Source organism: Mesoplodon bidens (genome assembly GCF_964165515.1).
Source record: "Mesoplodon bidens genome assembly, contig: HAP1_SCAFFOLD_227, whole genome shotgun sequence".
In the NCBI taxonomy this organism is placed as follows: Eukaryota; Metazoa; Chordata; class Mammalia; order Artiodactyla; family Ziphiidae; genus Mesoplodon; species Mesoplodon bidens.
Window position 1 is genome coordinate 477,792 of NW_027671685.1, and position 72,089 is coordinate 549,880.

The window sequence follows — 72,089 nt, forward strand, 5'->3', positions numbered from 1 at the left end:
CCCAGAGGCGTGACATTTCTCTGAACTCAACCTTGCCTGAGTTGGCATGTACTCTGCTTTTCTAATATATGCCTACTTTCCTCTCTACCTTCTGTCTCCTTGTCAAAATTTTTTTCAAGGCAGACAAGAAATGGGGCTCAGAATTTATCCACTGGCCCTCCTGATCTAGTGCTTAAGATCTGGCACTCTCACTGCTGCAATCAGGGTTCAATCATGGTCTTGCTTCCAGATGCTTCTCACTGCACTCTGAAATTAGACTAACCTAACCAAAGGCAATTACGGGAAACCGTTGAAATCCCCAAACTTACTTTTCTTAAAACCCCACTGAACAACCTTACCTATAAAACTTCTAAAACTGAACAAAACGCTTATTTTTATTGGTATTTTGAGGCTTCCAAATGTTAGCAGGAGCCTAAAATTGCCTCTCTGCAAAATAAGATTTTAAGGTTAATTGAGGCAAACACATGATTAAAGAAGGAAAAAATAGCTTCTGAAGCCTCACGTTCTTCTTCTGCAGCCTCTTTGTCTCAGGCTCTGCCTTTAGCGCCATCTTGTTCCCCTCCTCTGGGACCTTGGGCTCAGGCCTTGCCTTCAGGGCCATCTTTTTCCTTCCCCTTTATACTGCCTATTCCTCCTCTGTACCCTCAGTTCCTCCACACTAACTCCCTCGCTGAACTTCCCTTTCCCCCTGAAAATCTCCTCACCCCATTTTCCTCTGAATCTATCAGAACCTGTCCCTTTAGAATTTAGCTTTCTGAGGATCCAGAGGTTAAACCCTTAACTTTAAATATTCCTTGGGCTAAAACTGAATTGCAAGCCATAGTTAAAGAGTGTCCCAAAGTAACCAAAGATCCTCACAGATTTACTGAGGAATTTAATATAACAATCTTACCAATCTTGTGCTCTTACATCAGCTAGGTCTTATGCTTGTTGGTGAAGGTCAGGCCCAGCATTGGATGAAAATCGCTGACTGGGAAAGCCCTGAAAGGTCTCTAGAATTAAAAGCAGGAGAGCAACCTGCTAACTTATATGGTCAGGCCAAGGCAATTTCTAGGTGACTTCATCGGGCAATTCCTAGGGCTTTTCCAAAGCCTATTGATTGGAATAAAATTCAGGCTTACACACACAAATCTGATGAATCTGTTCATAGCTATTACAATCAACTTCAGATTATTTTAAAGAAAAGTCTGCTCTTCCTTCAGATGTTGGTCCCACCCAGGTAGATTTAACTCTGTTTATTAATGGTCTGAACCAGGGTCTTTCCTTACTAGTAAAAAAGAACAGGATGGAATAGGAAATGATGTCCACTCCAGATTTAGTTAATCTTACAAACCAGCTCTCTCACACTCTAGATGAGTCACCTAAAAGGAAAACTGCCAAAATTCTTAATCGTAAACTTCAGCAAATAAAGTTCCCTAAATGAAACAAAAACTCTCCTAGTTTCTGCTATTAGAGCAAAGAGCCAGGGCACTGGAAAAGAGATTGTTACAGATACAAGCCCTTCAGTCACCATCAGCCCTCTAACCAGGCTTTCCAACTTCCTCCCAATTCCCAGTTGTGGGGCTCCAAGGAACTACAGGGGCTCTTCCCAATCCTCCCTCTTAATCAGCTTGGAGAAACATTCCTTCAGATTTGGGATGGGTCTCTTCTCATCCTAACTGACACTGCAGCCACCCTCTCGGTGCTCAACCCCACTACTATAAAGCAGCCCCTGCCTCGAAGTACTAATACAGTTCAAACAGTGGGCATCTTTAATGAACCTCAAGAGGTTCCTGCCTGTGAACTGATTCCCTTTCGTTTAGGCCCTTTGAGAAACACACACTCTTTTCTCCTTAGTTCCTCTGCCACTATCCATTTATATTAGGCTGAGACTTCTTACAGAAGCATCATGCTAAAATTTCTCTCCCCTGAAAGGGGAAAATAATTTTGGAATTTGACAGTAGTTATCAAAGCAGCCAACCAGATGAATTAAATGACTCTGACATCTTTTATCAGATCTGTCTCTGAGCTGATTCTGGAAACACTGATCCTTTGTCCCTATTGAATCAACAACCACCTCCCTTATAGGCAAAATCTCCAACTGATATTGGCAAAATTCACAGTGCATCAATTCAAATAGATCCCTCAAAACCTCTCCCAGAATTAATCAACATGCTATAAGTAAAGAAGCCTTTCATGGCATAGAACCCATGATAGGACATTACAAGTCTCAAAGACTCATTATTTATTGTAAGAGTTCCTGCAATACCCTTATTTTACTAATGAAGAAACCCAAGGGCTGAGGGTGGAGGTTTGTTCAGGACTTCAGAGCAATAAACAACATTGTCATCCCTCCACACCCTGTTGTTCCTAATCCACTTATTTCACTAACATCCATTCCCACTGGATGTAAATTTTTTACTGTCATTTGACTTATGAAGTACATTCTTTAGTATTCCAGTTGATGAAGATGGACTCTTGTCTATCGTTTTTGCCTTCACTTGGAAGAAAAACAATCCACTGCGACAGTAATGACTCAGGGTTTTACTGAGCTCTTATTTCTCAAAAATTCTCCGGCTGATCTGGATAATGTAAAGTTCCCAGAAGTTCTATTTTGTTGCAACATGTGGACGATTTGCTTCTTTGCTCTCCTCAGACCGCTTCACAGGATGACAGCACCCACTTCCTAAAGCTTTTAGCCTTAAAGGGACACAAGCTTGCCAAGGAAAATGGCCATTTGCCCAAACCCAGGTTTGATATTTAGGGCATCTGATATCAGAACAAAAGCTATACCTAGTTCCAGATAGCTTTCATGGTGTCCTGAGTTTCCCAAAACCCCAATCTAAGCATTGACTGAAAGGTTTTCTCAGGCTAGTCAGTTATTGCTGAAAGTGTATTCCAAATTTCTCTATTTTTTAAATTAAATTTAATTATTTATTTTATACAGCAGGTTCTTAGTAGTCAAATTTCTCTCTTATAGCCAAACCTCTGTGTGTCTTACTCAACAACAACAACTCTGACCCAGTTTTATGGGAAGAGCCAAACAGCATAAACAAACTTTCTGGCCTTAAATGAGAGCCTGAGAAACCCACCTGCCCTTGGGAATCCCAGTTATCAGATCCTCTTTTTCTTTTTTGTATATGAAAAGGAAGGGAATGCCTTTGGGATACCATTGACCCATAGGGTATTAAAGCCAGCAGGTGGACCATGTGGTACACCTTAGAGCCATTACAGCCACTGTCCTTTTGGTTGAGGCCACCAAGAAAATCATTGTGGGATTCCCTTTAATCATCCTTGTACCTCATGCAGTAGAAACCCTCCTGAATTCTCATCACACTCAACATTTCTCAGTTAGCCACCTCACCTTCTATGAAGTCCTTTTGTTAACTGCTCCTCATATAACTCTTTTATGTTGTAATAACCTTAGCACTACTACTCTTTTCCCCTCCATCACCAATGAAGTCCCTCACAACTGCTTAACGCTGAAGGATCTCCTCTTTCTCTTTTTTTAGAAATTTATTCATTTTATTTATTTAATTTTGGCTGCATTGGGTCTTCATTGTTGTGAAAGGGCTTTCTCTAGTTTTGGCGAGCGGGGGCTACTCTTTGATGCGGTGCACGGGCTTATCATTGTGCTGGCTTGTCTTGTGAAGCACGGGCTCTAGGAGCGTGGGCTTTAGTAGTTGTGGCACACGGGTTCAGTAGTTGTGGCTCGCTGGCTCTAAAGCACAGGCTCAGTAGTTGTGGCACACAGGCTTAGCTGCTCTGTGGCATGTGGGATCTTCCTGGACCAGGGCTCGAACCCATGTTGCCTGCATTGGCAGGCAGCCTCTTAACTACTGCACCACCAGGGAAGCCTTGAAAAACCTCCTCTTGACTCCACTTGATGATTTGCAGGAAATTCCTTTGGGTAACAGTGGTTTCTCATGGTTCACCCATGGTTCTTATTTAAAAGGTGACAGTGGCAAATATCGTGCTGGGTATTCTACTGCAACTTCCTTTGAGGTTGTTGAGGCAGCATCTTTACTTATGGGTAATTCAGCCTAATAGGCCTACACAGGCTTCAGCTCTTACCCAGGCCTGTACTTTAGCCAAGGGCAAAACTGCCAATACTTATACTGATAGTAGACATGCTTTTGGTGTAGCTCATGCTTTTGGAATGTGGTAGAAGCAACATGGTTTCCTTACTTCCAGCTGAAATAAAATTTAAAATGGTCCCTATGTTTAGGTGTTATTGGATGCAACACTTTGACCTGCCACTTTAGCCATTAAGATTTCAGGACATTCTAAACTTGACTCTCTAGAAGCTAAGGGAAATTTATCTTACTGACATTTCCACAAGGAATGCTGCTATTAAAGGGACCAAAACCAGCCAAACCTCTGTCATGGTCCAAAGGGATAGTTCCCCAAATGATAACTGAGGAAAACTGGACCAGAGAATTTCAACAATTGGCCTGAAAAAAGGAAAAACAAGACTGGAAATTCAATATTTATTTTTTTGATAACAAGAGAATGCTCTGGTTTGGACCAAATAACAACCCAGTCTTACTGAAGACTCTAAAATTCCCACCCTGACTGGACCTGTACATCATCTGGTGACCTGAAAGTAAAGATTTCCCAGAATTGAAGCAGATGATGTCTGAGTTCTACTTCTCTCACTATTTGGGGGACTTGCATGTGACTTGCCATGGTTGCAGACCCTGAACTGTAATTCTCTGCTGAATAAACCTATTTTTTTCTGGAGAAATATCTGGCAGTCTATTTGTTTTCAGTCAACACAATTTGGTGACATTTAGTACAATCACTTTTGCACAACCCTCAACACTATGTAGCCCCAGAACATTTTCATCATCCCCCAAAGAAAACCCTGTACCAATGAAGCAATCACTCCTCATTCATCCATTCCCCAGCACTGGAAACCATTAATCTACTGTCTCTTGGATTCCCCTATTCTGGATATTTCACATAAATGGAATCATACGTGGTCTTGTGTCTGGCTTCCTTCACTTAGCATAATGTTTACAAGATTCATCCATGTTGTGGCATGTATCAGCATTTTATTCCTTTTTCTTGCTGAATAATATTTCATTGTATAGATATACTACCTTTTGTTTATCCATTCATTGAGTGATGGATACTGTGTTATTTCCATCCTTTGGCTATTGTGAATAGTGCTTCTATGAACAGTAGTGAACAAGTTTTCGTGTGAACAAAAGTTTTCAATTCTCTTGGGTATATACCTAGGAGTTGAATTTCTTGGTCTATGGTAATTCTGTATTTAACACCACCAAACTGTTTCCCACAGCAGCTGCACCATTTAACATTCCCACCATTAATGCCGAAGGGTTCAATTTCTCCACATCCTTACCAACATTTGTTATTTAAAAAATAGCCATCCTAATGGGTGTGATATGATATCTCGTTGTGGTTTTGATTTGCATTTCTTGCATTATGATTAATGATGTCAGACATCTTTTCATTTGGTTATTAGCTCTTTGTATATCTTCCTTAGGAAAATGTGTATTCAATTACTTTGCCCCTTTTTAATTGGATTGTTTTTTACTTGGATTGTGTCAAATTACGAGTTTAAAAAAATATTTCAGACATGAGGCTTTTAGAAAATATTTGCAAATATCTTTTTCCATTCTGTGAGTTGTCTTTTAATTCTCTTGATAGTGTCTTGATACACAAAAGTTTTAAATTTTTTTGTTTTAATTTTGATGATGTTCAATTTATTGAATTTGTTTGCTTGTGTTTTGTGTCATATCCATGAAAATGTTGCCCTATTCAAGGTCATGCAGAGTTTCACCTATGTTTCCTTCTAAGAATTTTATAGTTTTTAAAATAGTTTTAGCACTTACATTTAGGTTTTGATTCATTTGGAGTTAATTTTTGTATGTGTTGTGAGGTATGGGTCAGATTCATTCTTTTGCATGTGGATATCCAGTAGTCTCAGCACGAGTCATTGAAGAGACTATATTTTCCCCCATTGAATGGTCTTTTTAGTCTTGTCAAAAATCAATTGACCATAGATACGTAGGCTCTCAATTGGATTCCACTGAGCTATACGTTTTTCTATATGCCAATACCACATTGTTTTGATTACTGTAGCTTTGTAGTAAGTTTTGAACCTGCGAAGTGTTCTTCTTCCAAATGTGTTCTTCTAAATTATTTCCACTATGTGGGATCCCTTGCAATTGCATATGAATTTTAGGACCTGCTTTTCCACTTCTGCAAAAACGCTATTGGAATTTTGATAGTGATTTGCATTGAATTTGTAAATCATTTTGGTAGTATTGTCATTTTAACTATGTCTTCCAAACCATGAATATCAAATATCTTTCCATTTATTTAGGTCTAGGTCTAGGTCTTCTTTAATATATTTCAACAGTGCTTTGTAGTTTTCAGTGTGCAAGTCTTGGACCTACTTGGTTAAATTTCTCCTTAAGTATGTTATCATTTTTGATGCTATTATACATGAAATTGCTTTAATTTCCGTTTAAATTTTCTATTACTAGCATATAGAAATAAAACTGATTTTTACATGTTGACCTTATATCCTGAAACACTGCTAAACTCATTTATGAATTCTAATTGAATTTTGGTAGTTGTTCAGCTTTTCTATATATAAAGTCATGTCATTTGCAAATTGAGAAATTCTTCCTTTCTAATTGGGATGCCTTTTATTTCTTTTCCTTGCCTAACTTCTCTGACTACAACTTCCAGTACACTGTTGAATAGAAGTGGCAAAATCAGGCACCCTTGTCTTGCTCCTAATCTTAGGGGGAAAGCTGTCAGTGTTTCACTATTCAATATGATGTTAGCTGTGGATTTTTCATCACTGTACTTTATCATGTTAAGGAAATTCCCTTCTATTCCTGAATTGTTCAGTAATTTTACATGACTGGATTTTGCATTTTGTGAAATGTTTCTCCTGCATTAAGATGGTTGTGTGTGTGTGTGTGTGTTTTGCTCTCATTCTACTAATGCAATGTATTATATTGGTTGCTTTTTTTATGCTGTACACATCTTCAATTTCTGGGATAAAGCGCACATGGTCATGGTGCTTTATCCCGCTAGATTTATGTTAATTTGGCTAGGAGTTAGGCAGCCATAGGTGCCAGAGACTTCAAATTCCTCTAGTATCCTTGTTTTTGTCTCCACTATTGGCAAAACACTAAAGACTCCCTAAACACTCCTCCTCAAGGAGAGTCTGTATCTCTCTTTCTGCTGTAATCCAGTGTTGTTGGTATGTTGGCAAGTTGTGGGGTAAGGGTGGGAGTAGGGATGGGGGAGGAGGATTCTATAATCTTCCAATTAAATCTCTGTTTTAGTAGGCCTATGTCTAGGGCAAATGTTTATCGGGTGGTATAGCTTTTTCCCAAGTTCCTTGCCCTATACTCCCTCCTCTAGTTGCAGCATTCCCAATCTTTTTCCTTGAATCCCCCCCAACCCCATCTGTTTGACTGTTTTCTCCTCCTTAGTGAGACAGGAAGGTTAGAGGGGGCTAAAGTGGGAGGAGTATCCTTACCTCAGCTAGCATAAGACTCTAGAAACTCTTTTCCCCAGGAGAGTAGGCATTTTTGGTGGAGAAGGCTCTGGGTGTATTTCACAATGTTTACTCTTCTTCCACTAGAGCCCTGAGGGAATATTCCTCAGGTTGCCACCATGCAAATCCAACCGGGTTTCTGGATCTAATGACAATGGAAATGTGGTGGACTCTTAAGACTGTGGCCCCCCCAGGAGTTTCTCACTCTCAAGACAGTCCACACAACATTCAGCAATTTATCAAAATGAGCATTTAAATCTTTCTACCAGTTTATGGCTTCAGTAATTTCTGTTCCAGGTAAGCAGATCTCGGCTGTATCTTTCTGGATATGCCTGTCTCTCCAGATTTCAGTGTTGCAATTTGCCCACCAACCTCAGTTCTCAGGAAGATAAAAGAAAAGTCACTGATTTTCAGCCTGCCCAAATTTTTCTTGTTGTAAGGATACAAGCGATCACTTGCATGCTGTTTACATGTCATAGCTGAAACAGGAATTCCAAACAAGTTTTTGAATGCTAGAAAGTTGAAGATTATGAAATGCAAACAAAATCACAAAAATTCTTTAACTGCTCAAATGTTTAAATGCTGAAGTAATGCAACAGCTTCACAATAAGTACTCCAGTGTCAACAGAAAGAATATCAGGTGTTGTCTGTGCAGAATTATGCAGGAATGCAGAATATGGGCAAGATAGCCAACACCCTGCATAGAACCCATTACACTTTGATTCAACTTTGAATAACTTGTTTGCACTTTTGCACATCCACCATAATTTGCATTTGTATTATCTCTATGAAAAGCAGTACACTTCTCATTAACTCAATAAGTGAGCAGCAGCCTTCTAAGCAAGCCTTTTTCACGAGAAAAACATACAAGCAAAGGGATTTATTTTTCAGTATTGTGATTACTTGCACCTTGGGCTGTGTTGTAAAAAGACAAGGCATTTTAGATCTTTAATAATCTCTGTAATAGTAAATAGAGCTATTACATTTTTTAATTGTTGCAGCATTTTATCCTGGCACTTAAATTTTTTTTGCAATTTTAGAATCAGAAAATACTCCTGGTATGTTTGACCAGTCATTTGTGCTGAAAAGATTGATAATGATGATACACAAGGTGGACGGTCATTACAACTTCTGCTGTGATAATTTTATTTTCATGCGAATTTGTTTTAATTAGAAAATATATTTTATCTGTTTATAGCTGAGATAATCCTATATCTCTTAGGTTTAGCTGTTAATAGATACTGGTTTATAAATGACTTTCTATCACTTTTTCATATTGAATGAACAGTTTCATGCTGTGGAAAAGGTTCAAAAGGATTTTTTCCCTCATTTAATAGAAAAACAATATTCTGAAAATTAATCATGAATTTACATTTGCATTTGGGATTCAAATACTAGATGATAGCAAACACCACAGAAATTGAAAATATTGAATTTGATAGTCTCATGGCACCATGATTATGTTTGTCACTGATGAGGCTAAAGTTATAACAGTAAATTGGGGTTGAACTGTAGAAGTTGTTACCAACTAACAATAAATTGAATTTTGATATGTGATGCGGAAAAGGTGGACATCATGTATGGCTGCAAGCGAGAGCTGTATTTGCAAGGAAGAACCTTCCCAAAGAAAGCCACAGCTGATCTCATACAAGGTTTTGGGAAGCTTGGTTCAAGGATTGGTGGATTTTCAGAAGCAGGGGTGTTTATTGATTGACAGACTTTCAATTATGTTAGTGTGATCACTGAAATAATGTGGTTATTGCCTGGCAAACTTTCAGAAGTATGGTCACTAGACTGAGGTATCTGCTGACTGACTTGTCTACAGGCATGGGATAGTAACAAATTGGCTCACTTTCAGAAGCTGCAGTCTCTTTAACTTGCTAACTGTCAGAAGCATGGCCACTGTTGATTTTCAGAGCATGTGTACTGATCCAAAGTAATCTCTAATTAATGGTGATTACTTGCTTACAACTTGAGACTTTGACAAAAAGAAGTCTTTTCCTTTCTTTAATATGGAAAAGAAAAGACTCTCAATTCTTATTTACCTTCTCCTACACCCACCCCGCCCCCCCAACTTTGGTCTTTCCTCAGCCAAAAATACGAGAGAGACTATAAGGGATTGTTTTGGTCTTTGTGGAGATACAATTTTCAGCTAGCATTGCCACCTAAGTCATTTAAGTGCCAATTACTGAAGCAGAAAAATAGTTTCAACTGCTCGATTTTCATTACTGGGAAAAAGCACAACTTATTACAATAAGGGTGACCTGACAAAATCAATACAGAATGCAGTTCAAAATCATTCAATACGAGACATATCCAGTATACACAGGATACCTGGCAACCCTACCTTTGAGTCAGCTTAGCCTTCTCATTCACCAACCTCATCTCTTTGCTTGTGAACACCATGACTTGTTTCTAATCCATTATCTTGTCTCCTGTTCTCCATATATGCTATCCCTGCTTGAGTTTGGACTCTCATTCACCTATCACTTGAATTACCATAGCCCAGATTTCTAGGCATCAGTCTATACAGCTTTAATACATACTAAATTCACCCTCTATACATCGTTGCCAGAACAATGTTCCTTGCTTAACATTTTTAACTGACTCCATCAATTTCAGGATAAAATCCAAACTACTTTTCATGGCAAATAGGCCCTTTGTAATCTGGCCTCTGCCTTCTACTCAGACTTTAACATCTGCCATTCTCCTGCTCATTAGTTCTATACTTGAGTTTCCATAAAGGTGTCATGGTATTACTCACCTCTACCTCTCCTATTTGGAATGCTTATCTCATCCTCTGGAGAGTTCTTATTATTCTTTCAAAACCTGGCTCAGGCATCATTGCCTCTGGAAAGCTTTCTCTGATGTCACCAGGTTTCCTTGGTTACATTCAATCTCTCCTTCATCATGTCCACATCTCTACAACTTTCTTGCACTGCAACATATTGTCACAACCTATCTATCTGCCTGTTAAAACAACCACACTTACATACAGTGACATAATAATTTGCTTTACTCATCTGATAGTCCTCCATCCCCTTTCCTCCATTCATGGCTTCTTGAAGGCCTGTTAATTTTTTCTTAAAATTCCCAGTGTGCAGTCCCAAAGCTGGGACTCAAGCAACCAACCAACCAAACTACTGAGTTGCTTATAAATTACTCCTTTTGTTTTCTTAAAATTGTTTGACACTAGAGAACACCAAGTAGGAAAAACATACTCTTTATTTCATGAAGTGATTGATGTACCTTTCAATATTTTGGCACATATGCTAGATTCATTAAACTACTTTTGACAGCCCCTTCTGCTGTGAATTTAGAATATATGTTATTAAATATATATGTATAATATATATTAAATATAATTTAATAGCTTTAAACTTGAAAATTGCTTATTTTTCCATTTAATATACTTAAGATGACAGCTCACAGTATATAGCATGTATAATTTCATAATAAATGACTTCAGAGAAAAAAATAATTCTGAGAACAGAATTAAAAATTGTGTAGAAAATTTCCAATTCACAGCAATTACTAGAACAAAGGAAGAGAACAGACTTTTATTTCTACTTTTAAATGAAATCCAGACACAAAGTATGACATCAAGTCACGAAAAGGACAAACCCCAGAAAGTCAGAGGTAGTTTACAATTCATTTTTAACTTTCATTTGGTCCTTTTCTCTAAAAATGTATAATTTCTTTGACCACATCTTTTATATACTATTACAATGTCAGTTATTTTTTAAAAAGTATTAAGTTTACAGTTTAACAGGAAATCCAGTGCACACTTCCCCTCATCACCCAGATGTTTACAACAATGACATATGATATGCAGCATGCGATGCTGTAGAGAAAACAATTACTTTACAAATGCCCAAAGTCAATGTCTCCAGTCAGGAATTCTTCATTTTAGGTTATTATAAAGTGTCTGATAGGACTGAACAATTTCCACTTTTCTCATTATCTATTACATAGGTTTATCCTTGGAATTTATTATTTGATGACTAAATCGTAGAATGGCTTTTCATATCCATTACATTTATTACATCACTTTCATGTATTCTGATGAGCTTTGCTTTCAGAATGTCACACATGCAAACCTACTTTCTAGGGGTTCTCTTCAATATGAATTGTATGATGATTAGTAAGAGATGACCTGTGATTGAAAAGTTTCCCACATGTATTACATTCATAGGGTTTCTCTCCAGTATGAATTCTCTGATGGGCAATACGTGATGAGCTTTGTCTAAAAGTTTTCCCACATGTATTACATTTGAAGGGTTTCTCTCCTGTATGAATCCTTCGATGTTGAATAAGAGCTGATCTTTGGCCAAAAGATATCCCACATTCTTCACATCGATATGGTTTCTCTCCTGTGTGAATTATCTGATGATTACTAAGGGATGAGTTACACCTGAATGTTTTCCCACACTCATTACATTTATAGGGTCTTTCTCCAGTATGCATTCTCTGATGTTGAATGAGAGCTGAACTTTGAAGGCTTTCCCACACACTTTACATTTACATGGTTTCTCTCCAGTATGAATTCTTTCATGAATAATAAGTGTTGAGTGGGAACTTAAGGCTTTACCACATTCATTACAATTATAAAACTTCTCACCATTATGAATTATTCGGTGTCTGTTAAGTCGTGAAATAGAAGTGAAACCTTTTCCACATTCATTACATCTATAAGGCTTTTCTCCAGTGTGAATTCTTTCATGTTGAATAAGAGATGCACTCTGACTGAAGGCTCTCCCACATTCACTACATTTAAAAGGTTTCTCTCCTGTGTGTATCCTCTGATGATAACAAAGGGATGAACTAGACTTAAAGGTATTGCCACATTCATTACATAAATAGGACTTCTTTCTGGAATTCATTCTCTGACATCCAGGAAGGGATGTGTTGCAACTAGATGCCTTCCTACCTGGATTATATTTATAGAGGTTTTCTCCAGCCTGGATTTTTTGATGTATAAAAAGGCCTGACCTTCTGCTGAAGGATTTACTGCATTCTTTACATCTATAGGATTTCTCCACAGTGTGTGTTCTTAGGTGTTTATAAAGGGATGTACTGAGAGTGAAGGCTTTCCCACATTCTTTACATATATATGGTTTCTCTCCAGTATGAGTTATTTGATGTTGAATAAGAGCTGAACTTTCGTTAAAGGCTTTTGAACAGTCTTTACATTTAAACAATTTATCTCCACTATGGTTTTTCTCATGTTTACGAAGGGATGAAGTATTAGTGAAGGTTTTCTCACACATACTACATTTATAACGTTTCCTGGCTGTGTTGATTTTTTGTTGATTAAATAAATTGGAATTCTGTTTGAAGCTGTTTCCTTGTATTTCACATTTTGGTGGGTTTTTTTCTCTGGGAACCATCTGTTGCCTAACAAGGACTGACTTTGGGCTGAAGTTTTGGCCAAATTCAGAATTTTTATGTTTTCTTTCTACAGTGAGGATTTTTTTGTGAGCGACTGAAACTATCTGAACACTTTCTTTTTTCTTCTGCTTTTTCTCTAATCTGTCTTCATATTTGCAGGGGTTTTCTAATTTGAAGTCCCAGGGTCCACTCCTTTTGGATCTTTTCATTATCAGCTCCTGAAATGAAGAACCTTGTGTTTCAGTTGACTTTTTGGTTTTATAACTGTTCTTCCATCCTGGAAGGGAAAGAAAAAACTGAAGATGTTCCATGTGATACAGCATTTGGCTACTGAGACTAATGTATAGACTGAATAATGATGGTATTTAAATAAGGTCTTGGTATATGGCCAAAAACAGTAAGAAGAAAAACTTAGGAGATTTAAGCAGTACAGAGAAACAATCAACAGGAGTTGAGAACAACAGGGTGGAGAAAAGATTAAACAACACATTTAAAGAGGGTGAGTGTAAGAGTGATCAGAAGAATTGGCTAATGGAAAATGGAGAAGAGGGATTCAAAGGGGAGCCATGAATTGGAAAAGGCAGCCTGGGATCAGAGTCCAAAGCCTATGATAGAATCCTAAATTATCTTCATGACATTTTTCTTCTTTGTGTAATCATTCCTAACCTGGAAAGTCTTCATCCCTTTTCCCTCATGCCAAATTCCTTTGTATCCTTCAGATTCAGTTCAAAAGTTAGCTCTGAGCCCCTTCTTGACTGTGAGTTTCCATAGAGCATTCCTGTTATTATAGGCACTCACCACAGTGTTAAAAATATATATCTATATATTCTATATATGTAATTATATATATCTATATCTAAATATTTTTCACTTTCCTTTTCTACCCTAATGTTCTCTGCAAGCAGATTAGCATGCCCTATTAACCTACAGATCCTCCTAATGGCATCTGAACTATACACAAAATGTTTGTTTTGTTAACCTTCCTTAATAACTTATATATACCTAATTTGAACAATGTCAAATAATCTCAATTATTTATATATTAATTTCATACACACACACACACACACATACACACACACACACACAGGGGATTCAAGACTTGCATGAGAAGTTGCCTTCCAGGACAGTACATTATACAAGCAGTGGGAGGGTTTCAGAGCCAGTTCAAACAGGAAGTAATTACTGAATTAATCTACAGAGGTGCCAACAGGTAGGCATGAAGCCAAAAGTTGCAAGATAAGAAAGCAGCCTTGCTCATTTATCAAGCAAGAGATGCTATGCAAGCAGCACAGAAAAGAGTCAAAGATCAATAAGACAGGAATAAACATAAAAAGGTAAAAAGGGCTAACATGATAAGGTGGTAAAAAACAGAATTAAATTCAATAAATTTTAAAGTTGGGTAAGGACACAATTCATTGAATATTAAATTCTGGTGGGGAATAGGTATACATATATTTTGGCATTTTCTCCTGGGCTAGAGTAACCATTTAAAGGGCTCCTTTGCAACTCACTGTATTTTGAGATTCCTATCTGACATTCACTTTCTCACCTGTTTACAGATTCTATCTGCTTGGTGAACATAATATATTCTGCTTTTCTCTTTTCTTCTACCAGTGTTAACTTCTCAGTTTCCTTCATGAGTAACTTTCTATTTCCACTTTAAAACTGCTTTCCCTAGGGTTTGGGATTTTCCCCCCAACTCTACACACCCTCTCTGACTAATTTTATATGCACCCATCTTTACTATTTTTTTAAGGCACTGATATTTGCCAAGCCGAGCAAGTGAGAATAACACTCATTTTAAAATACATATATAGATAAGTATCAATAAATCACTCATTAAATTAGGAACCACATCTTCTGGAAGAGACCATAATGTGCATTTTGTGTAATAGCTCTTTTTCACTTAGCCAATCACAAAACCTATCTGCTCTCTAATCTTTACTATTTGTTGTAACAGAAAGAGGAGTTCTTTATTTTCTGTTCAACACCTTTCAATTTCCTTTTCCATCTAAGTCTTGCTTAAGTGATCCAAATTTCAATAACATTATTTGGGCACAAGTGTGGGAGGCAGTGGTAAAAATGGAGTACTTTCATCAGTCATTGGTTCTAGGTTACTACACGAGCTGGGAAGAAGATAGCAAGATTCCAAAATTTTGGATTGTAGTTTATAAGGCAAAGTTAGAGACCCTGCCTTAGGTCTGTATGTAAAGACTGCAGTTTTACAACCAACAACTTTACTAGAGCCCTGAGCACTGGGCTCGGGTACCTAAATGGTACTCTGTTTCTCATGCTTTACTGTTCCACCATAGACTCCTAACAAGTCTCCCCACCTCAAATCTTGCTGTCAATTCAGTCTCCACACTGTAGCCACAGTAATCTAAAATCCACATCTTACCATGTTGCAAACTTCTGTAAGATCCTCCAACTTATCTTCAATGATTTGTATATAAGTAAGGTCCAGAGTACTTAACATGGTCAACAAGGTGTTTCATGATCTGATCTTCATTCACCTTGGTACTCATCTCCCTCCCCTGGTTTCTTACCATGTATGCTGAACTACATGCAGTTTCTGGAGCACTACATGTTTTTTTCTTATTTTGTTATCTTTGCATATGCTGGAGACATCCTTTCCATTCACAAATATTTATTAACTGCCTACTATGGACCAGGTAATGATCCACAACTGCTGAGCCTGTGCACCTGGAGCCCGTGCTCTGCAACAAGGGAAGCCATCACAATGAGAAGTCCACACACCGCAACAAAGAACCCACGCTTGCTGCAACTAGAGAAAGCCCGTGCGCAGCAATGAAGACTCAACGCAGCCAAAAAAGCAAAAAAGCTGAAGAACTGAAAAAATCACTTAGGCATTGTAATACTAGAGGGCAAGAAAACGAAGAAAAGCAGAAGAATATGGTGGTCCAGAAGCCAAAGGAAGAAAGTACTCCAGTGAGGAGGCAATGATCAACTTTGTTAAACAATTTAAGAATTAAAAACTTAACCCTGATTGTGCCAAGATGGAGACTGTTTGTGATTTAATAACTGCTTTTCATGGAATAGTAAGGAAGAAAGCCCTAGTGGAGTGCACAGAAGAAACAATGGGAGGTGAGAACATGGACACATCAAGTATAGAAATGCTTTTGAAAAGTTCTGTTTAAAGGAGAATAGAGAAACAGGACATGGGGAGTTTTTATTTTTTAATGGAAGTAATTATAGCTACAAGGGTCCATACCAATACTGGGAAACTCACCTCGACTCTACTTCAAGTGCCAATGCCTTAGTCCAGAATGGGACTAATAACTTAAAACAGTCATGTTTCCCAATGAAGGGGACATGAGTCCTGGATTATGGACATCCTAACTGTTCTTTATGGTCTGCTTAAAGTTTTCTGTAGGTCTAAGATGTGTCTCCTGAAGCGCAGTTCAACTTTTGCTCTCTCCCAGAATCAAGCCTGGGCCTGAGCTAACTCATGAACAAGGTTATGACTTAGGTCAGAAGTTTAGAGTACAGGTGATTTTGCCAATGACCACCGCCCTGACTAGTTCCTGTCATTAGGTCTAGTTTCTCCTCCCTTGGTGCTTATGAATCTCTGTGAGTCTCTCTTCAACCTGCTCTCCCTAGATGATTTCATCCACTCCCACACCTCCTATCTGAATGACTATCCTGAGCCTCAAAACACTTTACAGAGGTATTTCCAGCTGCCTGCTAGACTCTTCATTTGAGTATTTTTCTTCAAATTCAGCTTGTCCAAATCCGAATCCAGTGCATTCCTTTCAAACTCTTTTTGTGTTTCCAAGTTCTGAATTATATCATAACTTCTTCAGCTCCTTTACAATGAATTCTTAGTTTCATCTCAGAAGCTTCTCTCCCCTGCATTCCAAGTCTAGTCAGTCATCAAATTCCCTTGAATCTCTTCACTAAGATGTCTCTAACAACCATCATTAATACATCCAAGTTCAGGATCTCCTTACTCAATAGTGACTATTGCTATTGACCTTCAAGTTGATCCTCTGACCTGTTTCTCACCTTTCTAGTATTACTTCCCACTGAACTTAACCTTCTTACTATATAGAACTCCTCTTATTATTTCAAAAAGCACTGACTGCTCCTTATTTAATTCATTCATCAAATACTTAAAAAGCACCTACAACATGTCAGGCTCTATCTTAGGCATGTGATCCACAAGACATTCCAGATCTGGTAATGAAAAGAAACAGTTAACTTCTTTAAGGAGCTCCCAGTTTGGCATTAGAGACAAAAAAGGAGAAGTGTGGTCATTTATACAACAAAAACACAAGACAGAAATGGATGAAAATGTGAGCTTACAACAACATCCAAACTACCCTCAGATAGTAGCAAGTACAAGCTGGGAAGGCGTACTAGTGGTGGCCAGAATTTGGGGGAAGAAATGTCTAAAATGGGATTTTAAAGGATTAGCCATAGATTAGATGGAGGGATAGTGTGAGGGCTAAAGGCAGCATCAAAATCTTTGAACCCAAGCCAACTTTCCAGACCTATATCCTTCCCACCTTATCCTACAGGTGGTCAGATTCAAAATTATTCCTATAAAAATGTCACATGCATTTGCAGTCTCATAAGGTTTTCTAGAGTCAGAGAATTGAGGGAGCTATATGCTGAGAATTACACACAACACCACGATGGGGGCAGAACTACACATCTGTAAATGTATTCCAGAATGCCTGTGTTGGTGAAAAAGAGAAATGCTGTTTTAGAAATTCTGTTGTTGGTAATTCTGATTTTTAACGCTTTTTATTATGGAAGATGTTCAGCATGTACAAAAGTAGAGTGAATTGTACAATGAATTGCCAAGCCAGCATCAACAATCACTAATGCTGTTTCATCTATTACCTTATTATGGGTTGAATTGCATCACCCAAAAAAGATATGTTGAAGTCCTAATTTCCAATAACTCAGAATATAACCTTATTTGGTAAGGTTAAGTAACTTTGCAGATTCAATCAAGTTGAGATGAGGTGATTAGGGTAGGTTCTAATATGACTGGTGTCTTTATAAAAGGGAAATTTGGACACAGGCAAGCACAGAAAGACCATGTCAAGATACCCCAGGGGAACACCAAGTGACAAGAGAAGCAGAGACTGGAGTGATGCAGCTGCAAGCCAAGGAACAAGGACCACTGGCCACATCCAGAAGGTAGGGAGAGGCAAGGAAGGATTCTACCTGGAGTTTCAGAGGGAGCATGGTCCCACAAAACTGTGAGACAATAAATTTCTGTTGTGTAAAGCCACACAGTTTGTGGCACGTTGTTGGAGCAGGTGAGAAAATTAATACAACTCCCTTACATCTCTTTCATTAGCATATGCTCAAGTACACTAACTCCGTATTATATCATTTCATCAATAATACTTCAGACACATTTCTCAAAGATAAGAACTCTATTTGTAAACATAACCACATATTTTTATTATAACCACCAAAATCAACATTATTGTTTGAAGTTATTTTTGCCTGTAAGGCATTAATTACATGTTCTTCACCCAATTCCAATGTGGTGGTGGGGGGGCGGTTTCCACATCAATAATAAGCAATTCTTGGATACCAACTGGGTGTCCTCAATTCAGCTCAACTCTGACATTATCTACCTGGAGATAGCATCATATCCCACAGGATAAGCGTTCAGTCCTACAAGACTGCCCCCTGCCTCCCTCAGACACCAGTCACAAACCCAGGTTATCATCTGTACTTCTGACCAACTGGCTATAAATCAGAGGTTCCCACAACCCCCTTCTTACGTTTGGTTAATTTGCTACAGTGGCTCATGGAACTCAGAGAAACATTCTGCTTACTAGATCACCAGGTAATTATAAGAGGATATAACTTGGGAACAGATGGAAGAGATGCACAGGTCAATGTATGGGGAAAGGGCATGGAATTTCTAAGCCCTCTCTAAGTACACCACTCTCCCCAGATCTCCACATATTCATCAACCCAGAAGCTTTCTGAATCTGTCCTTTTGGGTTTCTATGGAGGCGCCATTATAAAGGCATGATTGATTAAATCATTGGCCACTGGCAACTAATTCAACCTCCAGTCCCCCTCCCCTCCCTGGAGGTCAACTTTCAAACCTCTAATCACATGATTGGTCCTGGCAACCAGGCCCCATCCTAAGATAGGGTCCAAAAGAAACCTCATTAACATAACAAAGACACCGTTGTGGCTCTCATCACCTACGAATTCCCAGGGTTTTAGGAGCTCTGTACCAAATATATATGTCTTATTATAAACCATAATATTTATATAAATCACTAAGGATCTTTATTCAAGCTGCTGTGATTTAAAAGCATTTGAGATTATTTTTCTCTGTGACTAAGCCAACAACCTGAAACACAATTAGGGTCATTTGTTTCATTTTGCTTTCAATATTTATGGAACACTTTTTCATTTTTGTTTAATCTTGTTTTATAATTTATAATTTTTTTATTTTTTTGCGGTACTTGGGCCTCTCACTGTTGTGACCTCTCCCGCTGTGGAGCACAGGCTCTGGACACGCAGGCTCAGTGGCCATGGCTCACGGCCCAGCCGCTCTGCGGCATGTGGTATCTTCCCGGACCGGGGCACGAACCCCTGCATCGGCAGGCGCACTCTCAACCACTGCGCCACCAGGGAAGCCCTATAAAACATTTTTATGGTTCCAAAGTCAACATTATAAAAACAAGATACCTAAAAAAATTCTACATTCTATCCTTGTTCTCTCAATACTTTTTCTTTTCCTTCCTTCACCTTATAGGTAACCATTTTTATAGATCTGCTTTTATCCTTTTTTTATTTGGCTTCTCTATTTTTTTTAATATAAGCAAATATACACTTTTTCTTTTTTGGTATCTCCTCCTTCCTTTGATAAAACTCCTACTCTCACTGTTCTGTTCTGCACTTTCCCCTACTTAGTAATATTATCACCCCACAGTGGAATTTACAGAATTCTTCCTCATTCTTATTTACAGTGAGAATTCCACCATGAGAATGTCCCTCAGCTTATTCAACCAGATTCCTTTGATGGACAGTTGGATTAACTCTAACTGTAATACACCAGGACATCATATGGGTACACGATAAAGGTACAGCTTTAAACCAATATCCATATTGCTAATTAGAAACCATAGCATTTATAAAATTCTAGCCCAAACTGGACCCAATGGGCTAACATTATCCAAAGCCACATACAACCAAAATCACCTCTTCTGCCAGCCAAGAAGAGAGCTAGCTGAAGGCCGTAGAACTACTCCTTAGAATGAGGAAGCTCTTTATGTACTGACATGGAAAGAGTTTCAATATATATCAAGAGAAAGGGGCAGAATAATGTGTGCTGTATAATATAATTTGAGTGGACAGAGAAAAACAAGAAATATTTGTTTATATTTGCATAGAAGAGCTCTCCAGCTACTGCCTCCTTGTCACATCTCACCTTGTCGTATCCCACACATATTCATCTCCTCCTGCTCACTCACCCCTCATGGGCTCCATTCTGGCTTCTGTCCTTACCATTACTCTAAGGCAACCATGACCTTCATGTGACAAAGGCAAGATGCTCTCTTCAGTCCCCACCTAACTTACCTCTCAGCAGCATCTGATAGTGACCCCTCACTTTCCTTCAGATGCTCACTACCTAAGCTACAGTGACCCTGAACTTAACTCCAAATTCTTCTCATGTTCCACCAGCTTCAATCTCCTTTGTGTGCTCATTTTCCTCTACCTGATCTTTAATCCTTGGAGTTCCATAGGTTTGAGTGCTAGGCCCCTGATTCTTTTCACTCTGTACTCTTTCCACAGGCCAGCTTCAACTATAAACATACTCTAGGCAAGACTTCTCTACTCTCCATACCTAATTATACAAAACCCAGCTCAAAACAGCAACTTGAGTGTCTCAAAGACAGCTCAACTGAATTTATGATTATTTCCTCCCCCCAACCTGTACAACCTTTTTGTCTGTAATTGGCACCAGTTCTGAATCAAAACTTTAAAAGGCATCCTTCACACCTCTCCCTCCGCTAATCAATTACCAAGACTTGTTTATTCTGCCATCTAAATATGTCTCAAGTTCATCTACTTTTCCCTACCTCTACTGATACCATCCTTTATGAGACTTGACTTCAATGACACTAGACTCCCGAGTTTCCTTCTATAGTACACCTTATCCTTGTCTTCCCTATGGGTTCATTTCTCTCTGCCTAGCCATGAAATGCCAGAGTTCCTCAAGATTGAGTCCTAGGCTCTTTCTTGCTCTTGCTGTACTCTGAATCCACTCCACAGGCTAACTCAAACTCAGCCACTGTTTCAATTATCTTTAGTGACAGGGTCTCCCAAATTTACATTTAATGCCCAGGGTATATTATAAGGTGTGAAACTCCAAATCAAACAGGCTATTTGACATCTCCACTTGAATAACTGGGTCAACCAAAGACAATTTAAGTCATCCAAAACCATATTTATACCATCCCCCAAATCTGATCTCCTAGCACCACTATCTCAGTGAATGATATCACTGTCCATCCCAGAACAAACCACAAAACAACCACGCATCCTTGACAACTCCATCTCCTCTATCTTCCATATCTAAACCATCTCCAAGTCCTGTTGCTTTTATCTGCCAAATATCTCTGCAACTGGTTCCCTTTTTTCTGTCTCCATCACGACTACCTAACCAAGTCATTCATACATTCACTAACTGGAAGCTGACTCTGACCAGACACTATTTTAGGTACTGGGGACATGGGAACAAATGAAACAGACAACCCAGCATGGGGGAATTTACAATCCAGAGGAAGAGCTGATAATAAATAAATATGTACTATTTTGCAGTAATAAGTACTCTGAGAGAAAATGAAGCATGGTGAGGGGATAAAGAATGTGGAGGACAAAGGACCTGTGTCCTGTGGAGGACAAAGAACAAAGGATGAGCTGTGTCTAACTGACAAAGTGCCATCTGAGCAGAAACCTGTATAGTGTGAGGAAGTGAGTCAAGTGGGCTCCTGTCCATCAGGAAGAAGAATGGTCCAGGAGAGGAAAAAGCAAGTGCAGAGGCCCTGAGGTGGGAGCCTGCTTGGCCTTCCTGATGAACTACAAGGAGGCCAGGGTGATTAGAGTTCTCCAATGAAGGGCAGAGAGGAAGGAGGTGAAGGCGAAGAGGTAGCTGGAGCCAGACCACAAAGGCCTCTGAGGGCCACGCTGGGGGCTTTGGATTGTGTTCTATGTGATAGAAGCCACTAGAGGTTTTGAGCATGCGAGTGAGATGACCTGATCTATCTTTTAAATAGACCATTCTGGCAGCTACAAGGACAGTAGATGTTGGTGGCAGGAGAGGACCGCAGGGGATGAGAACAAGACTAAATCAAACATAGTAAACAGGGCTACAGAGCATTTGGGCTCAACTTTCACCTTGTAAGAAATTCACTCCTTAAAATCACTGCATGTTGTTTCATTAGGCTGCCGCTATAACCCCTACAGCACCTTTCTGCAAATTAGAAAAAGACCCCTACTCTCTGTGCAGATGAAGCCCCAGCAAGTCTCGGTGAGTGGAAGGCAGTCCACAAGCAACCCCTTAGCTGACCACCCTTCCAGGTTCAGTCTGCCCTGAATTCTTGCATAAATATAACAAAGGAAGAGAAAAAGACAAAGAAAGAAAAACACCTTTTCATTGGGGGTAACTGTTTACCTAGATCATCCCTGGATTTTAAATTTTTTTAATAAAAGAATATTTTCATGTTAGGAGTAAATCAAACTCATGAGACTTTCAAGTTGATTGAATCACATTATTCTTATTTTATATATATATAACTTATATACATAATATGCCAGAATAGTGATTAGACTTTGGACTCATTTCTTAAGTAACAGATTCAGATGAGACGTGTACCCTTTGAGCCATTTCCTCCCATCTCTCAACATGAAACATACAGATCCAGGGATGACAGTTTGTTTTCCCTTTTTGTCTTGTTTTTCCTATTTGTGAGTAGTTTTGAAGTGAAAATTATATTTTAAAAATACACTTGGAGGCAATTAGAGGTTCTAGGAGTCCTACCCTGGAAGCATAAGCTTTTCTGTCACCGGCTGTTCAAAGGGTTGGTTTTTAGTTCTGGTCTAGAGTTAATGATCAAGGTACTTCCAAGAACATCCAGGTCCCTCACCTAAGCTCACAGGGAAGTGAGCTCCCCTTGGAAGGGAAACTGTTCCAAGGGCACTTTAGTCCAGGCAAATGGGAGACTTGCCAGGGGTGCAGGAGAGACACAACCACACGCCAGCACACCCAGGACGCCCCATCTGACTGTCTCCTTTGACCAAAGAGAGGAGGTTCATCCCATCAAGAGAAATGCACACAATGCTTGGCTCTGATGGCCTTACTTCCTCCAGACACCCACTCAGAGTTTTCCTTTGGGGACAGTTTCCCAACCCTGAGAAGGACTTGACATCACCACTAGGTGTCTTCAGGGTCTCTCTGGACAGCTTTCGACTCCAGTCATACTTTCTATTCAGTTTAATCCAACTAACACTTCACTCAGGAAGGGGGACTCCTCATGGATCAGAGGCTCCCGAGGCAAATGGAAAGGGAACAATTCTTCCGTCTCTTCCTTTGATCTTCCACGCCATACTCAGTCCACACCTGACGCCCCTCCTAAACTCTCCACTGGTTTCCTGCTGCCTGCGTTCTCTGTTTACTTTGTGGTGGTCTCTAGCAGTTCCCACAAAATTAGAATATTTCTCCCAAGTGACAGTTAAAAGATATAAGGAGAGATAAGTGTGGTTCCCACCTCAAAAGATCTCACATTATACGGGGAAGAACGAGCTCTACTATAGGTGTGGGTGCTTTAGGGATCAAGACAGCCTGTCCCACAGCCCTTCTGCTGGGCCCGCATTGTGAGGGGTCATCAGTGACCCGTCTGGACCCGACAGCAACCTCAGACAAGTCCTACTACGTCTATGCCAGGTGGCTCCACATTGGTTGCAGGCTGATCCTTGCAGAATATAAACCTGGGCTCGTGGCCAGGGTACTTCAACTCCTCAGAGGCTATGCCTGGCTCTCAGGTCCCGGCCCCCTCTCCCTGCTCCCGTCTCCACATGCCGGCTTCCTTTGTCTGGACTCTCGGACATGCTCTTCCTGTGCCTGAACGCTTCTCACAATGTGGGATCCGGCCCTTCCTTGGGAAGCCTTGCCCACAGCACCCCTCCTGTTCCACGTTCTCACAGCACCTGCAGCTCTTCCCCCAAGGTCCTCACCGGAGGCTGTCATTCCACAGCCCTGTGTGCGATTAGCCTCCCCCTCCACTGAGCTCCACCAGGGCAGGACCTGCATCCTTCTGTCCAAGGTTGCACTGCTGTTTATCACGGGACAGGAAAGCAGTGAGCGAGGCTTAGAACCTGCTCCCCCATAGCCCTGGCCTCCCCAGGTCAACAGCTCTCAGACCTCAACTTCCATGACAGCCGAATCTGCCCGTTTTCTCCTCTGGTGACTTCTTCTCAGGCTCAGCCACAGATTCTTCCTTCTTAACCCACCTCATAAACACTGAGGTTTCCTGGGACTCTGTCCTCTCCTCCGTTCCCTCATCTGCTCAGCTCAAGGCTTCAAATGCCACCTTTGCACTGATGGCTCCCTGACGTCCCTGTTGAGTTCTGACCCTGTTTACCTTCTACAGCTGTCCACTGGTGACCTCTACCCATATTTCACTAACATTTCAAATGAAACCCATCCCACACCGAACCTGTCCTATACCCTTAATAAAGGGACCTCTCCTCTTTCCTGAACTCACTGCACATGCCTTCCTCCAGGTAATGTCTTGCCTACATTATGGAATAATCTCCAGAAGGTTCCCACCTCTTCTTTTTCCTCACTTCAAATCTAGGACCAACAGTGTTTCCAAAGTAACCATTCTTATTTAATTGAAACTGTGTAATAAGGACTCATGAATATATTCTCTGTGAAAATTTTAATAACATTGCATGTAACTAAAGTCCCCTTTCATCAATGCCCATTCTCAGTCCCAATCCAAATGTAACTAGTTACCAGCTTAGGTGTTCCCCGACCTTTCTCTCGGCACTTACACGCACATAATGCATATAGACAAACACCCATGTAATTTTCTTTACACATAAATGGCGATATGTCATAATAATGCACTGAAACTTGCTTTAGTCCTTCACGTAGCTTGGAGCTCCGCCCACACCAGTGCTGCTGCTTTCTGACTGTGGTGTTGTGTGCCAGTGTAGGGACCTACCTCAGCTTCTTTAGCCTTTACTGAAGTACGTTTAAAGTATCTCAGACTCAGACTATATTTTCTAAAATATCAACCATACAACTCTTCTGCTTGAAACTCTTGAATTATCTCCAGTCAACCATGGACAGTTCCCATCCCTAAGAACTGTACCAAGGCACTTCATAGTGTGGTCCCCACCTGGCTCTCTAATCTCATTTCCTTCCTCATCTCTTTCTTTTCCCATATACCCTGAGCTTCAGTCTGAATGAATTATCTGCAGTTCCTTAAATGCACTAAGTTTGCTGAATGAAAGCATGACAATGTAGCCCTCCTCTGAAACAACAGGAAATAACAAGAGAAAAGATCCTGAGAGATTCACTTGTGCAGTAATTATCAGAGAAGAAGAGGAAGCTTGTGACTCGGGGCCTTAGCATCCCTTCTCCAAAACTTCTTGAGGACTGAGAACGTGCAGAAAATTCCCTGACCAACATCTCCGAGTTGCACATGCACTCATTTACCAGACTGCTGCCTGCAGACATTCCCCACCCACTCACCTAGAGAGCAGCCTCCAGGGCTTTCTTTCTCTACCTTCCAGGGATCTTCTCCTTGCTGCAACAGGGAGATCACCTCGGATTTGGAATATGGGAGTCCTGCTCATAGACCAAAAAGAAGAAAAAAAAAAGAAAAAGAAAAAAAAGACTTGATTTTGCCTTGACACAAAGAGGTATCTGAGATCTGAGCGGAAAACTCTAAGGATGATACAGAGAACTTCTGTGGGATTCTCCAGTTGTGCCCCCACAATGTGAGGGGTGTGTTAGGGTAAAAGCAAGGGGCAATGTAACATTTAGTTATATGTTAGTGAAGTATGATAAACATGCATGCAGACTTGATTAACAGGGTGCTAATAGCTTTCTATACAAGAGGGAATATGTATATACTGTTAAATGTATGTTAAATGTACAGATTAAATTAATATTTGTAACAGGTATCTGTGGAAAGGATTATGTACCAAGTAGCTTGTTTAAAATGAGAAAACACTATCTGACTCCCTTTGAAAGATGGCAGCAGTCAGCAAACTATGGGTCATAGGCCAAATCTAGGCCACTGTCTGTTTATGCATGGCCCTTGAGCAAAGAATGGTTCAAAAAAAAAAAGAAAAGGAATACGTTACAGAGACTATATGTGGCCCACAAAGCTGAAAATATTTACTCCCTGGCCCTTTACAGAAAATGTTTGCTGACCCCTGTAAAAGAGAATTGAAAAAAGCCAGTGTTGGGTCAAAGAAAAAGGTTGAGGGATGCTCTCTGTTAAGAGATGAGCAAACACATCATAGTTCAGTCATAGTGGGAAAATGTTGCCTGCAGTGAGGGAATTTCTAATGTGCAGCTCTGTAGATTGTCCCATCCATGGGGCAATTCCATACCTACGAGGGAGAAAAAGGTTTTCAGGTTTATTTATGGAGATCCAGTTTGCACAGTGCTAAGGCAAAACTCAGCTAAAGTTTTTAATGACCCAGGACTTTTACCCAGGAAATCAGATGCTGAGGTATCCCAATTTCTGAACTCTGTATCTACAGGGAAAATTTCCTTACCCAATGAGACAAGGTTACTATAGTTCTCCAGCATCACATCTTGGTACAAGTTTCTCTGAGAAGGAGCCAGCTTTCTCCACTCATCCCGTGTAAAGAACACAGCCACATCTTCAAACGTCACTGACACCTGTAGAGACAAGCATCTCAGCTCACCCAGGACTACCCATCACACAGGGTGAAAAAGGCGGCAGTGGGGAGTAGACGGGCTACCATGAAATGCTTCTATATTATTCTAGGTTCTGAAGGTTCCAGGTCATTTGCTTAATGAACAACTGACCCATGACAAATAGATACTGAGTAGCAGGAAGTATGAACCAGGCCCCGAGTTAACTGCTACAAGAGATGGGTGGAGGTATTAAGGCCATTAGTGGGAGTGTTAATTAGAATAATCTTCCTGTTGGCAATTTGATAACATACATTAGAAGCTTTAAAATGTGCATACTCTTTAACTCTCCAATTACTATATTTGTTTGATAATGAACACTGAACAAAAATGCACATGCAAGGACATTTATCATGGTGTTAGTAACAGCAAAGAAATGGAAACAACCTCAATAATCACTGAGGGAGCTAGTTTAAATAACTGAAGGCACTCTGTGCTCCCTAAAGCTTGAGGACAGTAATAATGGAAATTAAAATAGCTATAATTTATTGAATGCTTTTTTTCAGGCTAAGTACTATTCTTAGAGCTTTATATTAACCTTTAGTGTATATCTTTATTTTATCTTCACAACAACCCTATGAAGAAGGTACTATTATTGTGTCCATTTTACACAAGAGAAAACAAAGAGAAATTTATCCAAGTCACACAGCTGGTATGAAGGGAAAACTCACTCCTCCTGCATGTCTCCGCTACTCTTAATACAACACTACTTCACTTCTGACACCAGATGTGGGGGGGTTTCCACACACCAAGCAATTGTGGGACACCAGCTGGGTGTCCTACAATTAAACTCAATTCTGACACCTGAAGATAGTGTCAGATTCCCACAAGACTGGCCCCCTTTCAATGTCAATCACAAGTCCAGGTTGTTACCTGTGCTGCTGACTGACTGGCTATAAATTGGAGGTTTCTACAACCCTCTCCTCAGGTTTGATTAATTTGCCAGAGTGGCTCACAGAACTCAGGAAAACATTTACTTACTAGATTACGGGTTTATGATAAAAGAAGATATAGGAACTGGCAGGTGAAAGAGCAGCACAGGGAAGGGGTGCACAGCTTCCATGCTCTCTCGGGATTCACCATTCTCTCTGACTCTCTACATGTTCACCAACCTGGAAGAACTCTGAACCCTTCTGGGTTTCTATGGAGGTTCATTACATAGGCATGATTGATTAAATCACTGACCATTGGCGACTGATTCAGCTTTCATCTCTTAGGGTGGTGACAGATGGATAAGAGGGGTTATTGGGGGGCAGGACTGAAAATTCCAACACTTTAATCAAGGTTGGTTCCCCTGGCAATTAGCCCGCATCCTTCGGTGGGGTACAAAAGTAACCTCATTAACATAAACTCTGGTGTGGATACAAAACACACCCATTGTGCCTTCATGGCTCTGAAGTAATTTCAGGGATAAAAAGCACATATTACTAACCACTTAGGAAATCACAAGGGTTTTGGAAATTATGTGCCAGGAACAGGGACAAAGACCAAATATATATTTCGTATTATAAATCACAATATCACAGCTGGTCAGTGGTAGAGGTAGAATTCCAATCCAAGGAACTGCCTCTCAACGCCTATCTCATAGGGTTAAGTAATAAATGATAATCCATACAATGGAGGTAAAGAGTAGTGATGGTAGCACAACACTGTGAACGCACTTAATGCCAATATACTCAAAAATGGATAAAGTGGTAAATTTCATCTTATGTATATTTTATCAAAATAAAAAGCTAACATGATAAAATAAAAAATACATACATACATATGTACACATGTACATAAATAAATAATAAATAAATAAAGGTACACAGACAATTATTCTGAGGGCTGCATACCAAAGGTATGACCATGATTATCTCAAGATGTTGGGGTAAGAGTGATTTTACTTTTTTATTCTCTGAGATTTTTAACATTAACATGCAGTGCATGTATAATAAGATAATTTATTGGCACATGGCAGGGAATACAAGAAATGATCTTTGCCCTCAAAAGAATTTACAATCCAACTGGCAGACAAGAAAAACACGTGAAACAATATGAACAAGAAAAGTGTCGCTGGACAGGACCATATACTATTTCCTCGTTCAATCCTCATTTTAGAGATGAGAAACACAAGGTCCAGCGCAGTTAAGACACCAGGTCACATACTTTACCAATGGCAGAGACAAGACGATAACTGAAGTTTTCTTTTAACCCAGCACTTGGTAGGTATATTCTCTCTCTGGTCTTAAACGTCCTGTCACTGAGTTTTACACACAATTCCACATAGTACTGATGTATCGGCAGCAGGTGAGGTTAGGGAGAAATGTCACATAGGACTCACAAGCAGGGATGGAGAAGATTCTGGGTAAGAGAGCAGCCTGGCTCTGTTGGAATGGAATGGGAAGGGCTTAGAAAACAGTAGCCCAAATATGCAGAGGCAGGTCCTAGCCACAGTCTCAGAAGATCAACCACTACCACATTTCATGGGTCCAAAAGATACACAACATCACATTGCAGAGAACTCTGGTCATTTGGGAGCCAGGCCTGCCCTGTGTTCTGAAAGATGTACCAGAGGAAAGGCTGGATGATAACTAACATGAACTTAGAGGCCAGACATACCTGGGTTTGATTTCAGGTTACCTGACTTCGTTGAGCCTCAGTTTCAAGTGTAAAATGGGGGTAATAACTTCTGTTTCGCTATGAGAGTGAGAACAAAGGTGAAGCCCTCAGGATATTCCCCAGCAATGTTAACTACTATTGTTAGATGAGGATGAGTAAAGGAAGGACACTGTATAGTCATTTCTATCTACCAACAGTAGATAGATAGACATCATGAACTAAAATAATATCGTTTAGCTACCACAACCACCACATATTGAACATCTACTATGTGCCCGGCCCTGATAAGAATGCTTTCCATGCACTAACTCCCAGGATCCTCTCATCTACCCTCTGAGGTAGGCCCAGTTGTTGTATTCACTTTACAGGTGAAGAAACTGAGGCACAGAGAGGTAAGAAACTGAGGCACAGAGAGGTGGAGTTTTTTGCCCAAGACCCATTAACAGCAACAGAGGAGATGGGCACAAACCTGGCCATCTGGCTCAAAAGCCCCACTGAGGAATCACTGTATACACTGCCTCTCCACTACCAATATCCCATGAAACTCTCACTGCTGCTTCCTGAGGAGTCTTCTCTCTGCTCTTGGAGTCAAGAGACCTCTCCATCTACATCCCCACCAGCATGGCTATCCTTTGTTCACACAGTGGCTCACCTGGATGGGGTCCCACCCTCATTCTCACAACATAAAGATGAAAATGGCAGGTCAACATCAGTTTTCAAGAGAGTGACAGAAGCAAGGCACATGATCCAGAAAGTTAAGATGGAGAAAAACTAAAAACTATGGACTGGGAAAAGCCTGGCGAAGGTATCATGAGGATTTCTCAGGGGCGGAAAGAAAAAGAAAAGCATTCTGGCCAAGGGTAGGGAGGGGGACACGACTGAGCAAAGGAGACAGGCCAGAAAGGAACTCTGCCAAGTGTGCATGTTTGTTTGTTCTGACCCCATGTGGTATAAGACATGTGACATCTTACCTATCAATTCAGTAATCATACAGTGAATTGAGATTAATGAATAAAAGAATGTCTATTAGAAAAAAAAAGAGAAACACAGGCCATGGATTGGGGGGTTGGAGGCAAGCATTCCCTATGCAATCCAACATCCACCAGGGTGGACCAACTCTTCCAAGGCAGAAGGACATGGGCTCCAAATCCTGGTGAAGACTGTATTGGGGAGAAAACTTCAGTTTAAGTGTAAAATAACAAAAAAACAACCCATCTATCTCTAAGACCTGAGATGGCAATGAACTCACCTGAGACCTTGCTTCCCTCTGTTCAGTAGCCATGTCCTCTTTCTGGGCAGTTTCACCTTAGGATGGGAGAAGTCTCCAGAAGCCAGATCTGAGAGAAGAAAAAGGGAACCAGGAGGAAGCCCCTTCTGCTTTCCACCCCTCAGAATCAGCAGCTCTGAAACCTTTATACCACTTGAAAATGATGCCAAGTGCCCCCAGAGAAGGAAGTCAGAAGGAACGAGGGCTAGACAGGACCAGAGAGAAGGGCTGGGTCATCCTGGTCCAGGCCCAGCTCTTTCCCTGGCTCAGAGGAAAAGTCCTAGGACTCTATCAGCAGTAGCAGCAACTCCCTGAGCCTCACCGCATGCCAGGCACTACCTATCAATACATCATCGAGTCCCACAGCACAGTTGGCACTGTCAGCACCCCATTTTATAGATCAGGAAACTGAGGGCAGAGTGGGAGCAACTTGTCCCAGTCCACACAGCCAGGGAGGGTGGCACCAGGGTTCCAAGCACCGCGGGCTCCAGAGCACCTGCTCTAACCTCCCTGCGTGCATGTGACAACTTTTCTCCACCTCAAGCATTCCCACCCAATTCCTCCCCCTCCTGTCAAGGAAACAATTTCCAGATTTCTAGCGAAAGCTGCTTTGAAAAGGGAAAACATCAGCTCTCCTATGGCGGGGAGGGGCTGCTGTCTTGAGGAAAGGGCACATTAAACCAAAGACCTGGGTCCAGTCCTGGCTCTGCCACTGGGAGAAGCTGGCGACTCACTTCTCGCGTAAAACAAGCCTGTCACTCGGGAGTGCAGGGGTGATGGTAAGGGGAGGAAATAATTTTCTCACGTTCACTGCCAGCCTGAAACAAATTCAAATGCTGGCAGGCGCTGAGCAGGTAGCGCGCTGGGAACTGGTTGGGAAGAAGCAGGAGGGTGGCTGGGTCCAGCCAATGGGGACGATGTGTCCGACCTGTCTCGTTCAGGGGCACGTCAGTAGGATGGCTGGGTGCGGCAGGCGAACAGAGCCAGGGGTGCCCGGCTCTCGGCCCGCCGGCGCCCACAAAGACCCGGCTCGCGTCTCTTGGGCCTGTGCCCCATGCCCCGGCGACGGATCCTCCCGAAGCCCGGTCCTCCCTCCCGCATCCTGCCTACCCCCCGCCGCTCACCTCGCCCAGGCATCGGGGGTTCCGCGGGCCGCAGGCTGGAGGCTCCGGAACTGCCACGGCCGGACAGAAGCTTCCGCTGGGGACTCCACGCGGTGCCGCCCTGGCGGACCTCTGGCGGGTAATCAGCTCAAGCCAACGGCCCACGCCCGACGCCCGACGCCCCACGTAACTCCGGGAGGGGCGGGGCAGGGACAGTCGCGAGCCCCTCTGGGAAATGTAGTCCATGCGAGAACAAAAGATTCTGGGAAATGTAGTTCTTCGAGCTTGTCTGCGAGGAGAGCCCTGGCTGAGCCTATCACTTGTCCAGACCCCATTCTGGGTTCGTGGTCGAGCTCCTTGGGCTGCTGGCTCCTGGGTTCCCGGTTCTTCCAGGAGGAAACCGAGGTTCCTACAGGGCAGTCACTTGTAGCTCTGCATCTGCGTAAATGAGAGCAAGGCAAGTAGACAACCGCCAAGAACAAACCTATTTCCCCGTAAGTCTTTCAACAAGAGTGTATGGAGGACTTCCCTGGTGACTAAGTGGTTGAGAATCCGCCTGCCAATGCAAGGAACACGGGTTCGAGTCCTGGTCCCAGAAGACCCCACATGCCTTGGAGCAACTAAACCTGTGTTCCAGAACTACTGAGCCTGTGCTTTAGAGCCGGTGAGCCAGAGCTACTGAGTCCATGTGCCACAACTACTGAAGCCTGTGCACCTAGAGCCCATGCTCGGCAAGAAAGAGAAGCCACCTCAATGAGAAGCCCACAAACCTCAACGAAGAGTAGCCCCCCTCACACCACACCTAGAGAAAGCCTGTGAGCAGCAACGAAGACCCAACGCAGCCAAAAATAAAGAAAGAAATTTATATTCGAAAAAAAATGTATGGATCACCTGCTATGTGCCAAGCCCCATTGTAAAGGATTTGAAATACCTCAGTGGGCAAAAGAGAGATCATTGCTCTGGAGAAGAGTTTTTGGAGGTGGGGGTGGGGGAAGGAGGTAGAGAGCAGACAATAAGCCATGAATATCATTATATAACATTTTAGGAGATAAGTGTTATGGGAAAAAGTGAAAGAAGAGCAGTGTGGTGGGGATTTGGGGCTCATTTGGGAAAGTGAGTAGGGTGGCTCCTCGCAGGCCTCACTGAGAGAGTGAGAATGGAGGGAAGAGTCAGAGGCAGTGCAGGAGAGGAGGGCCATTTCAGGCACCGAGAAACCAACAAATTTTTATTTTGGTAAAGAAACACATGGCCCATTTAGAAGGTTTGATAAATAAAATAAAGAAAGATGCACTTGATGCCACCACACAAAAATAAATGGTTAACATTTTGGTGAACATCTTTTAGCAGCCCTTTGAACTCCATATTAATCTCTCTGATAGTCACACCAATCTGTTTTTAACAAAATGGAATATTGCAGATAGCAATTGTAACCTATGTTGGTTACAATTATGTGTGGGTTTTTTCCCCACTTAAGAATATGCCTTGAATATTTGAACTGGCCAATAAATATTATCCGTCAGTAGTGTTTTCAGTGACTTCAGTACAAACCATTGCATTTAAATAAATTCTTTTGTTAAACATATTTAAACTTATTTATTTAAATGTATTTACCTAATATTTTACCCTACTGTTAGTTATATTTTTTCTAGTTTTTTGCTCCATTAATATCCTTGTAGCTATATCTTTTAAAATTATTTTTATTTATTTATATATTTATTTATTTATTTATTTATTTATTTATTTTTGGCTGTGTTGGGTCTTTGTTTCTGTACGAGGGCTTTCTCTACTTGCGGTGAGCGGGGACCACTCTTCATTGTGGTGTGCGGGCCTCTCACTATCTCGGCCTCTGTTGTTGCAGAGCACAGGCTCCAGACGCACAGGCTCAGTAGTTGTGGCTCAAGGTCTCCGTCGCTCCATGGCATGTGGGATCCTCCCAGACCAGGGCTCGAACCCGTGTCCCCTGCGTTGGCAGGCAGATTCTCAACCACTGCTCCACCAGGGAAGCTCGAAAATTCGTTTCTTTTTTTTTTTTGTGGTACACGGTCCTCTCACTATTGTGGCCTCTCCCGTTGCGGAGCACAGGCTCCGGACGCGCAGGCTCAGTGGCCATGGCTCACGGGCCTAGCCACTCTGCGGCATGTGGGATCTTCCCAGGCCGGGGCATGAACCCGTGTCCCCTGCATCAGCAGGCGGACTCTCAACCACTGCGCCACCAGGGAAGCTCGAAAATTACTTTTTAGTTTAAATTCCCTGAAGTTGAATTGCTGGATCAAGGACTGGTAGAATTCTAAGTACATTGCCTAGTTGCCTTCCAGGAAGATTTTACAATTTATATTTCCATAAGCAGTTTCTGACACCCATGCCCACTCTGGGTTTTTTCTTTTTAACGATTTAAAAAATGCTCTTTTTTTATTTAATAGAGCAAAATTTTTATATTTAATTTGAAATTAAATATAATATCATATTTATTGAACCATGCAGATATATTATTGCCTGTATATGTACTTTGCCCATTTCCTATTGAAATGTTAAAACTTTTGGTATCATTTTGAAATACTGTATATGCACATTTTTTTAAAGAGAAAAGTGCTTTGTTGTTTATCCTGTCTATGAAAATAATGCATTCATTGTTAAAAAAATTTACACACAGTATATGGAATGAAGAAACATGTAATAAAGAAATAAATCCATCAGAAACATTGGTTACATGTTTATATGCTATTTATATATGCTGTTGTATGTGCATATACACATTTGTGAGTATGAAACAAAAATAGAGTCATATTTCTCATACATTAAAAAATGTGAAATATACATACAGAAAGCCAATTAGAACATATAATCCAGTGTAACACATGATTATAAAGAGATCACCCCTGTAAACATCTATCCAACTTGAGAGGTAGCCCCCTACTAACACTCAGTGCCTTCTTCCTAATCACTAATCAGATACTATCATGACTTTTGTGATAGACCTTTTTGTGCTTTTCTTTATGGTTTTACTACCTACTCATACATCCTTATGTAATAGTTTTACTTGTTTTTAACTTTATAAAATAGAGTCATATAGTCATATTTTTTGTGTGCTTTGTTCTCCAAACATTTTGTCAGATTTATCCCCATTATTGCAGGTAGCTTTACTTATTATACTGTCAACGGACATTTTTGTTGTTTCCAAGTTTTATCTTTTAGGAACCGTGATAAAACAGATTTAGTAATATGTTATTAGTAGAATCTAGGTGATGGTATATGGGTGTTCACTGTAAAATTCTTTCAACTTTACTTTGTGTTTGAAAATTTTCATAATAAAATGTTGAGGAAAACTCCATACCTGGGGTTTGACCCAAAATGGAGTAGCCCCATTCCTCCCATGTCATCCCTTTTACAATTAAATATCCATGGACATAACACAACAAACAAGCACAGGAAGACTGAAATGTGGAAGGAAGAAGGCAAACTGAGAACTTTAGAGCCAGGGAAGGACATGTGGTAAATTCCCTTGTTTTCCTTATCACCTCCTGTATGTCTCAGCTAGGGTGTTGCAGAAGCTTACAAGCCAGAACCAACAACAGACCCAGACAAGAAAAAAACAAAACTCTAAGAAAAGCCTATTTGCCTTAGTTGAAACTGGGGAAAATGGTGGCCTAACACAGAGAACTTTTTTGGTAATACCCACCTTACTGTAACCAAACACCAGTGGGAAACCACCCCCCACTCATCTGAACTGTGGAAGCCAAAGGAAGCAGCATGTTTTTCTCAAATGGAAAGAAAAGGAACTGTCAACCATGAACTCTATATCTGGTGAAAATACAATTCAGGAGTAAAAGGGAAATAAAGACATTCTCAGACAAAGGATAACCAAGAGTATTCATTGCTAGCAGAACTACCCTTAAAGAATAACTAAAGGAAGTATTCTAAACAAAGTAAATGATAACAGAAGAAGGCTTGGAACTGTAGAGAGAGAAAAAAAAGGACATCAGAAGGGGTAAAAATAGGGATAACTAAAACAGACTCTCCTAACTATGAGTTTCTTAAAACAGAAGTGATGGTTGAAGTAAAATGATAGCACGATTGGTGCCCAATGTATACAGAGGAAAGACTTAAGACAATTATATTTTAAAAAGTGGGGAGACAGAGGGACCTCAGTGGAATTAAGCTTTCTGTACTTTGCTAAGTTATGTGTGTATGCCTAGAGCAACCACTAAAAAATTATACAAAATGATATACTGAAGAAGACTATATAAATCAAGGGGGAAGTCTAAAAAATGTTTAAGTAACATACGAGAAGGCCAGAGAAGAGAAGCAGAACAATAAACATGAAACAGAAAACAAGGTTAAACAAAATCCTTTCTCTCTCGTTAACCAAATGACTCATGATAGACTATCTCAAGATTTATTTGTTTGTTTTTCATTTTCAAGTAAGAGTAATAGTAGCTTTAAAAAACATGCTGCTGTAATAAACCAGTCACAGAAAGACAAATACTCTATTATTCTACTTATATGAGGTTATTTGAATAGTCAGAATCATGGAAACAGAAAGCAGAATGGTGGTTGCCTGGGGCTGGGGGGAGGTGCTGTGGGGAGTTATTGTTTAATTGGTACAGAGTTTTAGATTTACAAGATGAAGAGTTCTGGAGATAGATGGTGGTGATGGTTGCACAAGACTGTGGATATATTTAATACCACTGAACTGTACATTTGAAAATGGTTAAGATGGTAAATTTTATGTGTATTTTACCACAATAAAATTTCTTGGAAAAAAAATGCTGCTGTACATACTCTGTACATGCTGATGTACCTTTTTATGAGTTTTTCTAGAGTTTGCAGGTACCTGTGGTTAATTAAGACTTTCCCAAGAGTGCATAGTTACTGATAGTTGTAAGGGAATGAATGTCTAGGCCACAATTTCCATTTGTGTTCTCTTGAGCAAGGAAGGTTCTCTCCTATTTCCATTCCCTTCAAATAACCTTCTTCCCACTCACCAGAGGACTCTTAAAATGGTTCAGTGCCCAATGGTGTCAAACTCTCTGGAGTACCACAGTCTAGGACTACTGAAACAAATCTTTTCTAGGAAGACTTCTTTTCTGATTAATGAAAGACCCCACACATGGGGCTTCCCTGTCGTTAGTCACATTTCTGTTAGAAATGGGGTATATAGGCCCTTAGCAGTCTCTGAGACCAGATACTTCTACAATTGGAGAGTCGTGGTAGTTTCACTGTCCCTTCTCATCTAGTCAACAAACTGTCAAATAATGTACTGCTTTCAAGAAAGAGTGTATGGTGAGAACAATGCAATTAAGGCGCTGGTAAAGAAAATATTGAATGATTAAAATGCCACACACACACACCACACACACACACACCTTTTTTTTTAAAGCAAGCACCGTTCTGCAAGAGATGATGTGAAAAGTATTTCAAAATCGATACCAACCAGAGAAACTTACTGGGCTTACTCACTGACGTCAACTTTGTCTTCAGCTCTGCTCCATATTCATCCACAGGAGGGCGCATTAAATGTCCAACCTGTATTTTTTCTAACACCACCAAGCTGTTAACTCAATTGTGACACAGGCTAGCTGGAGATGATATCAGATGCCACAAGTTAAGGCTTCAGTCCTACAAGATTGTCCACCACCCCAAATTCCACCCCAACTTCAGACACCAATCTCAAGTTCAGGTTGTTACCTGTGACTCTGACCTGGCTATAAATCAGGGGTTTATGCACCCCCCTCCTCAAGTTTGATTAATTTTCTACAGCTGCTCACAGAATTCAGGAAAACATTTTGCTTACCAAATCACCAGTTTACTATAAAAGGATATAATACAGAAACAGCCCAATGGAAGAGAGGCATAGGACAAGGTATGGGGAAAGGATGCAGAGTTTTCTTGCTCTCTCTCAGCACCTCTCTCCCAGCACCTCCACAAGTTCACCAACCTGGACGCTCTGAACCCCAGTCATTTTGAGATTCTATAGAGGCTTCATTACATAGGCATGATTGATGAAATCATTGGTCATTGATGATTGAACTCAATCTCCAGCTCTCCAGCCCCTCTTCCCTCCCTTGATATTGGGGAGCAGGGATGGGGCTACTTCAACCCTCTAATAACATGGGTTGTTCCCTGGCAACCTGCCCCCATCTTTAGGTGTTTTCCAAAAATTAGTTCATTAACATAAGGTCTGGTGTGGTTGACAAGAGCTTGTTATGAATATCAAAAGACACATTTATCTCTCTTACCACTTAGGAAATCCCAAGGGTTTTGGGAGCTCTGTGCCAGAAACTGGTTGAAGATCATATATATATTTCTTATTATAAATCACAATATCACAAACTGGCCAAAACAACAACTTGAAACAGTCATGTTAATGAAGCTTCTTGTCTTTTCATTTATTCTCTTTTTTAAATGCAGATTTGTAAGTGTACATTTTCGTCAAATTTGATAAATTTGTTTGACCCCAAATAAAACATGGAACATTCTCATTATCCCAGAAAGTTCCCTCAAACTACTTCCCACTCAAAACCACCCACCCAGAAGCAACCACTCTTCTGATATTTTTTGCTGTATATTAGTTTTGCCAGTTCTAAAACTTCATATAAATGGAATCTTATAGTATGTACTTTTTTGTGTCTCACTTCTCTCCCTCAACATATTATTTATGAGATTAATTTATTATGGTCTATGTATCGATACTTCTTTTCATTACTGTGTAGTATTTTTTTCTTTTTTAAAAAATACCCAATATCAATAGAATTTACATTCTTTTAAAAATATTTATTTCATTAATTTTATTTTTTGCTTCATCGGGTCTTAGTTGTGGCATGTGGGCTCTTCATTGTGGTATGTGGGCTCCTCTCTAGTTGCTGTGTGCAGGCTCTCTTAGTTGTGGCGTGCAGGCTCAGTAGTTGCACTGCACGGGCTTAGTTGCCCTGCTGAATGTGGAATCTTAGTTCTCCATCCAGGGATCAAACCCACATCTCCCGCATTGTAAGGTGGATTCTTAACCACTAGACCACCAGGGAAGTCCCACTGTGTAGTATTTCATTGCACAAATGTACAACAGTATTTATGCATTCACCTGTTGATGCACACTTGGATTGTTTCTAAGTTATTATGAATAAAGCTGCCATGAACATTGGTGCACAAGTGTTTTGGTGGGCATCGATTTATTTCTCTTGAGTAAATACCTAAGGCTAGAACAACTGGTTGTGGGGTAGGTGTATTACTCTGCTTGGGCTGCCATAAGAAAATACACAGACTGGGTGGTTTAAACAACAGAAATTTATTTCTCACTGTTCTTGAGGCTAAAAAGACCTGGGAAGTCTGATCTGAGAAGTGTAAGGTTAAGGCACCAGCAAGGTAGGGTTTATTCTGAGGCCTCTTCTCTTGGCTTGTAGGCAGCTGCCATCTTGCTGTGTGCTCACATGATCTCTTTGTGAGTGCAGGAAAGAGAGAGAGAGCAAGCTCCCTAGTATCTCTTCTTATAAGGGCCCTAATCCCATCATGAGGGCCCCACCCTCGTGACCTCAACTAGCCCTGATTACTTCCCAAAAGCCTCATTTTCAAATGCCATCTACTGGGGGTTAGGACTTCAACATATGCATTTTGGGAGGAACACAAACATTCAGTCCATAACAGTAGGTGACGTTTAACTTTATAACAAACTATTAACTAGCTTTCCAAAGTGGTTTTCTCATTTTACACTCCCAGGAGCAATGCAGGAGAGTTCCCACATGTTCACCAACACTTGGCACTGTCATCTCTTTCATTTTAGCCTTTTACTGAGTGCATAATGGCATCTCATTGTACTTTCAATTCGTATTTCCAGAAGACTAATGATTTTGAGACCCTTTTCAGGTGCTCATGGGCCACTTGTATATGTTCTTTTGTGAAGTATCAGCTCAAGTCTCTTTCAAGTCACTATCACAGTTTTCAAGGTCTCTGTGAAATATGATTTACTTGGTACCAAAGGACACAAGCAGATCTGAAGGGAGTCAGGAATTGCAGTGATGTGGGATGTCCTCCATCAGAGCTATTTTTCTTATTCTCCCAAACATAAATTAAATTTTACTAAACCTCTAGATGCTTTAAACTATCCCTTAGCCTTTTGGTCACAGTAACTGCTCCTAAACATTCCTTGGTGAATTTAGGTGTGTCAAACAATGGTTCTGTAGGTAGGGAATGCCTCTGAAAGGACTGGCTGAATTTCATCAAACTCAAATTGATAAAATTAATATCAAAACTGATATAAGGGCTTCCCTGGTGGCGCAGTAGTTGAGAGTCCGCCTGCCGATGCAGGGGACACAGGTTCGTGCCCTGGTCCACATGCCGCAGAGCGACTGGGCCCGTGAGCCATGGCCGCTGAGCCTACACGTCCGGAGCCTGTGCTCCGCAATGGGAGAGGCCACAACAGTGAGAGGCCCACATACCACAAAAAAAAAAAAACGATATAAAACTCAGTTCAGTTGTTTCATGCTGTTAAGAACTTTTATCCTGGGCTTCCCTGGTAACACAGTAGTTAAGAATTCGCCTGCCAATGCAAGGGACACGGCTTCCAGCCCTGGTCCGGGAAGATCCCACAGGCCACGGAGCAACTAAATCTGTGCGCCACAACTACTGAGCCTGCACTCTAGAGCCCACAAGCCACAACTACTGAAGCCCGCATGCCTAGAGCCTGTTCTCCACAACGAGAGAAACCACCACAATGAGAAGCCAACACACTGCCACGAAGAGTAGCCCCCAGTCGCTGCAACTAGAGAAAGCCTGAACACAGCAACGAAGACCCAGCACAGCCAAAAATAAATAAAATAAAATAAATTAATTAAAAAAAAATTTATCCTGAGCACAGACTCTACATTCTCGCTATATGCTATGTTCATCGTTGCTCAGCTGTGTACCAGAGCTGTGGCACAGCTTTGTGTCTTCAGATGACCCCACTTGGAAGCACACTGCTTGCTCTACCACCAGTAGACTTCATGGGTCACACTGCACGTCATCCCCATGGTTCGAATCCTTACATCATCTTTAAAATTTTTCCTATAAGAGGTTTAATTAATGAATTGTCTAATACATAACAACATGCATGGTAATCAGTACTGCATATCATTATACCTATACCAATTAATAACATTGAAACCCAAATCTAATCTTGTGCTATAGGGCTAAAATCATTGGCTAGGTTTAAGGAGCACATATTTTGAAACATTTAAAATTGATCCAGTTCTAACAAGTAATCCACACTTATTCTATTCTCATTCACATTATTTATGACATTACATTAATACTTTCTTTCATTTCTTGGCTCAGCAATACATCAGCCCAAGAAATGTGACTTAGCAAATTGTGGCATATTAATCTCTTGCTAGCATAGAATATATTTTGTAAAGATTTCAAGATACCCCTTACAGATTTCCTCCTGTGTCTAAAGCACTATGCTCATAAGGCATGTGATTCTGTGTGTTCTCAAGGCCTCCAGACACCAGGTAACAATGGCCCACACAGAAGGACAAATCTGAGAATAGTCTTTAAGTTGAAGTGAGCATTTTCTGTCCCAAGAGGTAAAGGTAAAAAATTATGATTAATAAACGTACCCATGCATCTTAACATACAGAAAAATTTAGATCTTATACCTTCTATCCAAGAATATATAGCTAAGATTAGATAGGTGTAACTTTGGGGCCATTATCCTCCACATCCTCCAAGTATCCAGAAGTATCTTCTGGCCCAGCAGCCATAATTTCAGCTGGCTTCACACCATTTTATTGTTTCATTTATGTTTTGAATAGATACAAGGAGTGCAGTGTGCCAGCTGGTCTTTGTCAGATATTTCCCTTCAGTGGGAGTGGTCTTTCCAGAGGTGCATACAACTATTCAGCAGCTGTCTCCTCAGATGTTTCAAATGATAGCTCAGGTACAAGGAAGCAAGACTCATGATGGCTTTGAAGCCCTAGGCCCTATCAGATCTAATGTATCTTGTAACAGCCTATGAGAACAGCTGAGTTTCCAAGGTTCCTGCAAGGGACTTGCCCAGTGTAAATACACTTTACCAATCAGGAGTCATTTTTATCTTAAGCAATGTTGCCTCATCATGCAGCTGATGAATCTTTTGAGCATGTTACCAAGGCAGTCAGAAACATAAATAAGATTGTTCAGAAACACAGTTGACATACTTTCTTGGGTGGTTACCAGGGGAACAGAGCTAAAATGCTATTCCAAGGTCAAATTCTTTCACAGAGAAAGAGAAAGGATTTCCTTATCTTATTACCTATCACCCATCCCCTTGTTCTTTGGTTAATTGTTTTTTTTTCATTAAACTGTATTTTGAGATCATTACTGATTGACATGCAGTTGTCAGAAATAACACACAGGGCTCCTATGTATACTTTACCATTTCCCCAGTGGCAACATCATGCAAAACTATAGTACAATAATGTGCTTGTTAGCTTTTTTAATACAGAAAAGAAGACAGGTTAGTATATACCTGGTCACCAGGACTTATATTATAAAATGGGCCATTAACAACCAATTTATTTATTAAATAATTAGGTGATTCTTTTGATCAAAATAACTTTTTAGTATCCATAGAATTTTTATAGGAAATTTTCTACCAAATAATAGTATGACAGTATTTAACACACCAAACAGTGTTATTTGACAGAGTTAACAGTATCTCTTTCACTCTCTCAGCAAGTGTCTCTTTTAGGCATCTCAAACTTAGTATGTTTTAAATTGGATGTTTTATCTTCTCTCCCAAACCAGTTTTACCAACATTTTTAGTAGACTTTACTTTTTTAGATCAGTGTTAGCTTCACAGAAAAACTGAGCAGAAGCTACGGAGAGCTCCCATATACCTCCTACCTTATCCACATACACAGCTTCCCTCACTATTTTTTTTATATACTGCAGGTTCTTATTAGTTATCCATTTCATACACATCAGTGTATACATGTCAATCCCAATCTCCCAATTCGTCACCTCAACCCTGCCCACTGCCACTTTCCTCCCCTAGTGTCCATACATCTGTTCTCCACATGTGTCTCAATTTCTGCCCTGCAAACCAGTCCATCTGTACCATTTTTCTAGGTTCCATATACATGTATTAATATGCGATATTTGTTTTTCTCTTTCTGACTTACTTCACTCTGTATGACAGTCTCTAGATTCATCCATGTCTCAACAAATGACCCAATTACGTTCCTTTTTCTGGCTGAGTAATATTCCATTGTATATATGTACCACATGTTCTTTATCCATTCATCTGCCAATGGGCATTTAGGTTGCTTCCATGACCTGGCTATTGTAAATAGTGCTGCAGTGAACACTGGGGTGTGGTGCATGTGTCTTTTTGAATATGGTTTTCTCAGGGTATGTGTCCAGTAGTGGGATTGCTGGGTCATATCATAATTCTATGTTTAGTTGTTTTTTTTACATCTTTATTGGATTATAATTGCTTTACAATAGTGTGTTAGTTTCTGCTTTATAACGAAAAGAATCAGTTATACATATACATATGTTCCCATATCTCTTCCCTCTTGCATCTCCCTCCCTCCCACCCTCCCTATCCGACCGCTCTAGGTGGTCACAGACCACCGAGCTGACTTCCTTGTGCTATAAGGCTACTTCCCACTATCTATTTTACATTTGGTAGTGTATATATGTCCACGCCACTCTCTCACTTTGTCACAGCTTACCCTTCCCACTCCCCATATCCTCAAGTCCATTCTCTAGTAGGTCTGTGTCATTATTCCCATCTTACCCCTATGTTCTTCATGACATTTTTTTCTTAGATTCCATATATATGTGTTAGCATATGGTATTTGTCTTTCTCTTTCTGACTTACTTCACTCTGTATGACAGACTCTAGATCCATGCACCTCACTACAAATAAGTCAATTTCATTTCTTTTTATGGCTGAGTAATATTCCATTGTATATATGTACCACATCTTCTTTATCTATTCATCTGATGATGGACACTTAGGTTGTTTCCATCTCCGGGCTATTGTAAATAGAGCTACAATGAACATTTTGGTACATGACTCTTTTTGAATTACGGTTTTCTCAGGGTATATGTCCAGTAGTGGGATTGCTGGGTCATATGGTAGTTCTATTTGTAGTTTTTTAAGGAAGCTGCATACTGTTCTCCATAGTGGCTGTATCAATTTATATTCCCACAAGCAGTGCAAGAGTGTTCCCTTTTCTCCACACCCTCTCCAGCATTTATTGTTTCTAGACTTTTTGATGATGGCCATTCTGACCAGAGTGAGATGATACCTCATTGTAGTTTTGATTTGCATATCTCTAATGATTAATGATGTTGAGCATTCTTTCATGTGTTTGTTGGCAATCTGTATGTCTTTGGAGAAATGTCGATTCAGGTCTTCTGCCCATTTTTGGATTGGGTTGTTTTCTTTTTGGTTATTGAGCTGCATGAGCTGCTTGTAAATTTTGGAGATTAATCCAACTGAAAAAGTTGCATCATTTGCAAATATTTTCTCCCATTCTTAGAGTTGCCTTATTTATCGTTTCCTTTGCTGTGCAAAGTTTTGAAGTTTCATTAGGTCCCATTTGTTTATTTTTGTTTTTATATCCATTTCTCTAGGAGGTGGGTCCAAAAGGATCTTGCTGTGATTTATGTCATAGAGTGTTCTGCCTATGTTTTCCTCTAAGAGTTTCATATTTTCTCACCTTACATTTAGATCTTTAATCCATTTTGAGCTTATTTTTGTGTATGGTGTTAGGGAGTGTTCTAATCTCATACTTTTACATGTACCTATCCAGTTTCCCCAGCACCAATTATTGAAGAGGCTGTCCTTTCTCCACTGTACATTCCTGCCTCCTTTATCAAAGATAAGTTGACCATATGTGTGTGAGTTTATCTCTGGTCTTTCTATCCTGTTCCATTGATCTATATTTCTGTTTTGTTCCAGTACCATGCTGTCTTGATTACTGTAGCTTTGTTGTATAGTCTGAAGTCAGGGAACCTGATTCCTCCAGCTCCGTTTTTCATTCTTAAGATTGCTTTGGCTATTCGGGGTCTTTTGTGTTTCCATATAAATTGTGAATTTTTTTATTCTAGTTCTGTGAAAAATGCCAGTGGTAGTTTGATAGGGATTGCATTGAATCTGTAGATTGCTTTGGGTGGAAGAGTCATTTTCACAATGTTGGTTCTTCCAATCCAAGAACATGGGTATATCTCTCCATCTATTTGTTTCAACTTTAATTTCTTTCATCAGTGTCTTATAATTTTCTGCATACAGGTCTTTTGTCTCCTTAGGTAAGTTTATTCCTAGATATTTTTTTCTTTTTGTTGCAATGGTAAATGGGAGTGTTTTCTTAATTTCACTTTCAGATTTTTCATCATTAGTGTATAGGAATGCCAGAGATTTCTGTGCATTAATTTTGTATCCTGCTACTTTACCAAATTCATTGTTTAGCTCTAGTAGTTTTCTGGTAGCATCTTTAGGATTCTCTATGTAGAGTACATTATCATCTGCAAACAGTGACAGCTTTACTTCTTCTTTTCTGATTTGGATTCCTTTTATTTCGTTTTCTTCTCTGATTGCTGTGGCTAAAACTTCCAAAACTATGTTGAATAAGAGTGGTGAGAGTGGGCAACCTTGTCTTGTTCCTAATCTTAGGGAAATGGTTTCAGTTTTTCACCATTGAGGACGATGTTGGCTGTGGGTTTGTTATATATGGCCTTTATTATGTTGAGGAAAGTTCCCTCTATGCCTACTTTCTGCAGGATTTTTATCATAAATGGCTGGTAAAATTTAAGTTAAAACATGCATAAGCCCTCTGACTTCCCCCATGCCTGAATATGTGCATATTTTCCATCATTTCCCCTTTTGATTGCAAATCTTGATAGAAAGCAATGATGCTCAAAATATCCATCCCTCAATGCTGGGGTGCTGGCTCCTACCTCAGGTTCAGATCATGTCCCTCGCTGTTAGGTCTCCTTTATATTCACCTATTCATTCACATTGGAGGAAAACTAAGCTGATCTCAGGAACAGGCTCAGAGATATGTTAATGAGGAAACACTATATATGCTATACGTTTTATCACTTACACTCAATTGTCACACAAGCATTGCACATGTGCTATTAGCAGCAGACTTAAAGCAAGCAGTGTCACATTTCATGAGTAGTCATAATCTGTGAAAATTTCGCTAGATAATTTTCTTTCCATTCAGAACATCAGGGCAATAACATCAGACACAATAACCGTCATAAATACAGACCTTACCTAACAGAACTAGAATTTAACATCCCCTAAAATATAGTCTTTTTTCTCTCTGAAATAACCCTCATCTCCACCAAACACAGCAAATCAAAACTAGTTTGTGTGTAATTGATCATATCAGCTCCTTCAAACTGGCTGAGATATAAGTCCTCAGAAGTCTCAGACTGAATTCCCCAAAGGCCTCTCAAGGCCAGGAACACCATGACAAAACACTGCCATAAGCCTCCACCTCAGTGGATTTCTGTCTTCTAGAGGTATCCCAAATATCAAGATTCCTGCACATGCCAGGAGACAGTCTTTCCCATTCACCTGATAAGGCTGCTCAGAAACCAAGAGTCCCAGTTTTTGGATGGACTGGGCAGAGAGAAAAGAAAAATGTTTCAATTCTACCCTCAGAAGTAGTTTACCCAATTGCTGTAAGTCACAACTAACTTGAGGGGAAGGGCATCCCTCTATCTGGAAAACACAGATCAAAACTTTCCAGACAAAACCCATAAATATTATGACCATATTCGCCAGTTCACTCAGTAACCAATCCTTCCATTAACTTTTTAAGAAGCCATCAGGTTTTCCTTTAGGATTATTTAAGTTCTTACCCAGTTCTGAACTGTAATCTGAAATTTATCAGAGACCTGTTATTGTCAAAAGGTCGTTCCTATGAATCTGGAAGATGAAGCACTTTTGCAAAAGCATCAGAGTACAACAATAACTGTCTACAAAAGACAAAAGACTTAAAAAGTCACAGTTAAACATATTATCACAATGTATGCGATAAAGCATCTTGGTTATAGTAACTAGAATTATGACTGAGTATAATCTTAACCCTAAAAAACCTTAATCTCTCGCAAAAACCAAGAAACAATTGTGCATTTCCTGGTTGGAAAGCTTAATGCTTTAGTCTTATTCTCCTAAGCAGGCAAAAGTAGTTAAACTTAGACCTGCCCAGGAATTAATGTTCCATTATTTTACTTTTTTTTTTTTTTTTTTTTTTCTTTTTGCGGTATGCGGGCCTCTCACTGTTGTGGCCTCTCCCGTTGCGGAGCACAGGCTCCGGATGCGCAGGCCCAGCGGCCATGGCTCACGGGCCCAGCCGCTCCGCGGCATATGGGATCCTCCCAGACCGGGGCACGAACCCGCGTCCCCTGCATCGGCAGGCGGACTCTCAACCACTGCGCCACCAGGGAGGCCCATTTTACCTTTTTTGAAATGACTTAGTCAGTGAATTCTCTTCATGTAACTTAGTTTAGTTTCAAGTTACAAAAATCTTGAGAGACTATTTTAGATAGACTTTCCCAAAGCATAATTATTCCAATAAAGATTTCTAAAAACCTTGCTCCTTTTTGTTCATGTACTCTTAGAGATCACATATGATTAGATTAAAGTTCCTGAGAACCCAGGTAGATCATATACATCTCAAAGGTACAGGAAGAGAAATACCAATTCCTTCCAGAGAGCTAGCTTAACCAATTACAGAAGGCTCACTTTGATACAATAGCAGAGCCATGAGGGGCCATTGTTCTCCAGATCTCTTGGCAGCCCCCATTCATCATGCACAGCCACTACAGGGTCCCACATACTAGTAGACATCCACTGCAGTACTACCCCTGCAACTTTCAGGATTACCCCCTCAACTTTTGGACCCCACGTGTGAATGGCCGGCCACCCCGGGATAAAACCCACAACCTTCAGGCCCCACAAGCTAGTGGACAACCCCTGCAACATTCCATTCCCCATCCTGTATTTCCCAACATCTCAGTGCTCACTGGAGTTTCCTTGTTCTCCTGGCTGGCTCTGCCAAATGTTGGGCTGCACCCAGCAGGCCTATAAGGCCTACATTTGCCCAGTTTAAGACCAAAGAAGAAGCCTGGAGTCAGCAACAGAGACATCAGTGGCTTAATGGATGGTAGGGGGTGTAGATTGCCAGTTATAGAGGGAATTACATCAGTTTGGCGCATTAGTTACCAGGACCCATACTACCCCTTTGATAAGGACAATCAGTAGCCTGGGCCTGGGGCAAGCATGTAGGAAGTTCAGTCGTGTGAGTAGGGTATAGGGGAAGCAGGCAGTGGTTGAGCAGGGGATGTTCAGAGAGGAAGAGAACCCCTATCCTGAGTGGCCTGACCATATAAATGTCATCAGTATTATACCATGTCCCTGTTCCCTCCTTCCTGATCCTCTCCTCCCCACTTCATGTAGTAAAGTCAGAGTAATTTATTTACCTATTTGGCTTTGAATAACTTCTTTACCAAAATATTATATTAGATATGATTTCTTGAGACTACTTTTGGCTTCATTATGACAATTTTTAAGGATATAAGCTGAATTTGTTTACGATAGAAATTTCTTGAAACAACTGGATCACTAGGCAGTTCTTTGGTCTTTTTAGGTTCTATAGGGAGTTTGTGTTGTAATCATGGCTTTGTATTGTGGGATTTGATCTGCATCATCAAGTCTGAATTCTTAAGGGACATCTGCAGCTACTTTCATGCAACAAAGATAACCTCACATCCTTCTTGGCAAATATATCCATCCACAATACAGGGGCAAGTTTGTGCCTTTATATCAGTTGTATCTCACATTTAGAAATCATGATGAACCTGAACCAGTAGTTTTTGATGAGCAACACGATATGCCTGAAGTTTAGAATGAATAAAAGTTGGCCTGTTTTGACGGTGGGCTTGGCAATACACTGGGTACCTCTGTGTGGCTCACAAATGAAAAGTTAATCTAGAAAACCAGATTCATTTGGAATCAGAGTTTATAAGTTAGACATAGCCAGCTTTCAATATTCAAGTGACAAAAGGTCAATGCCGAGAACAAAGTCATCTACTTGAAGGCCAATTGACAATGTGATAGAAAGTTCATATAAAGCCTAGCTTTCTGCCCTCAAGCACAAGGAGACAAGATATTACAGGCAGAACACTAAGAATATCTACTAGGCTACAATATCCAGGGAATAGCAGGAAGGGCTTCTTCAGCTCATGAGAGATGGTGCTGGACTCTGATGGAAACCGTGGCCTTGGAACAGACACTTGAAGGACAAGTTAGAGGAAAATGATTCCATGAAACTTGAAAAGACCTCCAATGGCCGTGACATGGAACAATCCTTGCTCCCTCCAGGGAGAACAGTATCTGGGGAAATGTGCCAGGAAGAAGGATGAGCCTTTATTCCAACATCATTGAGGTGAAGCCAAACTTTTCCCTCCATATGTTTTTTGTTTGTTTGTTTTTGTTGTTTTTTTAAACATCTTTATTGGAGTATAACTCCTTTACAATAGTGTGTTAGTTTCTGCATTATAACAAAGTGAATCAGTTATACATATACATATGATCCCATATCTCTTCCCTCTTTAATCTCCCTCCCTCCCACCCACCCTATCCCACCCCTCTAGGTGGTTTGTGTCCAAATGGTTTTAATTGGCTCACAAAGAGCTGTTCCTGTTGGCTAACTAGTGCTAGATGGAAGTTGCCTGTGGGGAAGTGGGGGTGGTGCCTTTAGGGAGTCCCAGCTGCAGAGAAGAGGCTCCTGGCAGAGGCCTGGCATCTGCTAACTCCGGCTCTGGAGGGTGAACTCCCAGACACAATCCTGATTTCCTGGCTGCTCCCAGGGGGGACTGTGCCAGCCTGGCACTGCTTTGCTTCTATGGGCAGAGGTCCCTCGAAGCCCTGCATGAGGCTGAGCTTTAATTTATGACCACTTCATGTCATGTGTGACTCTCACATGCAGGAAACCACAACAGAGGCTGATTCTACCTGGACCTTAGAGTAAACCCCTTTTCTTATTTCCCCTTCATTCCCCTTAAGTGGTTGAAGTAATGCAAGGAGCCAGTGAAGATGGAGTTGAAGGTGGTCCTCAGAAGTAGGAGGTTTAAAGAGTTGAGGCTCTGGTAGAATTAAACAGCATATAACCTCACACCACAGCCAGTCTGAGCAAGACAGAGGCCTTTCCTCTTTCTGCTAACACCACACTGCTGAGATTTCTTTTCCCCTTCAGACAGGATCTTCTGTCTGGTGAATGATGATTTCTCCCTTCAGATGAACGAGTGGGGACCATGTAGATAGAGAGTGATTTTCCCTTTGACTTTGTACCCTATTGTAAGTTCACTGATTTCTCTCTATCCTCATGCTCCTTCTCACAGCCAACTTTTGACTGACAGTTGAGGGAGAGATGGATGAGCAATAAAACTATATCCCAAACATGGCTCTTTTCATTCAACCCTGCTGCTTCTTTGGGTCCAGTATGCAGTGAAACCTTTCTGTGTTCTGGAGTAACCTTCTCAGTACTTTAGTTCCCTAGATTTAAATTTTTACCCTTCTGATTTTTTGTGTGTCTAGGAATGTTCACTTCCCAGGTTACCTTTAGACTTGCCTACCACATCATCAGTGATTTTTCAATACATGATTATTTGGGATGAACAAAACTCTACTGAGCATTGTATGGGATGTGCCCATGCATAATCTATGGTATTTTATCAAAGTGAATATGTAATGTAATAACCAGAGGAGACATGTATGCAGATATGGGTAATGCAAGGAAGAATATGATGAGACAAAAATGAGTCATGTAACCTTAAACACCAACATTAGTCCATGTTATTATATCTCAAATATTTGCACTAAAGTACTTCTAAAATAAAACTTAACAGTTCAGAACACTACATTGATTTTGTCACATGTAGTCAGGTTCCCACTGGCACCAACATACATTTGGGAGTTCATTTACTACAACCAAGAAGAACTGTGTTGTGTGCTCAGTACATGTCTGTGAGATGTAATTAGTAAAGGATTTAAGGGGAATGCACAATTATTAGAGTCTTTAAAAATCAAGGGAGGGCTTTCCTGGTGGCACAGTGTTTGGGAGTCCACCTGCTGATGCAGGGGATATGGTTTCATGCCCGGGTCCGGGAGGATCCCATATGCCGCAGAGCGGCTGGGCCCGTGAGCCATGGCTGCTGAGCCTGCACGTCCAGAGCCTGTGCTCCACAATGGGAGAGGCCACAACTGTGAGCGGTCCGTGTACCACAAAAAAAAAAAAAAAATCAAGGGAGTTTTTCAGCAGACGAATGAAAGAAAGAGGAAGAGAATTAGGAGAAAGTCATGGAACATATAATTATGTGAGTTGATGACAAACAAAGTTGTAAGTATGGCTCGGGGCCGAGTCATCTTGGGCTTGTATTTGAAGGTAATACTTGGATTTATCCTGGCCTCTTCAATATTTCTATAAGGAGTGGCTGACAGGATGTCATCAATGTTTTAGGAGGATTAAACTGATCCTGTGTGCAGGACAGATATGTGTAGGGGGAAGCAGGAGGCAGTCAGAACCACGATAAGCCTGTTGCTGTGCTCATGGTAAGAGCTGGTCAGTGTTGGGACCAAGTGGGAAAGGAGGTGATAGTGAGGACAATGAGTACTGATTTTTCACGAGAGTAGAGAAGATTGAGAAAGGAGAGAAGTCCAATGAGGAATTGAAGGCTTCTGAAGAATGACCACTGGAGATTTAGGTGAGTGCTCCCTGGACACCAGGGAAGACGAGGTGGGAACCCTCACGTGTAGAGTAGGAAAAGAGGCAAGGACTCCTGGAAACTATCCCCATGGATTGGAACAAACTCTGGACTTGGAGTCAGAAGTTCTGGGTTCTAATCCAAATCCTGTAATTAATTCATGTTTTCATGTTCCTAAGGTGTTATAGGAACTCTGGACAGTTTAGCATTAAGGGAACCTCTGCTTCTCTTAGCCCATCTAAATTTGAAGGGATACCGAGATTTATATGAGGAATTCTAGCTACTGTCTGAGGCTCGCCACCCTCTGATACCCATCCCTGACACCCATGCAAGGCAATAAAGCACCAAAAAGTTAGATTGGTTGTGGGGGAAGAAGAATAGTGCAGGGCTAGGTTCTGAGCTGTGAGAGGAGAAGGTAGGAATTGAGCCTAAGACAGAGGAAAAGTTAACTAATTCAGTAATGACCAAAGACCCTGAAAGTAACAGCACCACTTGTAACCAATAATTGCTCGTTGTACAGCCCTGGAAAAGGTAACTTTTCTGTGACTCAGTAAATTGGGGATAATTTAACATCTCCTAATGTGAGGCCATAGAGGACAGGTGACACTGAGGAGAGCCAACTCTAAAGTTTTCTGAAACTCTCAGACCATATAGTAGCCACTGTCTCATAGGGTTGCTGGACCCAATCCTGTGTTTTCCTGAATTTTTATTGTCTGTAAAATAAGTGTTTTAAAATCACACCTTTTATACATAACTAATGGTTTTATGACTTATGAGCACCTATCAGCCTCATATTTAAAAGCATGACCATGATCACATATCATTAATTACAGGAATAGTCATGGTTAAATTTACACCTATAGGGACTCAGTTTCTTGGTTTGTAAAATGAAAAAATGTATGCTATCCAAGAGTCCTCTCAGTTCTAAAAGTTTTAAATTATAGAATATGAAATTAGTTTCCTTAAAGCTCCCTTCATGTCATGATTTCTCAAGCTGTAGATGAAGAGATTGATGAGAGGAGTCACCACTGTGAAGATGACAATAGTCACCACATCTTGCACTGAGTACGAGGATGAAGGGTGCTTATAGACTCCCAGGATTGCCCCATAGAACAGGGAGACCACAGTGAGGTGGGATCCACACGTGGACAGGGCTTTCCTTATTCCATGGGCAGATGGCAACTTCAGTACATTACAGAAGATGTAATCATATAAAATGATGATACATGCAAATGGTGTCATAAATACCAGTTCACCCACAGTGAATACCATCAGGTCATTGATAAAGGTATTCAAACAAGAGAGTTTTAGAATAGGATAAGGGTCACAGAAAAAGTTATACACAGCATTGTTGGAACAAAATGTGAGTTGCACCATGAGAAGAGTCTGTAGGAGAGCATGCAGATTTGTACTGACCCAAGATGCAGCCACCAGAAGGACACAGAGTTTGGGCCTCATGATCATGGTGTAGTGGAGTGGGCAACAGATGGCAGTATAATCATCATAGGCCATCACACAGTGGAGGAACCCATCTCTGTTGATGAAAATGATGAAGTAAATCTGGGTCGTACATACCATGTAAGAGAAAGACTTGCTTCACAGTATGTGATTCACCAGCTTTTTGAGGATTGTGACTGATGAAAAGCAGATGTTGACACAGGAGAGGTTGGCCAAGAATAAGGACATGGGTGTTTGGAGATGACGGTCACAGCTGATAGCCAAGACAATGAGAAAGTTCCCAATGAGGGTGACCAGGTACATCCACAAGAACAGCCCAAAGAGAACCTCCTCCTGCTCTGACTGCCCAGAGAGTCCCAGGAGAATGAATTCTGTGACTCCAGTCTGGTTGTCTCTGCCCATGTCTGCAGGGGAGAAAATGTGGTCAAAAGTAAAAGGAAATATTTATTTAATTAGCCTCCATATATTGTTTAGAGAGTACAAGTTTTTAATGATACCAGATCCAAAATGTATTTCTTAATTAATAACACTTCAAACATAAAAGTAGATGAGATTGATAATGTCATCATTTGAGCAAATTTTTATGATACTGTTGTGTCATTGAGAATTAATTCACATTAGATAATTCTATGAAGCGAGTTTTAATGAAATAAATAGCTGGTTAATTTCTATAATTTTAATTTGTGTTTAATTATCTTTGGTTTCATGCAGCTTAATTCATACTTCACTAACAGTTAATGAATATCTGGTATATACAAGTTATTTTCACATACACAATTTCTTTTAATCCATATCATTCATATATATATATATATATATATATATGTTTTGGCCGCCTCACATGGCTTGTGGGATCTCAGTTCCCTGACCAGGTACTGAACCTGGGCCACAGCAGTAAAAGCCTAGAATCCGAACCACTAGGCCACCAGGAACTTCTGTCATCCATCATTCATAAGTGAGGACCCTGAGAAGAAGAATCAGAGATGAAGAACCTGGGATTCAGAGAAATTAGGTGATGACAGATTAGATTGAAAGAAAGCATAACATTTATAGTCTTGAAACAGCTGAAATGCCCTTTTCTTTATATTCCTCCCTAGTTTTACTTCCAAGTTTCAATTATCAACCATTTACTGAGACTATAACCAAGTGCCAGGCAGTGTCTTCCTGCTTTACATACATTTCTTACAGATTTAAAATATGTAAATTTAAAAAATAACAAGCTTCATTAAGCAGAAGGGAAAAATGAAGCAATGAGATTTAGCTATTTGTTTAAAGTCATAAGTTCTTTTACCCGAATAACTTTATACAACTCACTCAAATTCATTCTGGATCTCTCTTATTTTCTCAGGATTATACTAATTCTAGGCACTGAAGCATCTGCCTGGCAGTTTTCCCTCAACGTTGTAACTGGATAGCATCAAAATGTCATTGCAGTAGCTCACAAATGTTGGCTTGGATGAGCTAAGCGTGCTAGTGAGTTTGCTATGTACGACATTCTGTGAAGAGACTACTTTTCTCCCTGTGCTGGCCAAAACAGGATCACTGGTATTTGGTATTATTTTTGAAGAGGAAAAGGAGATTCATAGAGAAAGTCAAGTTATGGGGGCATATCCAAGTGATAATCCCAGCCTTAAGGAATTAATGCAGGCAGAAAGAGTCAGATAGAGAATTTTGAATATGTAAGAATACACAGTATTCGAATAGTAAAGAGGAGAGGAGATGGCATTTCAGGGGAGGAGATTTACAGGTTAAATGTCTTGACTGACTGGGATAAAGGGTGTCACAGGCAATACTTTTAGGAGAGTGGTTGCAGGATGTATATAGTATGGTGACTATAAAATATCCAGCATTTTGAGAGTTAAATTAGTAAAACCAATGTAAAATTCTGAGATCTGAAGCCATTTTCTCGTAAATTATATCACAGAATTAAAAGGTAGAAAGGCAGAAGTTGGCAGTACCCAGAGCTATTGAAAGAAAGTACTTCAGGGAAAGGATGTAGAATGTAGAAGTGGGGGTACAGGGGTTGCATCAAGGAAAAACCAAAACAATATTTGTGCAGACGTTTTCATTGTGCTCCAAAGAGTAGATGTTGATATTAGGGTCTTAATTGTAAGCTATTTCCCATAATGGAAATGGTAGTAGAAGGTGAAAGAAGTATAGCAGGATGGTGTAGGGTTTTTCCTATTGTCTGGGAACTGGCAAAGGCAAAAACAGGTGTAGAGGCTCTAAATAACCCAGACTCTATGTCGAGAGACCTGCCAGCATTAAGGTTAGCCACTTCCTGTCAATGTTTGCTGGGATAGTCCTACCAGGAGTACAAGCAACGTTGGTCCCAACCCCCAAGTCAATATGGTAAGAGGGCCTGGTTTCATACATCAGTCCCTTGTGAATCTCTTTAGTTTGTGACTGTCCCTGAGACATCTCGTGTTTTGCAGCATTGAGTGTTTGTGTTCCTGGACCTTAAAACTGAGGATGCTTAGTGCTTGGACCGCAGCTCAAGCTGACCCCCTCTGTGGGGTTCCATGTGGCATCCAAGCAACCTCCCTCTGAGACACTTCTCTAATGTGGTCATAGACCACAGTGAAGGTACACAAGGAAGCAACTAATAAAACGGTGGAGCTTAAGGGCAGAATAGGAGGGTCTTGAATGTCTGACAGAAGAGTCTCCTTTGTGAGGAAAGAGGGTGGCTCTTGGCTCTGAGCTTTTGGCCAGAATTTCTAAGAGCCGGCCGTCACTGATCTTAGCACTGCTGCCCTTAGTTATTACCTCTTTCGTTTCCCACTGCTTAATTTTCTATTTCCACCTTGGAAACATGCTTGCTCTATTCTGCAATGGGTAGTACATCCTGAAAGAGGAAAGGCTTGTACATGTTAGACCAGGTGATGTTTCCCGTTTGAACTTGGTGAGATGCTGAAGCATTTAGTGTGTGTTTCTCCAAATGTAAATGTATGTGTTTTTGTCTGTGTGAATCTGTCTCTGTGGGAGATAACTGTGTCCTCACCTGCTTTCCCAGATTTTCTTACCTGGCTGCTCTGCTGCTGTGAGAGGCTATCATGGGACCCCTGTCTCCACTGGCTGCTTGCCTGACCCTGAATCATGAGAAAGTCACAGCTAGTGGGGGAGTCAGAAAGATTTTCTCCCTGGAGGAGAACACTTAGATTCAGACAGGTGCCTCTAAGGTGGATTCCCCACAGCTCCTCATTAAAGGCACACATACTAAGGGTTCTTTGTTCCTATCCTCTCTGGACACAGATATCTCAGCCTGAGAGGAAATCAGTTTAGTGTTCAGACTTGTTGCTTCCCATTGCCTCAAGTACATCTCACACCCATGTCACAGACAAAATATACTTGGTCCCTTGCTCTGTGCTCAGAATGGATCTGAAGAAAAATTGTGAAGCCAGTGAACTTGGCCCACAGATATTCATGGTAGCTCCATTCTTTGCTCTACACTGACTCCCTTTTGTATAATCCTTAAGTCTTTAGGACTCTGCACTCTTTCTTCTTTCAAATAAAAGGTTTGTCAATTTATAGTAAGAAAGTAAGGTCTAAGAACAGACCCTCAATTCTGTCTCAGTTAATCTCTGTAATAGTTGCTGTGTCCCTGACATAGGAAACCAGACGTACCACTTAGAAATGCTGGCCTGTGGACGGGGGTAGGGAATACTGGGTGTGGGTTATATATGTGGTCATCTAAATAATATCTGTGGGCTATTGGAACTTGGATGTGTATTTTTAAGTTTCTATTTGTGTGCATATACATAGCAAAATTTTTACAAGGTGAGTTTTAAAACTAATTTTAAAAAAAGAAAGAACACAAATATGAAATTTGGCAAAGATGTGTTAGGCAAGTGCAAAAATTAGAGAACATTGGTGGTGTTATTAATTACAGATAAAGCAATAATTAAGTCAACTGAAAGCATAAATCACAAAAGAGGAATATTTTATGATAACAAAGGACAAATTCATAAAACTTAATCACACTTATGAAATCAAACAAAACAATGTAGCAACTGTTTGCAATAGCAATGTAAGCAATGTAGAATAGGAATAGGTTAGGCAAAGGTTTAAAAAAAATTTTAAAGAAGTTGATTCATGTCTTAATGATGGACTTTAATATAAGATTCCCAGAATTTGAAAGATCAAGTAGTTAATTAAAAAATATGACAGAGATTTTGTATAAACAACAAAGAAATTTGATTTGTACACAGGGAAATATATTCAATATTCTGTGATATACCATAATGGAAAAGAATATTTAAAAAATGCATATATAACTGAACCACTTTGCTGTACAGCAGAAATTATCACATTGTAAATCAACTATACATCAGTTAAAAATATATATATAGGGCTCCCCTGGTGGCGCAGTTGTTGAGAGTCCGCCTGCCAATGCAGGGGACATGGGTTCGTGCCCTGGTCCGGGATGATCCCACATGCCGCGAAGCAGCTGGGCCCGTGAGCCATGGCCGCGGAGCCTGCATGTCTGGAGCCTGTGCTCCGCAACGGGAGAGGCCACGGCAGTGAGAGGCCAGTGTACCGCAAAAAAAAATAAAAAAATAAAAAAATATATATATATATATGTATATATATATACACATATAAAATACACATATTTCCACCTTGAAAATAGAGAATATATATTCCTATTTTAAGCCCAGGGAATAATTACAAATGTTGGCCATTTTCTTTACTACAACAAAAACTTTATAATAGAGTTTTTGAAATGAAAACTGAATCAATGAAATCAAACATTGATTTCATAGGATATATTCTCTTATGGCCTTCACCACAAAGCCAAAAATTAGAAACCACAAATCAAAATGTAAAAAGAAATGTTCATTTGATAAAATTTAAAACAGTGTTCTTCATAATCCCCATATCAAAAAGAAAGTTTAAACCAAATGATTCATAAATTAGAGAAAAAATATAAAAAGCTATGGGAAAATAGCCTTAAATGCTCTTATTAATAATAAAGGAATATAAAAACTGAATAAATCAAGTATTTAATCAAGAATTTTTATTTTAAAATTATTTTAGTCAAATAAATATATTAGCATAGCTTTAAAAGTTAAACAATTGTTTAAATAGAAACGTAGTTCCCTACCTGTCTTTCCACTCCATGATCCAACTTCCCAATATAAATACTTTTACATATTTCTAAATAATATGTTTATAATGCTATTTTTGATCATTGACTTACAATATGTTGTCTTCCCATTTTGACAGGTGATGAGTTAATACCACTTCACCATCCCTTTTCCTCTTCCACAAATGCTCCTATTATAGGCACATCACAATTTGGAGGTATGTCAATATCTATTATTGACTTTCTGACTCTGTTATACACTGTTTGTGTACTAATCCTTTTGTTTATCCTGGCACAAATTTTGAATGTTCCTGAAGTTCATAATTGCCTATTTTTTTCATTTGCTTAATTTTTTTTTTTTGGCATGCGGGCCTCTCACTGTTGTGGCCTCTCCCGTTGTGGAGCACAGGCTCCGGACGTGCAGGCTCAGCGGCCATGGCTCACGGGCCCAGCCGCTCCGCGGCATATGTGATCCTCCCGGACCCGGGCACGAACCCGTATCCCCTGCATTGGCAGGCGGACTCTCAACCACTGCACCACCAGGGAGGCCATCATTTGTTTAATTTTTATGCCTCTTTTCTTTCCATATTTTGAAATTAATTTTGGGGGGGTTGAGTTATAATTGATAGATAATAAACATTACCCATTTACGTTACACTTCGATGAATTTTAAAATCATGTTGTCATGTTACCACCACCACAATCAAGAAACACAACAGTTATATCACCCTAAAAAGTTTTCTTGTTTCCCTTTGAAGTTAGCACCCTTCCATGACCAGGTAATCACTCATCTGCTTTCTTTCACTACAGTTTTGTGTTTCCTAGAATTTAATATAAATGGAATCATACAGTATGTGGTCTTTTGTGTTTGAATTCTTTCACTTAGCATAATGCTTTTGAGATTAATCCATTTTGTCAATGTATCACAAATTTGTTGCATTTATTAACATTGTGTTCCTTTTCATTCCTGTGTAGTATTCCATAGTAAGGAGATCCACAATTTTTATAACCATTCAACAGTTGAGGAAATTGGTTTGTTTCCAGTTTAGAACTATTATGTATAATATGTATGCATATCACTATATATGTATACAATGCGCATGTAATACTACCATGTATATTTCTGTAGAAGTTTGTGTGTGGCCATATGCTTTCATTTTTCTTGGAATGTGATTACTGGGCTTTATGGTAAATGTTTTAACTTTATAAGATACTGCAATACTGTTTTTGCAAAAACTAGCTGGACAGTTTGCATTCCTATCAGCAATATTTGATACTTCCAATTGTTACACATCCTTATCAACACTGGGTATTGTCAGTCATTTTGTTTTTCGGTATGCAGGCCTCTCACTGCTGTGGCCTCTCCCGTTGCAGAGCACAGGCTCCAGACACACAGGCTCAGCGGCCATGGCTCACGCAGCACGTGGGATCTTCCCAGACCAGGGCACAAACCCACGTCCCCTGCATCGGCAGGCGGAGTCTCAACCACTGTGCCACCATGGAAGCCCTTGTCAGTCTTTTTAACATTAACTATTCTACTGGATGTATAATAATATCTCATTGTGGTTTTAATTTGCATTTTCCTGATAACTAGTGATGTTGAGCATCTTATACTTATCGCCTATTCATATATCTCCTTTTGTGAAGTTATGTTCAAATATTTTCCCATTTTTTATTGGGTTGTTTGCCTATTTTTATTGAGCTGTTTTTCATCTCATTTTTTGAGGGTTTTTTTTCTGGACTCAATTGTAAATTTCGCAAATATTTTCTCCCGGTTTGTGGTTTGCTTTTAATTTTCTTATGCCTTATGAAGAGAAAAAAAATAATTTTAATGTTCATCTTATCACTCTTTCCCCTTAAAGTCATGCTTTTTATGTCCTATTCATGAAATCTTTGCCTAAGTCAGTGTAACAAATATTTTGTACCATGTTTTCTTCCAGTAATTTAATAGAATTTTGTATTTAACTTTATGATTCATTTCCGTGAGTGAATATGATGTGAGGTAAAAATTAGAGTTAGTTTTTATCTATACTGATAACCAGTTGTTCCAACGTCACCTGCTAAAAAGATTTCTGTTTCCATATTGAATTATACTTGCACCTTTGTTGAAATTCAATTCTATTTCTGGAGTTTCTGTGTGTTGCATTCATTTCACACTGTCATGATTATTGAATCTTTATGTTAAATATTGAAATCAATAGTATAAGTGACCTGAACTTGTTCTTAATTTTCAAGGTTTTCCGCTATTTTAGGTCCTTTGCTTTTCAATATAAACCTTTAAATCAGCTTGTCAATTTCTTGAAAATTGTCTGTTAGGATTTTGATTGTGTTGTATTGAATCTGTTGATTAAATTGGGGAGGATTAAATTCTAATCTTTTATTGCTAACATATAGACACACAGTTGATTTTGCGTATTCACCTTGTACTCTGAAATTAGCTTATCAATTCTAAGAATGTTTCTATAGATTCCATTGTGTTTTCTATGTACTTCAACATGTACACTAAGGCAAGAGTCAGCAAATTTTTACTGTAAAAGGCCAGTTACTGAGTACTCTAGATGTTGCAATGTCACCTCTCCCATTGTAGAAGGAGAGCAGTCATAGAAAATATGAAAAAAATGATGATGGCTATGTTCCAAAGAACTTGTTAAAAAAAGAAAAAAAAGGCAGAGGGCTGAATTTTGCTTATAGGCTGTGCTTTGCCAACTCTTGTTCTTGGGTTTTGCAGAAATGAAATCCTATAACATGTACACTTTTGTCTGGCTTCTTTAACAGCATAATTGTTTTGAGATTCATCCATGCTGTAGTTGTAGTTTATTCCTTTTTATTGCAGGTAATATTCCATTTCATGGCTATACTACAACGGTTCATACAGGTGCCTATCTATGAAGACTTGTGTTGTCTCAGAAATAAAGTCACAGGCAACATTCAACTACAAGACTTGATATGGATCTATGCTTTTTCTTCTCTTGGATTAATTAACTAGAAGAGGAAAGGCTGGATCATTTTAAGAAATTAACATTTTTAAGAAAATGCCAAACTCTTTTCCAAGGTTGTTGTATTGCATATATTTCCTGGTGAATTGCCTGTTCATTTTTTTTGCATTTTTAAAAATTACAATGTTTGTCTTTATATTCTTGAATTTGTATATTGGGCATAGTTAACCTTTATCAGATATATGAATTAACAGATAAATATTCTTATTACATATATGATTTGCAAATGTTTTCTTCCAGTATGTAACTTGTCTTTTAATTCATTTATCAGTGTATTTTGAAGAGCAGAAGTTCTTACTTTGATGTTAAATTTACCAGTTTGTTCATTTATATATGGTCTTTTGGTGTCATAACTAAGACATATTTATGTAATCCATGTTCCCAAAGTTTTTTTTTTTTTTTTTTTTTTTTTTTTTTGCTGTACGTGGGCCTCTCAATGCTGTGGTTTCTCCCGTTGTGGAGCACAGGCTCCAGACATGCAGGCTCAGTGGCCATGGCTCACGGGCCCAGCCACTCCGCAGCATGTGGGATCTTCCCAGACCGGGGCATGAACCTTTTTCCCCTGCATTGGCAGGTGGACTCTCAATGAGTGCACTACCAGGGAAGCCCTCCAAAGATTTTTTACGTGTTTTGGAAGTTTTATAATTTTAGATTTTACATTCAGATCTGTGGTCCATTTTGGGTTAATTTTAAATTATGGTATGAGGTATGGATCCAAGTTCCATCCCCCCTCACCCCATATGATTTAGATAGCCAACTGGTCCAGCACCACTTGTTTAAAAAAGCTAGACGTTCTCTGCTAAATTGCCTTTTTATTTGGGTTTATTTCTGAATTCTTTCCTTTTCATTCATATATTAGTCTATACTGATGGCAGGACTCATGGCCAAGACTGATGGCCAAGAATCATTTGTCTTGAGTACAATCTTTATATAATAATTCTTGAATTTGGACAGTGTAAGTCTTCCAACTTAGATCTTTTTCAAAGCTGTTTTGGCAATGCTAGGTTTTTTGCATTGTTATATAAATTTTAGAATCACTTTTCCAATTTCTATGAAAAAGTCTGATGAAATTTTGAGACCACATGAAATGTTATCAATTTCAGAATTAACAATAATTAGTCTCCTGACCCAAAAGCATAGCATATTTCTTCATTTTAAAAGGTTTTCTTTTATTCCACTCATGAATATTATTTGTAGTTTTCAGTGTACAGATTGCTCATATTTTTGACAACTTTAACACTAAATGTTTCATATTTTATGCTACTGTAAATGGTACTAAGTTTATAATTCAAATTATTTATTATTTGTTGTTATATGATTATTTTTTTATATTGGTTTTGAATCCTGAAACTTTGCTAAACTCACTAATTAGCCATAATAGATTCCTTATAATTCCATCAAAAATTCTGCATGGCAGATTATTGTGTCCACATACAAAGACAATTTTACTTTTTCCTTTCCAATCTAATTGGGTACCCTATAATTTAATTTAATTCAGATACTAACTATTCTGACCTAAGACAGACTCCAGAGCTTAAGGGCTCAGTCCCACAAAGCTACCCCCATTCAGATGCCAATCAGAAGTACTGGGCCCCCAGGTTACTCATACTCTGTTAAACTTGGTTACACATCGGGGTTTCCATGACCCCATCCTCAAATTGGATAATTTGCTATAATGTCTCACAGAACTCAAGGAAACAGTTTATTTACTATTATTGGTTCATTTTAAAGGATACTATAAATGACACAAATGACAAGCCAGAGGAAGAGGAACATAGGGACAGGCCAAGGTCAGGAAGGGTCCTGAGTGCAGGAATTTCTGTCCCATAGAGTTTGGGGTGCACCACCATCGTGGCACATGGATGCTCGTTCTTCTACTTTTCCTTCTTTCTCTGGCCTGTGGTGTGGAAATGATGACAGTACCTCCAGCTGCCACCCTGGACCATAAGATGAGGATGGAAAACTTACAGTAAGATAATGGGGTAGAAATTTCTGAGCTTGGGAGTCTGATGACATCTTAGATCCACTGTACCAGCCTTTGAATACCTATTTCTGAACTTATTTTGTGTGTGATAGAAATAAACTTCTATCTTGTCTAAGCCAACATTTTATACATTTTTGTCTTTTGAAGGCAATAGTACTGTTCCAAATGGCCCCCAAGCATAGTGCTGCAATGTTGTCTAGTGTTCCTAAGTGCAGGAGGTCCATGAGGTGTTTAACAGAGAAAATAATCTTTGTTCAGGCATGAGTTATAGTGCTGTTGGCCATGAGTTCAATGTTAATGAGCTTACAATATATATTAAGTAAGGTGTATTTAAACTGAGACACACATACAACAATGTTATGTATTGATTGGTTGACCAAAAATATTGTGGGCAGAGGCTCACAGGAACCTATATCCCTTAGTAACAGTGGTTCAGTATTCACCAATTCAGTGTTTATCATGACTTTATGGAAGAAAACTACCTATATAAAGAGAATTGACTGTATTATTATCCTTGGATGATAAAGCTGAGGTGCAGAGATACAAAGTAATGAGCCTGGGATCACATAGCTAGTAAGTGGTATAGCTGATATTTGAACCCAGGGCAGCCTGGCTCCAGAACCTGTATTCTTCCCCACCACACCATCCTGCTTCTGGTAGTGTGAGAGAACCCTGGGTATCAGACTTCCTTGAAGGTCAAGTTTGAGTGGGAATTACAATGCCCTGGAAAAATACTCCTCCCTAGCCTACTAGGAAATAATGGTATCCTGGGATGTCAAGTCAAACCTGTAGTGTCTCAATGTCTTGGGGAGCAGGGTAGTAGGTCAGAGTTTCTTTGTAATATCAGAGTGTCCTGGGATCATCAGGCTGCTTTGGATGGCTGGTCAGAGTTCCCTTATAGGGTTAGGCTATTTTGAGGCAGCAAGAGTATTGGAATTCAGTGTGTGCTTGTGGATCCAAGTTGACTACATGAATCTTGGGAGGCAGAGCTGTCATGCAGCTCGAGTTTCTCTAGGAGGTCACAGTATACCCTGGGGTAGGGGGAGAGGGGTTGGCATCTTGGATCAGTGTTTCTCGACTTTTATGTTGTTATGACCTGAATGTTTGTGTCTCCTCACCACTTCATATGTTGAGTCCTAACCCCAATGTGATGCAATGATATTTGGAGGTGGGGCCTTTGGGAGGTGATTAGGGTTAAGTGAGATCGTGAGGTTGAGGCCACAAGATTAGAGTAGTGTCTTTATAAGAAGAGAAAAGAGACCAGGACTGAGTTCTCTTTCTGTCTTGTGAAGACACAGAAGGTGGCTGTCTGTAACCCAGGAAAAGTCTCTTAGGAACTGAATCAGCTGGCACGTTAATCATGGACTTCTCAGCCTCCAGAACTGTGAGAAATGGATACCTGTTGTTTTAGCCACCTTGCCTTTGGCATTTTATTATGGCAGCCAGAGCTGATGAAGACAAGTGTACAGTCAGTTCTCTTGGGGATCTTGTTACAGTGAAAATTCTGATTCAGTAGGACTGAAGTGAGGCCTCAAATCTTACATTTCTAACAAGCTCTCATGTGCTGCTTATACTTCTGATCCATGGATCATATTGTAAGCCTCAGGATCCTGGAAGATTACTATGTTTTTCTGTCTTGAGTTGTTCTTTTAAAGAATGTGTGTGAAGGATTAGCATAACATTGGGGATCAGACAGTCCTATGAGTACAGTGTGTTCCAAGGGGATTAGGGTGCCCTCATTGATTCAGTCTATTCTGACATTTCAGAACTTCATGGCGGGGGACAGGGATAATCTCCTAGTTGAGGTTGAATACTCTAGGTTTCAGTGCGTCCTAGAGAACCCTAGAGTCCTAGGATATTGAGTTGTCTTTAAAGGTTCAGGATGTCCTACGGATGTCAGAATGTAGTTCCTAGATCTATGTAATCTCAAGAAGCAGAGTACTGCGTGTGTCAGGGTGTCCTGACTGCTCAGCAATGCTGGGTATGTCAGGGTTTCCTTGAAGAATCAGAATGTCGGGATGTCATGGGAATCTCAGTCTTCTGCAGAGACCTGAGGTCCAGGGAGATAAGGATGCACCTGGAATACAGATGCTCTTGAGGGTAAGTGTTCTCTGATGGTCTGGATGACCTTGGAGGGTCAGGGAGTCCTGGGGGGTTCTGAGTGAATGAGGAGGTGACATTTGGGAGAAGAAAACAGAAAGTACTTGAGAAGTATGGTGTCCGGGAGACTCATCCTATGGTTCAGGTTGTCCTGACGGGGTGTCCAGTGTATTCTGAGAATCAGGATATTTAGGAGGGGCCAGAATGTACTTGTGTTTTTAGTTTTTTAGTTTCATGGAAAGAAGTCTGTGGGAATCACCCACATACTGAGACACAAGGCAGGCCCTACTCCTCATCTCCATTTGCACAAACTCTCCCTCTCCCTCTCCCCTCATGATGAGGTTCTGAGGAGGAGTCTCAGGAGGAATGCATTTTCTCTTCCTTCCCCTGCCTGCTCCCAGGAGGGGATTTAACAGGACAAAAGAATTTGGTCCTCCGGGATTATGAGCTCTTGGCCCCAGTCCCTAGACCCTCCAACAGAGCACCTTCCCTCATCTGGCTTGTGATCCTCCCCTGATGATGGGGGCTCTGGCGACCAGGCAATGATTGGATGGGCTCACAGGGGTGAGGAACAGGTCACTCCTCCAAGGCTCAGGGAGAAAGAGTTAGTGTGGGATTGCAAGCTGGGAAAGTAGGCATCTGAGAGCAAAAGGAGAGAACGGCATCCCAGAGAGAGAAGGTGCAGGCGGAGAAAAGTGCAGACTATAAAAGAGAAACAGGGTGAGGGAAAGGCAGAATGAGATGATACTCAAGCAAAGGAATGGGGAATTAGAAATTGAAATAAAAGTTAGAAAAAAGGAAAGAGAGAAAAAGGTCTATCTATCTATATCTACACAGGGAGAGAGATTCAGAGAGAGGTATAAACAGGGGGAAAGCAGTGAAATACAAGGCATAGAGGGGAACAGAAACAGAGAAAGACTGATCCAGAATCAGGGACATGAGACTGAGCTGTCTTTGGTCTTTGTTGTGAGCCATGGATGCAGAAGGGAAGAGTGAGCAGGGTGAACAAAAGAAGGGGCGAGTTTGCAGCAGTCTCTGGCCCGAGGGCTTTCCAGCCGCTGGGACTTTGACCTCCACGGTGGGTGAGTGAATCTCTGGGGTGGTCCTGAGGAGACAGCAGGTGTGCATGCTCCATGCCCAGGCTCCATGGGGCGATGGTTCCTCACGAGGAAAGTGAAGAGGAGAAATAAAAAACCAGAATCCTAGAATGTTAAAAACAAGAGAATCTTAATACACATGGGCTGATACAACCCCTTTGCTTTACAGAGTGGCACACTGAGACCGTGACGGATGAGGAGGTGGCAGAGGCTGAGCTAAAAGCTGTCTCCTCACTCCTGACCTCAGAGTTTGCTCACTGCACTGCTTTCTCCAAGGAAGAGAGTTGGAGGGGCCAGGGCTTTGGATCTGAGGAGAGCAGGGGACTAAGGTGGACAGTGAGCACGGGGTAGGGACTACCACCTGGGTCCCCATGGGGTTGGGATCCTCAATCCAGATATCTTTTCTCAGTGTGTGCCTCCCAGGTGTTTCCTTTTGCTCCTGTTCTCTATTCCCCAGCTGGCTCTCAGACTAATTAGTGTGGGGGCTTAGAGAGTCTGTAGGGAGAAGAGGCAGGCCTTTCCCATGAGCTCAGGTTCCTGCAGCCTGGTGGCCAGGCCAGGACTGGGATAGGGGAGAAGATGAAATGTATGTGTGAGGAGGGTGTGTCTGAGCAGAAGAGTGAGGAATGTTTCATCTTCCCAGGTGGAGGGAATAGGACAATGGGAACAATATAAAGGTTTAAGTTGCATGTGAACCATGAGAGCAGGGAGCAAGTCATAGGGGTCTTAGACAGAGACCTGGGCAGTTTGTTAGGTTGTCAGAGCGAATAGGAGATCCACAGGGTGAGACCCAGGAAGGTGGTATGTGTGCTGAGAGAGATGAAAGGCTATGGAGGGGCATGCCTTACATGGGGATGAATCTGGGGGAGTGTAATGGGGAGTGGGCACAAGGTGCAGAAGTGAGGCAGAGGGAGCGTGAGTGCCTAGGACAAGTGAGACTGAGGGGCAGACTTCATGTGGAGAGGGCAGCATGGGTTAAGGGAATCAGAAGTGAAGCAGGGCCAAGGCTGAGCTGGATTCAGCTAATTCTGAAAGCTGAAGAATTTCTGGTCAGGGCAGAGTATATGAGCAATACACTGGGTCCTAGTAGAATCTGGGGGTTCCAGCATATGTGGTCTGGGATGGATGGGTGGATCCATGCGGCAACAAATTCTCCTCCACCCTCCTTCTCAGACATGAGCACTCAGCCCTGCAGGAACCTCTCTGGTGTACGAGTGGGGAGACCAAGTCTTTGCTCACAAGGAGAACAGAGGGGTCGCCCACACTCCTGGCGCCGCCAATGCACCACCTTTCGTCCAGCGCACTTGGAACAGCTGGAGTCAGCTTTTGGGAGGAACTGCTACCCTGACATTTGGGCCCGAGAAGGCCTGGCCCAGGACACAGGTCTCAGCGAGGCCAGAATCCAGGTGATGGCCCAGGATCCTCCGCCCACCATCCCCTGAAGAAATGCAGATTCGGTGATTGGGAACTACTGGGGCATAAATTCTCAGGGCACTATAACCCTAACCCAAATGTTCACCAGAACAGAGTCTTACCCAACAGTCAGCATAACCTCATCTACGTCAGGAATTTCACTGGAGTTTAACCTTGGGGCTAACCTAATCTAACTTGAATTTCAATGTCAAACTCCATCCTTAACAGTGATGTGAACTCCAACAGAAATTCAATCCTAACTATTCACACACGTATGTAACCTTGTCCCTAACCATGGTCTTGAAACTCAACCTGATGCTTGCTCAATTCTAACCATAGAGTTACTTAATCTTAAGAATAAACTGTACCCTAAATCTAACCTGGTCTGTAACAATTAAACTCATCCATAGTGTTAGTCTCTAATAACCCTAGAGGAAATTTCCCATTCTCTGTGGAGGTGAAATACCACTGTGTCATGTTTATCTCTTTCTTTTTACAAGTTGACATTTCTTACTCACCCAAAGTTGTAGCAGGGCAAATTTAGATATGGATTGGGGGAATGGTGTGGGTCTTGCTTTGTCACTAGTCCTGGTTCAGCTATGCCTTCTGCAAGAGCTTTACTTCCTCTGGGGATGTGGGGGAGTCTTATGCCCTGTACCAGTGTGTAGATGCATATGACAATGCCACCTATTTGAGAGAGGGGCTCTAATGTGGCTATTCTCCCTCCTCCTCAGGTCTGGTTCCAGAACCGCAGAGCTAAGCAGAAGAAGCAAGAGCGGTCACTGCTCCAGCCACTGGCCCATCTGTCTCCTGCCACCTTCTCCGGTTTCTTGCCTGAGCGCCCTGCTTGCCCCTACTCCTACCCAACACCACCTCCCCCAATGACCTGCTTCCATCACCCCTACAACCATGCCCTTCCCTCACAGCCTTCCACTGGTGGTTCCTTTGCTCGACCCCACCAATCTGAAGACTGGTACCCCACCCTGCACCCAACCCCTGCTGGTCATCTGCCCTTCCCTCCACCCCCATCCATGCTTCCCCTCATCCTTGAGCCACCAAAGTCCTGGAACTAAATTTAAACAAGTACTGATAAGGTAATTTCCCAGCCTGTGACCCTCACAAAACACAGAAAACTAGGTGGTTTCCTTTCCTTCTAAGGGCGAAGTAGAAATATGGTGAATGACAGCTCAGAGACTGGGAATGTTAAAATGGGAGATCATGATGAAGGCTCACTGAGCTGATTAATTGAGTGAATTTAAGGAGGTGAAACTACAGGAAGATATAGGTAAAAAGCCCCAGTGGAGGTGACTGGTGGAAAAGTGACATTGAGGGAAGCAGTGGTTGCTGCTGGTGGCTGGAAATGGTTGAAGGGGATAGAACTTTTGGGACTTCACTCATTGAGATCACAGTTGAGGACCTTCATCCCCATTGTTTCTAGCTGATTTCAATAAGGCTTTTGATTTAATGTCTACCTATACATCCCTTCCCCATCACCACCATCCGAATCCATCATTAAGTTTTATTCATTCTATCCTGGAAATAGCTCTTGAAGTTATTCCTGTCCTTTCTGTTCCAGCAGACACTTTTTTTCTGGCTCCACGTTTTCTAATTAATCCTCCTCCTTGGTTCCCTTAGCTCCAGTCTTTCCCACTTCCAAAAGGCTTTGTAAAGCTGATCATTAAATATTAGCTCTCCAGTGTTTTATAAACAATAAATAAGTAATACCTGATTTGCTAAGCCTGTAACAGTCTTCAGCGTTACCTTCAACATAACTTTTAAGTCACCTGCATGTGGCTTTGTTATTGAGCAAGAGCTCCTGTGACTACAGCACCGAAAGCCAGACTCTGACAGCTGATGTTTGCAATAAAGTAAGGGTTTATTGCAGGGTGCCAAGCAAGGGAGTGGGAGACAAGCCTCAGATCTGCTCCAACTTGGCCTTTGAGTTGGGAGTGTTTTTAAAAAGAAGAAGAAAAAAGAAGTTGGGATTAACCATCATCTTGTGACATCTCTTAATCATAGTTGTGGAAGTCAAGTTGTTTCCAGTTTACAATTCTCTAGGCACCTGGGGGATCTGTGAGCTCATCCTGCTCTGGAGAAACAACCTGATTTTGTGTGTTAATGATGATATCTACAACAGCAATTTTAGTACATTAATGATGTTATAGACAATAGCAATTTTAGTCATCTTATTCTGTTTGATTAGTGTTCAGTTAGCACAGGATTGAGGTCAGAAGAGGCAAACAAGGGAATAAAGTTTTAAGTAGAGAGATTAATCAGAAACTCACAAAGGGAACTCAATTTTAGAGGGGCTCAGTTTCAGTTTGTGAGAGAGAAGAAACAATTTGATTAAGGGCAAACTTTTCCAAGAGCAAACCGTGAGTCTTGAGGTTCATAAGAGGTCATTCCCAGAAAAGACTCTGCTGTGAAGTGCCTTAGTCTGAGCTCTCCTAACAGAAACATGCTGTGGCCTAGTTGGTTTGCCATTTATATACCATATTGCTTATAATGTACTTATTTTACTCATAATTTACTTATTTATAAGTAGGTCTACCTCACTTATGGGCACATACATAGAAGAATTCTGAGGAAACAAGCCTCTGGGGATTTTATTTGCAGTTTTTTGTATGTATTATATTTTAAAAGTCTGGAATTGAAACCTCTGTGATGCACAATTCCATTTCCATGTAATTATCCCCTTGTGCCAGACTGCCTTCCTGAAAGATAAAACTGGTGTGCATACCTCCCAAGATGTCAGTGTCAGTTTCAGCACATCCTTATCGACATTGATCATTTTGGACAATTTTTTGACGGAGAGTCATGTCTCCTAGTTGGTTATTTTTTCAGTTTTCATTTAATCTATTGCTAGTGAATGTTAAAAATAGTTTCATGTTTATTGACAATTTACATTTTTTTCTCCTCTGCATTGCTTTTCTGAGTTATTTGTGAATTGATCTAGTCATCTCTTATTAGTGCTTGAGGAACCCCAAGTGAGAAATCTCCCCTTAATTTTACTGCTTCACCATGTTTTCCTCATTATTTGGATCAAAATACTATGCCTTGAATCATTTTAAATTTATTTTAGGTTGTGCGGTAGAATAGTCATCCAATTTCCCCTCAATCAGCTAGCTGGTTTTTCCAATATAATTTATTTAACAGTCTAACTTTGATTTCTAAAAACATTTTTCCACACACTAAGATCTCATATGGGACAGTTGTAGAATCTTAATTCTTTCCCACCAGTTAGCTTCTCTATTCTGATATCAGTACCATAGTGTCTTAATTACCAAAAATGTAAGGATCTTTAAAATGTTAAATTTTCTTATCCAAATACAAGGTGTGTCTTGTTATTTTTTCCAGATTTCTCTTATGTCCCTCAGGAAACTTCTGGGTATTTTTTTTATAAAACAAATCTTAATAAGAGTTTTATAAATTACAAAAGTTATATAGGGTCTTTGTAACAGTCAACCCAAAAGATTTATATACATATAAGACATATATATTATATAGATGAATATATATTATACATGAATATATATTTATACATATTAACCTGGATTAATCACAAAACCCCATGTTAAGCAAATTCACCTCAACGTGAGATAAACAACATTAGTAGTGTGTATCTTTCCACAACTTATTGTGCTCATAGAAAAATATATAGACATACACATGTAACAGGGAAGAACAAAATCTGACTCCACGTTGGATCTGTTTCTTTTACTTTAACCTTTGCTCTCCATTAATTTTTATTACTATAATCACTAAAAGGCTGATGTCTATAGCTATAGGCATACATAATGGCCTCCCTCGGGGAACCCTGACCCTCTGCCGGAATATTAAACTAAAGTGCCTTTGTTCAGCTCACAAGGAAACACCCTGACCCTGCCCAACTGTGAATGGCTGCAGAAAAGAAGAAATTAACACAGCCCCTCCCTGAGGCTGGCCAAAAACCAGGAGATATTTTGCAAGACTTATGGCCTTTTACTTTACTTCCTCACCTCCTCCCTTTCTCTGTTCTATAAAAAAAAAGCTAGCATCCAGACCCTGATAAGATGTTACTCTACGATATTAGTCTGCCAACTTCTCATCTGCCTGCTTTCCAAATAAAGTTGCCATTCCTTGCCTCAACACCTCATCTCCTGATTTATTTGTCTGTTATGTGGCAAGCAGAGTTAGCTTGGACTCAGTAACACATACACTAATATTTTTTCCTTTTTAAAAATAAAAATGAGATCCTACTGTAAGTGGATATAGATATAAAAACATCCTTCAACTCGATCACATAGATTTTTATTGTTTTCATTCCATTAACTGGCAATTTTATGTGCCCTTTAACCATTC

At 40.4% G+C, this 72,089-nt stretch overlaps 2 protein-coding genes and 1 pseudogene across 8 annotated transcripts; 1 reads left to right on the top strand and 2 right to left on the bottom strand.

Annotated features, from left to right (window-relative positions):
- Positions 1 to 10,735: 10,735 nt before the first annotated feature.
- Positions 10,736 to 32,393, bottom strand: LOC308611187 (uncharacterized protein). 6 transcript variants are annotated; one of them, XM_081260064.1, is made up of 5 exons: positions 31,893 to 32,022; positions 30,751 to 30,838; positions 26,735 to 26,861; positions 25,662 to 25,796; positions 10,736 to 13,196 (listed from the first exon to the last, which is right to left on the bottom strand). In XM_081260064.1, exons 2-5 carry the CDS (start codon positions 30,781 to 30,783, stop codon positions 11,911 to 11,913), a joined length of 1,581 nt encoding a protein of 526 aa, XP_081116190.1. In that variant the 5' UTR covers positions 30,784 to 30,838; positions 31,893 to 32,022; the 3' UTR covers positions 10,736 to 11,910. The 6 variants fall into 6 exon arrangements, with proteins under 6 accessions (XP_081116190.1, XP_081116187.1, XP_081116186.1 ...); XM_081260061.1 differs by lacking the exon at positions 30,751 to 30,838 and having other exon boundaries at positions 25,662 to 25,793; positions 31,893 to 32,393; XM_081260060.1 differs by lacking the exon at positions 30,751 to 30,838 and having other exon boundaries at positions 31,893 to 32,393.
- A 20,154-nt stretch (positions 32,394 to 52,547) lies between these two features.
- Positions 52,548 to 53,474, bottom strand: LOC308611195 (olfactory receptor 1f45-like; annotated as a pseudogene). The gene has a single exon. The product of its transcript is annotated as an olfactory receptor 1f45-like (transcript).
- Positions 53,475 to 66,211: 12,737 nt separating this feature from the next.
- Positions 66,212 to 68,821, top strand: LOC308611197 (homeobox protein prophet of Pit-1-like; the record flags this gene model as incomplete). The annotated part of the gene is made up of 3 exons (XM_081260072.1): positions 66,212 to 66,320; positions 67,509 to 67,741; positions 68,483 to 68,821. The coding sequence occupies 3 exons, from the start codon at positions 66,212 to 66,214 to the stop codon at positions 68,819 to 68,821; spliced, it is 681 nt and encodes a 226-aa protein (XP_081116198.1).
- Between the last annotated feature and the right edge of the window lie 3,268 nt (positions 68,822 to 72,089).

Bases quoted from the DNA above. Each gene is read 5' to 3' on its own strand.
- LOC308611187 (XM_081260060.1), bottom strand. From the start codon at position 32,117: ATGGACTACATTTCCCAGAGGGGCTCGCGACTGTCCCTGCCCCGCCCC. The intron at 26,862-31,892 runs GTGAGCGGCGGG...TTGTCTCTACAG, and splicing joins ACCCCCGATGCCTGGGCGAG to GTGTCAGTGACGTTTGAAGA. The intron at 25,797-26,734 runs GTAAGGAAATTT...TTGGTCTATGAG, and splicing joins TAGTAACCTTGTCTCATTGG to CAGGACTCCCATATTCCAAA.